Source organism: Scyliorhinus canicula, chromosome 13 (genome assembly GCF_902713615.1).
Source record: "Scyliorhinus canicula chromosome 13, sScyCan1.1, whole genome shotgun sequence".
NCBI lineage: Eukaryota > Metazoa > Chordata > Chondrichthyes > Carcharhiniformes > Scyliorhinidae > Scyliorhinus > Scyliorhinus canicula.
Window position 1 is genome coordinate 121,713,565 of NC_052158.1, and position 72,089 is coordinate 121,785,653.

The window sequence follows — 72,089 nt, forward strand, 5'->3', positions numbered from 1 at the left end:
CCTGACGCTGTGAGGCAGCAGTGCTAACCACTGTGTCACTGTGCCACCCATTAACAATGTCTGACCCACTTCGAATGTAATTAGTGGATTGACAGTGTTGATAAATCTCAAATCTTGGCTAACTGGCTGTGCTGACTACTTGTGTGGTGCTGACGACTGTATGAAAAGGAAAAGGGATTGATGGAGCTCCAATAAAGAAAATAAATCTCGTGCTTCAGCACACCGACTCCCGTCAGGAGCTTTTAAATCTGACACCTCACGGCAGCAGCAGTCACTTACAATTTGGCCAGTCAGACCAGCATCAGGTGACCCTTCCTTGCCTCTCACCACCCCTCCCCACCTCCCTCCCCCCACCCTGCTTCAACAAAATCCATTGAAATCTTTTGCAAAAAAATGTAGTCAGTTATAGATTTTTTAACTGAATGTGACATTTAGCACTAACTTGGAAACAAGCCACTGCAGATCAGTATTGTAGGTGGTATTCACAAAGTTCTGCCGACCAGCAAATTGGCAAATTAAAGAAAACTTCAATTCTTATTAATTATCAACAAGCAACGTGAAAGCCACACAGAACTGATTTTTATTTCTGGCTTCATGCTCCTCATTTGCAGACAGAACGAGGTAGGAAATGCCATAGACACCTTGAAGAATGGTTATTTTGCTAATAGCTTCTTACCTACCTGCGCCAGATGGATACCCAGCTGATCTGGAAGTACTGCATCAATGGAGACAAGTCGGACCACAATGTTGAGGTGAGAGGGATCTTAATGTCAATTCTTTCAGGTCATATGCTCTGCCTGAAATTGTAAAGGTCACAGCAGCATGCATAGTTTTGTGCTTCAAACTCATTTGAAATGCCTGTGGATCTCGGAACTGAAAGTAGCCTCTTCCATGTCATGCTGCCTCAGCTCAGGTGACTGCTACCCGTTCCAGGATAACAATCTTTGCAGTCAGTTTGAACTGGCCTCGGATGTCAAAGTAAACTATGGTTTACTTAAAGAGCGTGGTACATTCTTTGGGACTGGCAGTCTGATCCTTTCTCCCCCTCCCCCAACCCCTCACTGTCCTGCACTGTGGGATCACCCAAACCATCTTCCACTTTGCCTGGGGATTGAAAGTGGACCAGGTCCAGAGGAACACAATGTACAAGTTTCTAGACAAGGAGCGGAAAAACAAAACCAACATCGCCCTTATCCTGCATGGCCACCTTTGTGTGCTCTGCATAGAACCTCAGTATGCAAATACCAAGGCCAGGATTTTCCAGCCCTTCCCACCACCAGGATCCTCCAGTCCCACCAAAAGGATGCAGCTGGCCCATCACGGCGGGGCTGGAAAATCTTGGCAAAAGCGTCTTTACGTGCTGAGGTACTATCTGTCTCAGGTGCTGCAAAGTATGGGACTAGCCATGTTGCCTTGGAATGCTCTAAGCAGTTGGACTGTGCTGCACTAACTTCATGGAGGAGCTTAGCTCTACGAGCTGTTCCCATGGACACACACCGAGACAAACATTAACTGCTGCTGCAGGACCATCAATTCGGTAAAAGATGCTCTTTAGTCTGCCCAAAATTTGCTGGCCTTCCAGATCAAAGAGTTATTCACGGGTGAGTGTTGTAGATTGGAAAATTCCAAGGTCCAGGGCTATGTGCTAAGGGCTAGGGGCTGTCACTGCACAGATGCAATGTGCAAAGTCTATCGTCTAAGGTCTTTCAGTCATAGTACATGGAGGGGCTATATGCACAATTTCATCCTTTCATCGTTCTAGAAATGCCAATTAATTTTCCCTGAGGTAAATGCTTTTCTCATCTAAATAGCCCAAGTTCTCTGAAACTCTTGTGGTTTTAAACTAGGTATTAATCTAATCTTTGAAACTTTAAGGGCCTTTAAGTCACGCACCACGTAAGGAGCTCATAAAAGTACCCCAAACGACAGTTCACCAAGATTTTGTGCATAAATATCATGGTGCACTCCATTCTATATTAAATCATTCTAATACATCATAGTGTCAGTTATCGCTTGGTTGGTGGTTCTATGAGAGTCTGAATCAGAAGATTGTGGGTTCAAATCCCACCCCAGATATTTGGGCAGGTTTTTGCTTTGGTGGTCCGGAATCTCATATTCGAAACATTTCTAGTTCTTCATCCCACTCGAGGGTGGAAATATGTCACAGTCTGTGATTTTTCCTGATGTCTACTACTAATTGGCCAGAGGACACGTTTGGCAGCCAATCAAAAGTGGTACTTACAAAGTGCAGGCGTAATTTAACAGCATCAGGACACCCATTTCTGTTTTTTGATTCAATATTCAAGCTCCAGCTCACAGGAGGAGAGGCAGAAGCCAGATACCTGGAATAGGTGTACAGGATTTTGGTGCTCACTTTGATGAACTGTGAAATACCCTTGAGAGAAGGTTCGATGGAACACATTGTATCCGGTCTTCGAGGCCTAGGGTAGGGTGGAGGCCCCAACCATTGGTCTTATGCTGTTCCATCCACGATGCTCGTCATGAAGGGTTGGAGATGGCTGGGCATATGGAATGTACCTCACCCCATGTCTCTCTCTGATCAGGGCTTGGGTTCCTGGCCAGCTGGGCGACAGTGTGGTGGAGGTGGAGACGCTCTGTTCAATGGCATTTTTGAGAGATCCTACGTGTTGTTCATCGATCCGGTCATCGCTTTGGCCTTTTCAAGCAACATAGATGGTGTTATTGTCCTGCAGTTTGTCAATAATCATGGACTTCGTTCCCTTGTGATTATTGCCGTTGATTTCATGTTGTTTTCTTTTTTCCTGACAAGGGTGTACGATGTTTGAGCATGAGAGCAAGGGAAGTTTGTTGTACTGTTTTAGCTAAACCCATACTGAATCAGTAAAGTGGTATATGGTTTGTTCACAGTCTTATCCTTTTTATTATGCGCTGTAGTCCTTGCATCCATGAGATGGGAATGCATTTAGATAACCCTTATGTCATTTAGAGAGAAAATGAGGAGCCATGGTGGGGTGGTGGGTGGATGGTTGGTGTGGTGGTGGGTGGTAGGGTTAGATTAGTCCTCACGTGGATTGAGGATAGCCCCCAGTTAGAGCTAATTGTACCAGGTTTTCATTTTGCATTCTTTTGTTGTTGCTTTTAAATTTTGAGAATCTGTAGTTGTCTCCTTCGAAGGCCTGTGCAGATCACGTATCTTCGAGGGGGCAGAGTTTTTTCTGATTCTTTCTTGTGGTTGGGATTTCAGGGCTTTTGAGGGAGGGGAAAATGTGTGATGGCGCATGCCTGGGTGAGGTTGGTTTATCCCTGGTCGATGTGTTGAAGTGAGGTCTGTATGCTGTTACGAAACCCTGGGCTAATGCACAGTCAATTCCAGCCCCACATGCCCCGGAGTCACAACACAAATTAATTAACCAATAATTCTTATAAAAATATCCAAAGTCTTTGGCCCTTGGCTACCAATAATCACAGTCACCAGATTTGTAAATGTAAACACAATTACTATGTTTTTATAAGAGCTATCATGAAATGTGCAGTATTATGTTTTTTGTTGGTTATAAGGTATTACGTAGGTTAAGATAATACCTAATGCCCACTTTAACTTTCCACCACCTTCCACACACACACATACACACACAAGACAGACAAACACAGAGGGGTGGAAAGGGATAAAAATCAGAAGTAAGAATAATAATCGCTTATTGTCACAAGTAGGCTTCAATGAAGTTACTGTGAAAAGCCCCTAATCGCCACATTCCAGCGCCTGTTCAGGCAGGCTGGAACGGGAATTGAACCCATGCTGCTTCAAGAGTCTTTGTCCCAGATAATAGTTTTAGCATATTTTTCTTCAGAACATTCTTGCAGATGTTTGGTTTGCAGCCTGTATTCCTCTTTTTGTAGATTCGTTCATTTAGGTAGTCTGCAGTTTACAAATGCAGTAAATGCAAAACATCAGGACATCCAGTGGCAGCATATAGGTGGAAGTCGCACTTTGGGTAGCTCCTGCTTGAAGGCTCCTATTAGGGACATCCTGAGAGGTTGAGCTTTTTGATGTGTTTGAATATCCTTGGTTTATTGACTCCTGAATGCACAAGGGCGTGGGGTTGAGCCGGGTCCTGTGATTGATATCCTGTTCCCCCCCCCTTATGGTTGGGACATTCCCTGAGCAGTTTCTTCTCTTCCTCTTTGGGGTGGACATGCGCTGGAGGAATATGGACCTATGATTGTATCTTGGTCCTCCTTTATCCTGAGAACTTTTGCTCCTGGCAGCTCTCCCTTTCTTATCCTGTCTAGTTTAATGTGTTGGTAAGTGTTGACTCACCATAATCTGAATTTATAGCTGCACGTCCTCTCTGTATGTGAATGATGTTGAATGACGATCATTCTGTACTGTGCCTGAGGTTGGGATTTTAATACAATCATATAATCCCTGCAGTGTAGAAGTAGGCCATTCGGCCCATCAAGTCTGCACCGACCCTCTGAAAGAACATTTCACCCAAGCCAATTTGCCCATCCTATCCCAATAACCTCTTAGCCTAACTCACATATCCCTGGACATTAAGAGGCCAATCTACCTAAACTGCATGGGGGGAATGTGCAAACTCCACACAGACAGTCATCCAAGGCCAGAATTGATCCTGGGTCCCTGATGCTGTGAGGCAGCAGTGCTAACCTTGTGCCACCTTGCTCCCATGTGGGATTGTGTGGTATAGATAAGACATCCTTCGAGAACTAGGTACTCGCGCGTTTTCTTCTTATTTTTCTATTTTTGTTACGGTGGGTTGCAAGAATCCCAGACTGGCTCCTTTGGAGGTACATTTGAGCCTGACATCTGGAGGGAGGGAGGGATGGGACTTAGTGTGTCATTGATGCCTCTGGTGCTGCTAGAGCTCAGGGAGATATGTTCGGGTGTGCACTCGAACATGGGGAGAAAAATCTATCCTGAATTCTCATGGTCGTTGCGAGCAATTGCCATGAGGGAAGATGTGCGCCATTTTATCATGTTTTCATGGCCTTGTTCTCTGGTAGTGCATATTGAGGCACTAAATTTAGTCCAATGATTGTATGAGACAGTTATATTGCTGATCTTCTATTCCCCTCTGTATCCACATATATGTTGAGACTTTCTTTGTGCTGAGTTGTACCATTCCTGTTTTGTTAAAATGAAAAACTGCAGTAAAAGTACTTCTTAAAAAATGGCCATGTAATGTGGGGGAAGGGGGCATCTGGAATGGGCCTGAAGGAAGATAGAATATTGAGGCTTTATATTGTTGCTTTCAGGAGAAGACAAGTCACAATGCTGCAGAATGCTGCTGAACCAATGTGGGAAATCGCCAATCTGCTGGTCCTCCCCAGGAGCGAAAGTGATGCCTGGAGCTGGACAATCAGCAGTCAGCTCGCTCCTTGGTCCTGGTAGAACAAGGGCCCTGGGATGAAGGTAAGAGTGGAGGTTCCAGCTGCGTGTGCCACGGGTGCAGGAAAGTTTATGGGCACTCGTTGATGCACTATCAATTACTACAAGGCGAGAGTAGAGAATAATCAAGGCTTTATTAAGCAGAGATGTGTGGCCTCCTGCAGCTGATACCAGAATGGGAGCAGCTCCGGTGTGCACACACATTTATACACTGCCTACTGGGTGGAGCCAGCAGGCAGGGATTTACCCCCGTACCTCTAATACAGGAGCCTTACCATACTACATCTAATATATAGTTAGTGGTGACTACCACACTTGTATGAGAAAGTGAGCTATCCCAGCCAGAGTGCCCATTGAAGTATCGCTCCATTGGCCACCTAGCACTTATAGTGCTGATGATAGAATTTACTGATGTTGTGCGTTTCTTCCCATACCAGCCTTCCTGAACAGATGCTGGAATGTGGTGACTAGGGGCTTTTTACAGTAACTTCATTTGAAGCCTACTTGTGACAATAAGCGGTTTTCATTTCATTTTCATTTAATTTCTTCCCCGAATGCTCCATCCGCAGCAGCAGCTTCAGGTGACCCTGAGGAACCGCTCCCCTCCCCCACTGTTGGCACCCAGAATCCACCACTCCTGCACTTTTAAAAATTCATTTACTGGATGTGTGAGCGTCGCTGGCTAGGCCAGCATTTTCTGTCCATTCCAAGATACCTTTGAGATGGTGAGCTGCCTTTTTTAACTGCTGCAGTCCATGTGGTGTAGCTACACCCACAGTGCTGACAAGAGAGGGAGCTACGGGATCTTGAGGCAGCAACAGTGAAGGAATGGCGATATATTTCCAAGTCAGGATGGTGTGTGGCTTTGAGGGGAACTTCCAGGTGGGGATGTTCCCATGAATCTGCTGCCCTTGTCCTTCTAGATGGTAGTGGTTGTGGGTGTGGGAGGTGCAGCCTAAGGGACCTTACTGAGTTCCTGCAGTGCACCTTGAAGATGGTACACTGCTGCTATTGTGCATCGGTGGTGGAGAGAGTGACTGTTTATCACACTGAATGTGTCAATTTCTCTCAGTACCAGGCAGCAGCATAGAAACCAGGTCGGTGGGCATTAGGTCATTATCTCCCTGGGTAGTGCACGGTGGTGAGGGCATATCATACTCACGTGAGATGGTGGCAGAGGCAGAGAGGTCCCAGGATGCAGACAGTGGGAGCACTGCTGGATACCAGGATCATACCAGGATTCACAGGGAAATCTGGCTGAGGTCCATGAGGGTCTGTGTGCCATGGCTTCCATTATTGAATGGTCCATGAGGAACATGAGCACTGCATTGATCCTGAGCACCTAACGCACAGGCTCCTCCATTGAGAGGGTGACGACTATTGAGAGAGAGAGTGATGACTATTGTGGAGAGATACCCTCAGGAATTCCAGGGGTTGTACTGGGACCTGCAGGCCTACACACCGACTGTGGCCTCTGGAGATCACCGTCAGTGCAAGAGATGGATAAAGCACCTAGTCTCACTGACAGGTGCTCGTCCATCAGTCCATCAATTGTGAGCAAGGAGGTGCAAACGCACCTCACGCTGGCGGACAAGCTGCCTGTCATCTCTGTGGGCTCCTGGGGCAGCACGGTGGCACAGTGGTTAGCATTGCTGCCTACGGCGCTGAGGACCTGGGTTCGAATCCCGGCCCTCGGTCACTGTCCGTGTGGAGTTTGCACATTCTCCCTGTGTTTGCGTGGGTTTCACCCCCACAACCCAAAAGATGTGCAGGATAGGTGGATTGGCCATGCTAAATTGCCCCTTAATTGGAAAAAATAATTGGGTACACAAAATTCTCTGTGGGCTCCTAGCAGGGCGCTCTGAATGAGGGTACCAGCTCCTCCGCCCCTCTGCTAATGGTCGCTGTATCTGTCCATGCTGCAACTACTGAGGCCTTGGGCCTGGATTCTTCTTCCCAGCCGGAGCCAATTGAGGTAACAGTGGACAGGTCATCATGGCATCCAGGACGGCAAATCAGCAGGTTACCTCCAATGCCACTGCCAGTGAGGGGCACCAAGGCGCAGCGCACACAGGTGTAATTTCTGTCATTTACCTCAATGTCATCCTCTGACCTATCGCTGGAGCCCTCATCCCTGGCCTGTAGGTGCCTCGCTTTCGTCAGCCTCCACTGGGCCCTTCCTTATCAGAGCTAGATTGAGCAGGATGGCAACTATGAGGGAGACGTGCTGTGGCAGGTACTGTAGTGATGCCCCAGATCAGTCCATGCATCTGACGCGCATCTTCAGCACCCTGATGGCCCTCTCCACCACCACTCTTGTGGATGAAGATTCCTGTTGTATCTCTGCTCATCCTCAGTTCTTGAGTGATGGAGTGGGGTCATCAGCCACCTCTGCAAGGACTAGTCCATGTCACCTAGGAGTCTTCCATCCAACCTTGCAGGAGCCAAGAAAGAGCAGCCTTGGTACCTGTCATTGCCACAAGATGTAAGAATTGTGGGTAATGGGCACAAACATGCAGAATCAATGTCCTGTGGTCACAGACAATCTGCACATTCATTGAATGATACCCCTTTCTGTTGATGAAAGTTTGCAGCTCTTCTGCTGGCAGCTGTTGGCTGTATGAGTAAAGCCTCATGCTCTCTCTGCCTGGCTGCCCTCGTCTATCTGGTAGTTGATGAAAGGGCGGGCAGGTCAGAAGATGGCACTAGCTTGATCAAACTATTTGTGCACAGATCCCCACCGAGCCCTGAAATAAACCGGAGATGTAGAAGTTGAGGGTCATTGTGACCATCAACTCCACTGGCATGGGTGACCCTCACGCAGTTGGAGGTGATTTTGGGACCTATTGTGTCGAAATTGCTGTCACTGTGCCCCTGGAGAGGCGTAGCCTCCTGCGGCATTGGACCTCAGACATTTGGATTTGGATTGCTGTCTGTACACTTTAGCCACTGGGTAGTGTCATCATTGGTGTCCTCTCCCACCTTGGTGTCCCTGCTGGCCCAGCGCCAATCAAGCCCTGCCTCTCCTCTTAAATGTCTCTCGCTATGATACTGTTTGTGCTCACCTGGTCTTCTCTCCTTTCTGCCCCCCTCCTCCTGTTCAGAGGTGATCCCACCAGCAGAATCGGAACAGCCCCTCTGCATCAGATGCAGAGGATCAGTGCCTTGAAAATGAGGGATCACTGTGCTTCAATCGTCAGGGAAACCTTCTAGGGTAGTCCTGAAATACTCGGAAACTCAAAGAAAACGCTATACTCAGCCAGCTACAAAGTCGCAATGCTCGAGAAACTGCTACTGCCCGGGGACCTTTTAGCCCACCCTTGGATGGGGAAATCCAAAAAACATGATGAGTGTCCACCTAGTTTGCCCAACTGATGTGCTGAAAATTGCATGGGAAGCATAAAATCGCAATTAACCCTTAATTAACCCTTTAATTGTCGGTGGACACACATCCGAATCACTTGAGAACCTGCAGTCTTCGAAATCTGTTTCCTCACGTTCTCACACACATCTCTGTCTCACATTCACACACACTCACCCTTACATCCTCACACTCACACACACAAACACACTCACATACCTCTCTCAGAGGCCCCAAACCACTCCCCTTCTTTCGAGGTCAGAATGCCCACCATTCCTTTTCCGGTGGCCAAATCCCCCCTCATTTCCAGAGGCCAAATCCCTATCTCCATTTCCAGAGGCCAGAATCCCCATACTTCTTTTCAGAAGCCTGAAATGCCCACCCCTTTCCACTGGCCCAAAACCCTCCCCATACCTTTCCTGAGGCCATACTGGCCACTCCACCCCTTTGGTGAGGTCAGAACTGCTCCAGCCCACTCTTTCCCTAAGGCCAGAACCCCCCCTCCATTACCTTCCCAAGGTCAGAAGCCTTCACCCATTCCAATCTCGAGGCTAGAACTGCCCCCACTCTTCTCAAGGCCAGAACTGCCCCTGGGACCCTGGAGCTGTGAAGCAATTGTGCTAACTACTATGCTACCATACTGCCCCCACTCCTCTCTCGAGGCCAGAACTTCCCCCACTTCTTTCCCGAGGCCCCGAACTGCACCGCTCCATTCCCGAGGCCCAAACCGCACCGCTCCATTCCCGAGGCCCGAACCGCACCACCCCATTCCCGAGGCCCGAACCGCACCGCTCCATTCCCGAGACCCGAACTGCACCGCTCCATTCCCGAGGCCCGAACTGCACCGCTCCATTCCCGAGCCCCGAACCGCACCGCTCCATTCCCGAGGCCTAAATCGCACCACTCCATTCCCGAGGCCCGAACAGCACCACCCCATTCCCGAGGCCCAAACCGCACCGCTCCATTCCCGAGGCCCGAACTGCACCGCTCCATTCCCGAGGCCCGAATTGCACCGCTAAATTCCCGAGGCCTAAACTGCACCACTCCATTCCCGAGGCCCGAACTGCACCGCTCCATTCCCGAGGCCCGAACTGCACCGCTCCATTCCCGAGGCCCAAACCGCACCGCTCCATTCCCGAGGCCCAAACCGCACCGCTCCATTCCCGAGGCCCGAACTGCACCGCTCCATTCCCGAGGCCCAAACCGCACCGCTCCATTCCCGAGGCCCAAACCGCACCGCTCCATTCCCGAGGCCCAAACCGCACCGCTCCATTCCCGAGGCCCGAACTGCACCGCTCCATTCCCGAGGCCTAAACTGCACCGCTCCATTCCCGAGGCCCAAACCGCACCGCTCCATTCCCGAGGCCCAAACCGCACCACCCCATTCCCGAGGCCCGAACTGCACCGCTCCATTCCCGAGGCCCAAATCGCACCGCTCCATTCCCGTGGCCCGAACAGCACCGCTCCATTCCCGAGGCCCAAACCGCACCACCCCATTCCCGAGGCCCGAACTGCACCGCTCCATTCCCGAGGCCCGAACCGCACCACTCCATTCCCGTGGCCCGAACTGCACCGCTCCATTCCCGAGGCCCAAATCGCACCGCTCCATTCCCGAGGCCCGAACCGCACCACCCCATTCCCGAGGCCCAAACCGCACCACTCCATTCCCGCGGCCCGAACTGCACCGCTCCATTCCCGAGGCCTAAACTGCACCGCTCCATTCCCGAGGCCCGAACAGCACCACCCCATTCCCGAGGCCCAAACCGCACCACTCCATTCCCGAGGCCCAAATCGCACCGCTCCATTCCCGAGGCCCGAACAGCACCACTCCATTCCCGAGGCCCGAACTGCACCGTTCCATTCCCGAGGCCCGATCAGCACCGCTCCATTCCCGAGGCCCGAACTGCACCACCCCATTCCCAAGGCCCAAACTGCACCGTTCCATTCCCGAGGCCCGATCAGCACCGCTCCATTCCCGAGGCCCGAACTGCACCGCTCCATTTCCGAGGCCTAAATCGCACCGCTCCATTCCCGAGGCCCAAACTGCACCACCCCATTCCCGAGGCCCGAACTGCACTGCTCCATTCCCGAGGCCTAAACTGCACCACCCCATTCCCGAGGCCCTAACCGCTCCGCTCCATTCCCGAGGCCCGAACCGCACCGCTCCATTCCCGAGGCCCGAACTGCACCGTTCCATTCCCGAGGCCCGATCAGCACCGCTCCATTCCCGAGGCCTAAACCGCACCACCCCATTCCCGAGGCCGAAATCGCACCGCCCCATTCCCGAGGTCCGAACCGCACCACCTCATTCTCGAGGCCCGAACTGCACCACCCCATTCCCGAGGCCCAAGCCGCACCACTCCATTCCCGAGCCCCGAACCGCACCGCTCCATTCCCGAGGCCCAAGCCGCACCACTCCATTCCCGAGGCCCAAGCCGCACAACCTCATTCCCGAGGCCTGAACTGCACCACCCCATTCCCGAGGCCCGAACCGCACCGCTCCATTCCCGAGGCCCGAACTGCACCACCCCATTCCGAGGCCCAAGCCGCACCGCTCCATTCCCGAGGCCCGAACTGCACCGCTCCATTCCTGAGGCCCGAACTGCACCGCTCCATTCCCGAGGCCCAAACTGCACCACTCCATTCCCGAGGCCCGAACTGCACCACTCCATTCCCGAGGCCTGAACTGCACCACCCAATTCCCGAGGCCCAAGCCGCACCGCTCCATTCCCGAGGCCCGAACTGCACCACCAAATTCCCGAGACCCAAACTGCACCACCCCATTCCCGAGGCCCAAACCGCACCGCTCCATTCCCGAGGCCCAAATCGCACCGCTCCATTCCCGAGGCCCGAACCACACCGCTCCATTCCCTAGGCCCGAACTGCACCGCTCCATTCCCGAGTCCTGAACTGCACCACCCCATTCCCGAGGCCCAAGCCGCACCGCTCCATTCCCAAGGCCCGAACTGCACCACCAAATTCCCGATTCCTAAACCGCACCACCCCATTCCCGAGGCCCGAACTGCACCACCCCATTCCCGAGGCCCGAACTGCACCATTCCATTCCCGAGGCCCGAACTGCACCGTTCCATTCCCGAGGCCCGAACTGCACCGCTCCATTCCCGAGGCCCGAACTGCACCACTCCATTCCCGAGGCCCGAACTGCACCGTTCCATTCCCGAGGCCCGAACTGCACCATTCCATTCCCGCGGCCCAAACCGCACCGCTCCATTCCCGAGGCCCAAGCCGCACCACTCCATTCCCGAGGCCCGAACTGCACCACCCCATTCCCGAGGCCCGAACTGCACCACTCCATTCCCGAGGCCCGAACTGCACCGTTCCATTCCCGAGGCCCGAACTGCACCGTTCCATTCCCGAGGCCCGAACTGCACCGCTCCATTCCCGAGGCCTGAACTGCACCATTCCATTCCCGCGGCCCAAACCGCACCGCTCCATTCCCGAGGCCCGAACTGCACCACCCCATTCCCGAGGCCCGAACTGCACCGCTCCATTCCCGAGGCCCAAACCGCACCACTCCATTCCCGAGGCCCGAACTGCACCGCTCCATTCCCGCGGCCCAAACCGCACCACCCCATTCCCGAGGCCCAAGCCGCACCGCTCCATTCCCGAGGCCCAAATCGCACCACTCCATTCCCGAGGCCTAAATCGCACCACTCCATTCCCGAGGCCCAAGCCGCACCGCTCCATTCCCGAGGCCCAAACCGCACCACTCCATTCCCGAGGCCCGAACTGCACCGCTCCATTCCCGAGGCCCGAACTGCACCGCTCCATTCCCGAGGCCCGAACCGCACCGCTCCATTCCCGAGGCCCGATCAGCACCGCTCCATTCCCGAGGCCCGAACTGCACCGCTCCATTCCCGAGGCCCAAATCGCACCACTCCATTCCCGAGGCCTAAATCGCACCACTCCTTTCCCGAGGCCCAAACCGCACCACTCCATTCCCGAGGCCCGAACTGCACCGCTCCATTCCCGAGGCCCAAACTGCACCACTCCATTCCCGAGGCCCAAATCGCACCGCTCCATTCCCGAGGCCCAAATCGCACCGCTCCATTCCCGAGGCCCGAACTGCACCACCTCATTACCGAGGCCCGAACTGCACGACTCCATTCCCGAGGCCCAAACTGCACCACTCCATTCCCGAGGCCCGAACTGCACCGCTCCATTCCCGAGGCCCAAACCGCACCGCTCCATTCCCGAGGCCCAAACTGCACCGCTCCATTCCCGAGGCCCGAACTGCACCGCTCCATTCCCGAGGCCCAAATCGCACCGCTCCATTCCCGAGGCCCAAATCGCACCGCTCCATTCCCGAGGCCCAAACTGCACCACTCCATTCCCGAGGCCCGAACTGCACCACCCCATTCCCGAGGCCCGAACTGCACCGCTCCATTCCCGAGGCCCGAACCGCACCGCTCCATTCCCGAGGCCCAAACCGCACCACTCCATTCCCGAGGCCCAAACCGCTCCGCTCCATTCCCGAGGCCTAAATCGCACCGCTCCATTCCCGAGGCCCGAACTGCACCGCTCCATTCCCGAGGCCCGAACTGCACCGCTCCATTCCCGAGGCCTAAATCGCACCGCTCCATTCCGGAGACCCGAGCCTTACCAGTTGCTATGGCGAGGCCCTGGTGCTATTACCGCCACAGCCTGTAGGCCACTCGTAGCCTTTTGCCATCTCTGGTGCTGCCACTGGCCAGTTACTGGCCGATTACTCACCTGCCAGTTCCTGCCTCACCTCGGCCTCACTGTTGGCCGTTGTCTATTCTGCCCAGCAACAAGATGGAATAACTCAAATGGACCAACCAGAGCAAGACATTTCAGAGCACTGGATACTGTTGGGCTGACTAGTCAGCCTGTCAGCTTCAATTTTCTAAGAGGTCATGCTCTGATTGTCCCATTTGATTTCTCTAATTCTTTTACGCGCCCGAACCAGCGTTTACTGATCACCTGGCAGCTGCCAGGTTTGTGGATGCTCTGGAGACCTTTCACAGACCCCTGGGGACCATGGGGTTCGGAAACCCCTGCTACAGACTGATCTGTTTCTCTGTACCTGATTCATCATGGAACCTCTACCAAAATTCCAAACTAGAGCTAGATCAATTCACCCATTAGCTGAATCATAAATTCATAAGATGTTGGAGTAGAAGTAGGCCATTTGGCCTAATCGAGTCTGCTCTGCCATTCTATCATGGCCGATCTCATCCTGACCTTAACTCCACCATCCTGTCCATTCTCCATAACCCTTTGTCAATTAAAAATCTGTCTAACTCCTCCTTAAATTTACTCACTGTCTCAGCATCCACGGCACTCAGGGGTAGCAAATTCCACAGATTCACAATTCTTTGAGTGAAGTAGTTTCTCCTCAAAGCTGTTTTCAATTTGCTCCCTCGTATCCTAAGACGACAACCTCTTGTTCTCGAATGCCCCACAAGAGGAAGCATCTGTTCACCTCTACTTTATCCATACCTTTTATCATCTTGTATAGCTCAATTTGATCTCCCCTCATTTTTCTAACCTCTAGAGATAGGCCTAAACTGTTCAATCTCTCCTACACGACAAACCCCTCACGCGATTCTCCACCTCCCAGGCCGGGTGGGAGAAGGGTGGCAGAGGACCGCTCTGGCAACCCCCGCGATTCTCCAACCCCCCAAAACGGCGTGTTGCGTTTTGCGTGCCGTGTGTCGACCTGTTCACGCCGGCCGGCGGCAACCACACCTGGTCGCTGCCGGCGTTAAAATAGCGCGAAAGGTGAGTTTGGGGCCTGTGGGGGGCGGAGAGGGGATTGAGCACCACGGCCGTGCTTGGGAAGGGACTGGCCTGCGATCGGTGCCCACCGATCGCCGGGCCGGCGTCTCCAGGAGACGCACTCTTTCCCCTCCGCTGCCCCGCAAGATCAAGCCGCCACGTCTTGCGAGGCAGCGGAGGGGAAGACGGCAACCGCGCATGCGCGTGTTGGAGACGGCCAACCTGCGCATGCGCGGCTGACGTCATTTAGGCCTGGCGTCAAGGCCTGGCGGCCGAGTTCCATGAAACGCCGCTCCTAGCCCCCCGAGGGGGGGGGGGGGGAGAATAGGGGGCGAGGAGCGGCCTCCGACGCCGTCGTGAAACACTCCGGGTTACACGACGCCGTCGGCCGTTGCGGAGAATTCCGCCTCTCACCTCTGGAATCAATCTAGTGAACCTCCTCTGAACTGCCTCCCATGCCAATACATGTTTCTGCAAATAAGGGGACCAAAGCTGTGCACAATACTCCAGGTGCGGTCTCACCAATGCCTTGTATAGTTGCAACAACACTTCCTTATCTTTGTACTCTATTTCTTTAGCTGTAAATGCCAACATTCAATTCACTTTCTTTATTATCTGCTGTACCTGCATACTAGTTTTCTGTGACTCATGAACGAGGACCCCCAGATCCCTCTGCAACGGAGCACCCCGAAGATTCTGCCCATTTAGATAATAAGTTGCCTTCCCATTTTTTTGACCAAATTCCCAAATTTCCCCAACTCCCAACCCCACCCCTCCTCCCACCCAGGAGCGAAATGCTGGTGGTTAAATGGGGACACCAAACTGGGAAGCTGGGCGGGATGCTTATTTTTGTGCCAACTCTGCATTCCCATCTGCCCTCAGAGGCTTAAACATCAAAATGTATGCTGACATTCCTGTGCAGTAATCAATAAATGTTACACTGGGACTTCCGGTGGCGGCGATGTCCGAGTGAGCCGCACATTCGGTGGGCTCTCACTCCGGCGGGCCGGAACAGCTGATTCCCCGCGATAGCGGGACCACGGGGGCGGCAGAAAAGCTGCCGTGAAAGAAGAGGAGAGCGAGCTGCAGCAAATGGAAGTGTGGGAGGCCAGCAGGTGAGGAAGAAAGAGAGAGAGACGGAGGCAAGGAGGAAGCTGACCTGAAGGGTAAGATGGCGGACCCACGGACCTTCCTTCCTCCAGGACAAAGGGAAAACAAGTTTGGAGTTGCTGAGGAGGGACAGCTTGGACCCACTTCAGATGCCCAGGAGGGGAAAAATTTATGGAGCGGGGCAAAGGAAAGCGGCAGCGGAGGCGCTGAGGAGCGGGCTGCGGCACATGAAACAGCGGGATTCCAGAAGGCAGAAGAAGAAGGAGAAAAAGGGACAGAGACAAGGACCTGAAGAAAATTACCTGGGACCTAAGATGGCGGACACACGGACCCCGGACTCAGTAATCCAGCTGGCGCTGGATAACATGCTCCAGGTAATGAAGTCCAGTTTTGAAGCGGGACAGCTTGGACCCAATCCAGAAAGCGGTGGATCAGCTGAACCAGAGGCTGTATGCGCAAGATGTTAAAGTTAAGGAGCTGGGAGAAGCGGTGGAGGAGCAGGCGGATGCGCAAACGGTTGCAGCGCTAGAAGTGGACGGCCTGAAAGAGCGGCAGAGAAGACTGCTGGACAGAGTGGAGGAGCTGGAGAATAGAGTCCGCAGGAACAATCTGAGGATGGTCGGCCTCCCGGAGGGGGCGGAGGGAGCTGATGCTGCAGCGTTTGTAGCAGACCTGCTGAAGCAGCTGATGGGGGCCGAAGCCTTTCCGCGACCGCTGGAGCTGGAGGGGGCACACAGGGTGCAGGCAAGGCAGGGGCGGCCGGGCGGACCCCCCCCCGCCCGATGGTGATTAGGTTCCACAGGTTCGTGGACAAGGAGCGGGTGCTGCAGTGGGCAAAGAGCGCCAGGAGCAGCACGTGGAATAACAGTGTTCTCCGCATTTATCAGGACCTAAGCCAGGAGGTGGCTCGGCGGCGAGCAGCCTTTAAGAATGTCAAGGAGGTGCTGTTCAAGAAGCACGTGAAGTTTGGTCTGCTGTTCCCAGCTCGGCTATGGGTCACGCACCGGGGTCAACACCACTACTTCTCCGAGCCCGAAGAAGCGATGGATTTTGTGAGGGACCTGGGGCTGATCCCGAAAAGAGGCCCCAAGGACGCGAGTTAGGGCCCGAGGATTTCTGTGGGAAGGAACGCCGAATGGGCCTGGACTGCTGCTCAACGGTTTGCTGGGCCAAAGGGGCCAAGCGGAACATTTGAGACTCTTTCCTTTGTTCATGGACATTTATGTGCTTTTTCTCTTTTTTCTGTGGTTTTTTCTTTTTTTTTCCTGTTTGGGCTTTTTGTGCAGCTCGCGGAAGACACTGGAGCCGGCTTGCCCCAGTGGGTGGGGAGGAGGGTGGGGAAACAAGGGGAATGGGACAGGAAGGCGCCGGAGTGTTGAGTCACCGGGCTAGAAGATTGGCTAGTCAAGGAAGTCAGATGGGGGGGGAAGTTACAGCCAGTAGATGGCAGGGGTGGGGGTATCGGGGGATGGGGTTAGGGGAGGGGGGGGTTGTTCTGCTGACGGGAGAGGGACTTGAAATAGGCACTGGAAAGGAGGTCGAGGGTGGAGGCAGCCAAAGGGCGGGCCAGGAATGGCGCGACGCACGGGTCAGGGGCCGGCCCGAGAAAGGCTATGGCTGACCGGCGGGGTGGGGGGGGGGGGGGTGGCCCCGACCAGGCTGATCACCTGGAACGTCAAGGGACTGAATGGGCCGGTTAAGAGGGCGCGGGTGTTCGCGCACTTGCGGGCCCTGAGGGCGGACGTAATTATGTTGCAGGAGACACATCTGAAAGTGTCAGACCAGACCAGGCTAAGGAAGGGCTGGATTAGCCAGGTCTTCCACTCGGACTTGGACTCGAAGTCCAGAGGGGTGGCAATCATGATCAACAAGCGCGTGCAATTTGAGGCAGAGGGCATATCCGCAGACAGGGGGGGCAGATACCTGATGGTACGGGGCAGACTGGAGGGGAGAAGAGTGGTGCTGGTGAATATATATGCCCCGAACTGGGATGAAGTGGACTTAATTAAAAGAGTGCTGGGGAAGATCCCGGACTTGGATTCTCGTAGGCTAATAATGGGAGGGGACTTTAACATGGTCCTTGACCCGACTTTGGATCGGTCGTGTCCCAGAACGGGTAGACTCTCAGCAATGGCAAGGGAGCTGAAAGGGTTTATGGAGCAAATGGGGGCAGTGGACCCCTGGAGAGAGGGACAGCCAACAGGAAGGGGCTACTCGTTTTACTCGCACGTCCATAAAGTATATTCCAGGATAGATTTCTTTGTAATAAGCAGGGACTGTATGGGGGAGGTAAAGAACACGGAATACTCAGCAATTACCATTTCAGACCATAGAACATAGAACATAGAATGATACAACACAGTACAGGCCCTTCGGCCCTCGATGTTGCACCGACATGGAAAAAAAACTAAAGGCCATCTAACCTACACTATGCCCTTATCATCCATATGCTTATCCAATAAATTTTTAAATGCCCTCAATGTTGGCGAGTTTACTACTGTTGCAGGTAGGGCATTCCACGGCCTCACCACGCTTTGCGTAAACAACCCACCTCTGACCTCTGTCCTATATCTATTACCCCTCAATTTAAGGCTATGTCCCCTCGTGCTAGCCACCTCCATCCGCGGGAGAAGGCTCTCGCTGTCCACCCTATCTAACCCTCTGATAATTTTGTGTGCCTCTATTAAGTCACCTCTTAACCTTCTTCTCTCTAACGAAAACAACCTCAAGTCCATCAGCCTTTCCTCATAAGATTTTCCCTCCATATCAGGCAACATTCTGGTAAATCTCCTCTGCACCCGTTCCAAAGCTTCCACGTCCTTCCTATAATGAGGCGACCAGAACTGTACGCAATACTCCAAATGCGGCCGTACCAGAGTTTTGTACAACTGCAACATGACCTCATGGCTCCGGAACTCAATCCCTCTACCAATAAAGGCCAACACACCATAGGCCTTCTTCACAACCCTATCAACCTGGGTGGCAACTTTCAGGGATCTATGTACATGGACACCGAGATCCCTCTGCTCATTCACACTACCAAGAATTTTACCATTAGCCAAATATTCAGCATTCCTGTTATTCTTTCCAAAGTGAATCACCTCACACTTCTCCACATTAAACTCCATTTGCCACCTCTCAGCCCAGCTCTGCAGCTTATCTATGTCCCTCTGTAACCTGCAACATCCTTCCGCATGGGTGGACCTGCAGTTCGGGGGAGCGAGTTATCAACGCCCGCAATGGAGGCTAGATGTGGGACTGCTGTCGGAGGAGGGGATCTGCGAGAGGCTTCGGAAATGTATAAAAAATTACCTGCAGGTGAATGACACTGGGGAGGTCTCAGCGGCGACCGTGTGGGAGGCGCTAAAGGCAGTAGTGCGGGGGGGAGCTGATTTCAATTGGGGCCCACAGAGCCAAGGCAGACCGGGCAGAGATGGATAGATTGGTCAGGGAAATGGGTCAGATAGATGAAGAGCACGCGGAGTCCCCGGGAGAGGCAGAGGCTACAGGCGGAACTGGGGGTACTATCCACGAGCAGGTCCGTGGAACAGCTTAGGAAGGCGAGGGGAGTGGTGTACGAGTATGGGGAAAAGGCTAGCAGACTGTTAGCGCAGCAACTCAGGAGGAGGGAGGCGACCAGGGAAATAGGTAGAGTGAGGGACGAGGGGGGGCGCAAAGTGGAGGATCCGGCAGAGTTGAATAGGGTATTCCGGGACTTCTATCGTAAGCTGTATACTTCGGAGCTGCCGGAAGAACCGGAGGGGATGAAAAGGTTTCTGGACGGGTTAACATTCCCAACAGTTGGGGGGGGGGGGGGGGGGGGGCGAGTGGAAGAGCTGGGGGCCCCGATTAGAGTAGAGGAGGTATTGGGGGGCCTAAAGGCCATGCAGTCGGGGAAGTCCCCGGGGCCGGATGGATACCCAGTAGAGTTTTATAGGAAGTTCTCTGAGCTGGTGGGCCCGGTCTTGGCGAGGGTTTTCAATGAGGCAAGGGACAGAGGGACCCTGCCGCCGACAATGGCACAAGCCACCATATCTCTGATATTGAAGCGGGGTAAAGATCCGGAGGCGTGCGGGTCCTACAGGCCAATCTCCCTGATTAATGTAGACGCCAAGCTCCTGGCAAAGGTACTGGCGGGTAGAATGGAGGACTGTGTACCGGAGGTGATTGGGGAGGATCAAACGGGGTTCGTGAAAGGTAGGCAGCTGGCGGCCAATCTGAGGAGATTGCTCAATGTGATAATGATGCCCCCGGCGGGTAGAGAGGTGGAGGTAGTGGTGGCAATGGACGCCGAGAAGGCCTTTGACCGGGTGGAGTGGGACTATCTATGGGAGGTGCTCGGACGGTTTGGGTTCGGGGAGGGATTGGTGGATTGGATCAAATTATTATATCAGGCCCCGAGGGCCAGCGTCAGGACCAACAGAGAAGTGTCGGAGTACTTTAGGTTGTACCGAGGGACCAGGCAGGGCTGCCCGCTCTCCCCGCTGCTGTTTGCGCTGGCCATAGAGCCGCTGGCGATTGCGCTGAGAGCCGCAGAGGGTTGGAAGGGGATGGTGAGGGGCGGGGTTGAACACAGGGTTTCTCTTTATGCAGACGACCTGCTCCTGTACGTGTTGGACCCAGTGGCCGGGATGGGAACTATACTGGGAATGCTGAGGGAGTTCGGCCAGTTCTCAGGATACAAATTAAATACGGTCAAGAGTGAAATGTTTGTGGTCCAGGCAAGGGGCAAGGAGAACAGATTGAGAGGGCTACCGTTTAGGCTAGTTGAGGAAAATTTCCGGTATTTGGGAATCCAGGTGGCACGAGACTGGGGCAGGCTGCATAAGTTAAATTTGGCCAGGGTGGTGGAGCAAATGAAGGGAGATTTTCGGAGATGGGATGCACTCCCGCTGTCGCTGGCAGGGAGGGTGCAGACTGTAAAGATGACAATCCTCCCTTGATTTTTGTTTATTTTTCAGTGCCTCCCGATCTTTATCCCACAGTCCTTCTTCAAAAGAGTTAACGGGCTGATCATGAGCTTTGTCTGGGCGGGAAAGTCTCCGCGGGTGAAGAAGGCGATGTTGGAGAGGAACCGCAGCGAGGGAGGGCTGGCTTTGCCGAGTCTGGTCAATTATTACTGGGCGGCCAACATCGCTATGATAAGGAAGTGGATGGTGGGTACGGGGTCTATTTGGGAGCGGGTGGAGGCGGCTTCGTGCAGGGGCTCCAGTTTGGAAGCCCTGGTCACGGCTCCTCTACCGCTGCCGCCGGCCAAGTACACCACCAGCCCGGTAGTGGTGGCGACCCTGCGGATATGGGGCCAGTGGAGGAGGCATGTGGGGGAGATGGGGGCGTCTGTCTGGGCGCCAATCTGCGACAACCATCGGTTTGCCCCCGGCAGAATGGATGGGGGGTTCCGAGTATGGCGGCGAGCAGGGGCGGGAAGGGTGGGTGATATGTTCCTGGAAGGGAGCTTTGCGAGTTTGAGGAGCTTGGAGGAGAAATTTGGGTTGGTAAGGGGAAATGATTTTAGATACCTACAGTTGCGGGACTTTGTTCGTAGACAGGTCCCATCTTTCCCGCGCCTCCCGCCAATGGGGATCCTAGACAGAATAGTCTCTGGGAGGGATGAAGGGGAGGGTAGAGTCTCGGGTATTTATAAGGTGCTCATGAGGGAGGAAGGGTCCCAGACAGAGGAACTGAAACTTAAATGGGAGGAGGAGATAGGCGGGGAAATGGAGGATGGGCTGTGGGCAGAGGCCCTGAGTAGGGTAAATTCGACCGCGACATGTGCTAGGCTCGGGCTGATCCAATTTAAGGTTGTTCACCGGGCCCATATGACGGTGGCTCGGATGAGCAAATTTTTCGGGATAGAGGACAAATGCGCTAGGTGCGCGGGAGGACCAGCGAACCATGTTCACATGTTCTGGGCATGCCCTGAGCTGAGGGGGTACTGGGAGGGATTTGCTGGGGTCATGTCCCAGGTGCTAAAAACAAGGGTGGTGATGAGTCCAGGGGTGGCAATTTTTGGGGTTTCGGAAGACCCGGGCGTCCAGGGGGAGAAAGAGGCCGATGTGTTGGCCTTTGCTTCCCTTATAGCCCGGCGATGAATATTATTGGCGTGGAGGGACTCGAAGCCCCCGAAGACTGAGTGGTGGCTTGCGGACATGTCGAGTTTCTTGGGGATGGAAAAAATTAAGGGCGAAATTCTCCGCACCCGCGGAAAGTCGGCAAACGGTCGTAAAAATCGGGACCGTTTTACGACGGTCGCGAAGGCTTCATTTCCCGACCGATTCACTTCCTGGAAATGGGCTAGCAGCGCGGCCGCGTCAATTACGTGCGTGATGACGACGGAACGCGACGACGACACGAACCCGCCCATGTGACGCCGCCCAACGCCGTAAAAAGGCGCGGGCGACCACAGAATCTGTCGGGCAGGATGTCGGAGCCTAGGCGAGCTGCACCTCGCTTTATTGATGCAGACGTCGAGGCGCTGCTCGATGCCGTGGAGCAGAGGAGGGGCATCATCCGCCCGCGGAGAGGGCATCGCCAACCTGCCAGCACGGTACGCCAGGCCTGGCGTGACGTGGCTGCTGCCGTCAGTGCTGTGGGGCAGACCCCTCGCTCAGCAGAGCAGTGCCGAAAGAAGCTACATGACCTCACCAGGTCTGCCAGGGTAAGTGCCATGAGGGTGCCCCCTAGTCACAACCATCCCTCCCCCTTAACTGCCCGGGGGGGGGGGGGGGAGGGGGATTGGGGCAGAGTTATTTGAGGGTGGTTCACAAAGTTGTCACAGACCCAGCGCTCTGGCCCCGAGGAGAGATGCAATCATCTGATGACAACTTGCCCCCCCCCAAACTGTGCCAGTATCAGAACGGACTTCTGATACCTACCGTTTTGTAATGATCTACCTATGTTCCCTCCCCCAACAGGCCAAGGCCGGTCATAACCACCGTGAGCGGCACAAGACTGGAGGGGGTTCGCCCAACATGCACCCCCTCAGCACCTTTGAACAGAGGGCACTGGACCTTGTTGGGGGGTCTGCCACCCGCGATATCGCGCAATGCGAGGTTGGCGGAACTGCAGCAAGTGAGACAACCCTCCCTGACAAACACCCTCCCCCCCCCCCCATCCTCTGTCCCTTCACACACCCTGCCCACTGGGACACCTCCCCATCCTCTGTCCCTTCACACACCCTGCCCACTGGGACCGTCCAGCGGCCTGCCGAGCAAATCGAAATAACCCGTCTCATTCTCTTCCCTAGGACGTGATGCCGAACGACCAGGGCCGCCTGGCTGCAGACGGAGACAGGAATCTGCCGCCACCTCACCCGGGGCCTCACAACAGAGGGTGCCCGATCAGCGGGCAGCCCTATCTGCCCCAACCCAATCTGCGGACCAGGACGCACAGAGGGTTCGAGGTCCACCACCACCACCAGAAATGGCCAGGGACAACCCTCCTGTCGCTGAGCGGCCCCACACCCTGGACGAGGACCTAACCATTGAGAGCGTCGGGCTTGCGGCACTGCTTTCTCCCACCACTTCCATCATCCCAGAGATACACACCCCGGCGGGCCTATTTAGTGATGAGTCTCCTGGGGCACAGTCTGGTTGGCACATCACAGATGAGCAGGTACAGCAGGTGGAGGTTGGAGCAACAGAGGGCCCGGACTCGCGGAGGCCAGACCAGGCCCAGGATGCAGCTGGCTCCCAGACGTTTTCGGAGTTCCTGGAGTTTCTCAACCCACCCGCACAGCCGATGCCTCAGGAAACCCAGGGAAACAATGACGGGATGAGGGCTTCCTTCCAGACTCTGCAGACGCTGTTAGAGGAGTCGATCCGCGTCCAAGAGCAGGGAGTGGTGCCGCTCATGGCAGAGACCCAGTCCGACACCGCACGGGTGGCATCCGCGGTGGAGGCAATGGGTCAGGTTATGCAAGACGTTGGGATTAATGTGCACGCGTCATCCTCGGCCCTGGACAGGGTTGCCCTCTCACAGGCAGCAATGTGCCAGAGCCAAACCGACATTGCCGGCGCCCTGCGGGCCATGGCCGAGTCTCAGCAGGTCATTGGCCAGTCGCAGCAGTCAGTCGCCGAGAGCATCAACCGCCTGACACATGTGCTGGATGGTGTCGTGCACAATCAGGTTGAGATCGCACAGTCCCTGGCGGGAATGTCTAACTCCCTGGACTCCGTCTCTGCAAACCTTCGGATCCTGGTGGATACCGTTGCAGGCCTCCAGGACTGGCAGCGCCAGGTGTCGGTGGTGCGACGGGGAACCTCCCCGCTCGCACCTCTGTCCCAAAGTGAGGCCCGGGGGCCACCGGGCTCCCCGAGGGAGGAGGAGGTTTCGGGGCCCGTCCCATTAACTCCATCACGGGACGTCCCGGAATTCTCGGCCTCCCCCCGTCCCATCCCTGGTGCATCGGGTGGGCAGCAGGCAGAGCAGGGTGGCACAATGTCACCCGAGACGCCCGCAGAGCAGCCTGGCCCATCAAGGCCGGGTCGCCCCAGGAAACGCTTGGCCAAGGAGAAACGAGTCGAGGGGGGCGATTCGCAGCAATCCTCCTCCACTCCTGCTGTATCATCTGGGGATTCACTTAGACGTAGTGGTAGGGCCCGTAAGGCAACTAAGATAGACACTGAGTAATTTGGCACGGGTGAAGGGCACAGTTTAGTTGTAGGGGCTAGGGCACCTGTAAATAATTGTTAATATTAAACACACTGTTCCACCTTACTTGTAATACCGTGTGATTGTTCCACAGCCACAGGAATCGTGATGGTGACCGAGTGTCGCTGGGGGTGACGGGTGGTGAAACCTCGGTGCCGGGTGTGCAGTCCCTGCCCCTACCCCCCTCCCACAGCTAGCCCACGCGGGCACGTGATGGAGTGTCAGTGACGAACTCAGCGGCCACCAAGGTGGATGGTTCAGCTATTGCCATGGGTCAGACTCTCTCTAACGATTCTGAGCTCACAGCTCTTCGCAGAGCGGGCTGTCATCATTCCACATGGCACTGATCACACCCGCTGACACAGCCATCAATGTTGTGCCATTCCGTCTGGACCCAGTGATAAGCGTCATGTCGAAGTGGAGCAGTGTACACTGAGGGGGGGGGGGGGGGTGGGTTGTGGTGGTGGCAGTTGTGTGGTGACCCTCTGCATGACTAGCGATGCAGGTGGTGGTTTGGTGTTCATCGGGGACGTCACATGCGATGCGTGAACCGTGCTGCCACCATGGCGTCGCGTGCCCGCCGTCCTTGCCGGGTCCGTCGTGCCGCCTCCTGGACATCACCAGCACCTGGGTCGTGTCTGCGTGCTGCGCCCGCCACTCCGCCAGCGTCCTCCTCCTCCTCCTCCTCCTCCTCCTCCTCCTCCTCTGTGCTGGCACCACTGCCACTAGCTTCTCCCTCCGCCTCCTGCAACAGGTCATCTCCCCTCTGCATCGCGATGTTGTGCAGCGCACAGCAGACCACTACAATGCGAGCGACCCTGTCGGCCTGGTACTGCAGGGCCCCTCCGGAGCGGTCCAGGCACCTGTATCTCATCTTCAGGAGGCCAAGGCAGCGCTCCACCACACCCCTGGTTGCTGCATGGGCCTCGTTGTATCGTGTTTCCGCATTGGTCTGAGGCCTCCGTATCGGCGTCATCAGCCAAGACCTCAGCGGATAACCCCTGTCACCTAGCAACCAGCCCCTCAGCCGGGGGGAACGTCCCTCAAACATCGCAGGGATGAACGACTGCGCTAGTATGTAGGAGTCATGCACACTCCCTGGGAACCTTGCACAGACGTTCATGAACCTCATGTGGGGGTCGCATACCACCTGGACATTAATGGAGTATGTCCCCCTCCTGTTTGTGAACACGTCCCTGTCCACAGCAGGCGGGCGCATGGGGACGTGAACACAGTCGATTGACCCCTGAACCCTCGGTATCCCGGCCACACTGGCAAATCCACGGGCTCGTGAGTCTTGACTTGCTCGGTCCTCGGGAAAGGTGATGTAGCGATCGGCGATGGCATAGAGGGCGTCGGTCACATCCCGGATGCACCTGTGCACCGATGACTGGGAGATCCCAGAGACGTCCCCGCTCGGAGACTGGAAGGAGCCGGTAGCATAGAAGTTCAGAGCGACCGTCACCTTGATGGCTACCGGGATCGCGTGTCCTCCCCCCGTTCCACGTGGGGCGAGGTGCGACAGGAGTTCGCAGATATGTATCACCGTCTGCCTACTCAGCCGGAGTCTTCTCCTGCAGGTGATGTCCGGCATTGTTAGGAAAGAGACCCGGACACGGTACACCCTCGGCTTTGGTCGTCGCCTCTGACGCCGTGGCTGCACCCTCACTCTCTCCTCTTCCTCTTCCTCCTCCTCCTCCTCCTCCCCCCCCCCATGCTGCTCGACGACTGGCAACTCCTCGGCCCTTCCCTCTGCTGCTGCAGCTGGCCCTGCAGCCACTGCGGGTTGTGGGTGTGGATGCTGCTGCATCTCCAAATCCAGTAGAACTGCCCCAACCACTGCGCAGAACATAGCCGTTCTGTTCCCATGCATCGTGCTAACCTACAGAAGGGTGGTGGGGGGCAGAGAAACGGGACATGTTAGACGGACGTTAGTCGACACCTCGGCAGCCGCCAGCCATGGGATACCAGTGTGTCCCGGTGGCCTGGTCGCGCTGCTGACACGCGGTCAGCCTAACCCCTGGTCACTTCCTGCATCCAACGGCCAGTAAACTATGTCCTCCTCACGGGTGCGTCAGTGGCCTGTGGCCGGAAGCCACAGGGGAACCAGCGGCCGTGTCCTCGTCACCTGCACACCATGGCATGGTGGCAGACATTTTGTTACGGGGTTGGACGGCTCACTCTCTACCTAACCCCCCCCCTCCGTCGCCCCCCACTGCTCCCTCCGTCTCCCCCACTGCCCCCCTCCGTCTCCCCCACTGCCCCCTCCGTCTCCCCCACTGCCCCCTCCGTCTCCCCCACTGCCCCCTCCGTCTCCCCCACTGCCCCCTCCGTCCCCCCCACCGCCCCCGTTCTGGACCCCCTCCCGTTCCCAGGGATGCCTTCCCCGTTGTGGCCAGACTCGAGCGGTGCGCTGAGCGGTGCGCTGAGCGGTGCGCAGAGTGGTGCCCTGACCTCCTCCAAGCAGTCGTCAGCCAGGCCGACTGGTTGACGAATTTAAAAAGCAGGTGTGTTTCACGACGTCCAAACAGGGCGCCATGACGTCGGGACTTCGGCCCATCCGGGCCGGTGAATAGCGGGGGGGCTCTCAGTGGCGATTCTGGTCGTGTCAGGGGCGGGAAGGAGGCGTTTGTCGGGAAACGCGACTCCGACAATTTGCGGGGTTCGGAGAATAGCGGGAGGGCGTCGGAACAGCGTCGCCGTAAAAATTTCTGACGCCCGCTATTCTCCGACCCGTTGTGAGTCCGGAGAATCTCGCCCTGTGTTCGCCTTGAGGGGATCTGTGCAGGGGTTCACCCGGAGGTGGCAACCATTTTTTTATTTTTTATTTTTTTTTTTATAAATTTAGATTACCCAATTATTTTTTCTATTAAGGAGCAATTTAGAGTGGCCAATCCACCTACTCTGCACATTTTTGGGTTGTGGGGGCGAAACCCACACAGACACGGGGAGAATGTGCAAACTCCACACGGACAGTGACCCAGAGCCGGGATCGAACCTGGGACCTCAGCGCCGTGAGGCGGTTGTGCTAACCACTAGGCCACCGTGCTGCCCGTGGCAACCATTTATTGACTTCTTTGCGGGAGAGTGAGCGTCAGCAGGGGGGTGGGGGGAGGGGGATGGGGGGGGGGTAGAGTAGAGTAGGAGGGAAATATGGCGGGTAGTACCGGTGGGAGGGGAGCGGGCTTGTGCAATATGTTACGGTGGAAGTATTGAAAGTATGTGGATGTTTGCACATTTTTGCCTTTTTTGCTTCCTTTCTGATGATGTCTGTAACTGTTTATAAAGCCAAAAACGACCTCAATAAAATTGTTTATTAAAAAAAAAAAATGTTACACTGTTGGAGGTGTCATTTGTCAATAAGGCATTAATCAGAGGCCTCATCGCAGATGGATAGGAAAGATCTCCTGCCGCTATTTTGAAGGGCAGAGAAATAGTTCTCCCGGACCAACATTTCTCTTCAACCAAAGACTATCTGCCCCTTTCCACATTGGTGTTTGTAGGAACTTGCTGCATGCAAATTGGCTGCCACCTTTCCTACGTTACAACATGGACGACACTTCATAAGTATTTAATTGGCCGTTAAGTACGTCCAGGCGTCCGCAGTTTGTGAAACGTGCAATATGAAGCCAAGTCATTTGTTTTCAAGTCTTTTCTATTTGAGTTTCTCTGTGCTGATCATGAACTGAGAAGGACCTATGACGTCTGCATTACTTTCAGTCTGAGCAGACTTTCATTCATGGTGTACAGATTTAAAAAGACAGAGGCAGAAGCAATGCCCAGTGAAAAGTATAAATCGGCAATAATGAAGAATGACAAGAGAAATGCACAATTTTAGGTTCATTTTATTGCACTTTGCTTTTGACTAATTAATAGCTATGTCGGATGCCTTTGTTTTTGTTTAGTAGTGTAACGCTTCATTGAGTGTCCTTGTTTAACAGAGTGGAAATCCAGTACCTAAATTATCTGATCAATACAGATTCAAATATACTCAGCCATAGGCAGGTGAACTTGAGAAATTGCATGCAGGTGTACAGTAACAATCACTCGTGCAGATTGATGTTTGCTGCAAACAAATTGTGGTTAGCAGCCTGCGTGACTAAAGTAAGAGAACTGACTTCATTGACTGCTTTGTGCATGGAAATTCTTTTGTCATTTGCTTGCTTTTACTGTTTTCAAAGACCATAATCCTCTACTCATACAAGCGGAAATACTAATGGTTTAAAACCCATGACACACAAAAAGTTTCGCAAACCCTCAACTTTGCAAATCCAAGCCCGTATGAAAGGGAAAAGGTTGCAGTGTTAGAATTTTCATTTGGCTCTTCCATTGGATAACTAAAGACACAAAACTTCAAAGACCCTATGAACCTATGCCCGCGAGGAACTGTAAATATTGACTCATGAAATTTTGAATGCTTTCATGGATGTTTTCAAAATGAATTTTATTGAGGTTATGGCAAAATTGGCTACATTTGTTCCAACATTAAAGAATGTTTCCAAGCATTCTTGTCGCTTCAATTACTTTTCTGAATGTAATACTTCAACACAGATCTAAATGTCTTTGGTTTCAGCCATATTTACACTCATGTTGTTTTCAGCCCCAGCTCTAAGTGGACGTATATCAGAACCTTCTGTTTACTATAATGCAAGAAGTAAATAAATGAATTAAGGAGCACGAAGGCATTAATTCGATACGTGTTATACATTGGTCAGATCCAAGGTAAATGTCAAAAGCATTTTATCTTTCAGTGGAGAGGCTTCAGATTTTTCTGGTATTCATTTCCCATTTTCTGTGGCATTTTACAGATAACGTTGTAGAAGGGATTAAAAAGATCAGAAGCATTTAGTGGAACAATCCCTCGATTGTATAGTGAGTTTACAACAACAGCTTGCAATTCTATTGCCCCTTTAGTGTAATACAATGTTCCTGGATGCTTCATAGGGGCACAATCAAACAAAAATATTCATACCAAGTCAAAGGAGATAAAGGGCATGTGACCAAACGCTTGGTCAAAGAGTTACAGTTTCTGGAGTAGCTTAGAAGGTGGCGTGAGTTCAGCGGGGGGCCGGGGGGTGGGGGGGAGGGGGGGGGGGGGGATTGCAGAGAACTGGTTCTCAATAGTTGAAACCGACTGCTGTTAATGGGGGAATGAGGAAGTCAAGGGGTACCAGAATTGGAGGAATGCAGAATTATTGGAGTATTGTAGGGCTGGAAGAAGTTCACAGAAATAGGGCGGGGAAAAGTTAGGGAGGGATTTAAACATCAGGATGATATTTTTAAAATTCAGACAGGAAATACTGGGCAATCTCAGCAGGCCTGACAGCATCTGCGGAGGAAGAAGGGAGCTAATGGTTCGAGCCTGGATGACTCTTTGTCAAAGATCATAATCCTCAACTCATACAAGCAGATATACTAATGGTTTAATACTCATGACACACAAAAAGTTTCACAAACCCTCAACTTTGTAAATCCGTGTGTTGACGATAGGGGGACTGGAGAAGGGAGTAGTGTCGGCGGTTTCCAGGGCTATTTTGGAAGAGGAGAAGGCACCACAGGAAAGGATCAAAGCAAAGTGGGAGGAAGAGTTGGGAGAGGGTATGGAGTAGGGGTTCTAGTGCGGGGTGCTCCGGAGGGTTAACGCCTCCACCTTGTGCGCGAGGTTGGGGCTGATACAGCTGAAGGTGGCATATAGAGCACACCTCACAAGTGCGAGAAGGAGCCGGCTCTTTGAGGGGGTAGACCAGATCACATTCATATGTTTTGGCCCTGCTCAAAGCTGGAAGGTGGTGTTTAGGGTAATCTCTAAAGTGGTGCACGTGAAACTTGGGAGGCCATAGGTGGGGTGACAGACCAGCCAGGGTTGGAAACAGGTGCGGAGGCAGATGTCGTAGCCTTCGCCTCGTTGATCGATCGAAGGCGGATCCTGTTGGGATGGAGAGCAACCTCTTCACCCTGTGCCCTGGAGTGGTGGGGGGACCTGTTGGAATACTTGACCCTTGAGGTTAATTTTGAACTGAAGGGAGGGATGGAGGGGTTCTATAATTCATGGCCGTTATTCATTATGCACTTTCAAGAATTGGATAACATCGAACATTTGTAGGGGGGGGGACTGTATGTGTTAATGGTTACTATTTGGTTATTCCTGATTCCTTTTTGTTATTTGTTTATGTTAACATGCGGGCAGTTGTTTGGGGGGTTGGTGGGAGGATGGGATTGTTGTTGTTAATATGGGGATTGACATTATATTCAGTACTGCTTATTGTTTATTGTTGGGGGTGCAAATTTGGGAGAAAATGTGAAAAAGGAGGAGAATAAAAATATTTTCTTAAAAAACTTTGAAAATCCGTGCCCGTAGGAATGGCAATGGCTCAACTGTTCATTGTTCTGAGGTGGGAAATTAATTTGAATAATTAAACGGCCGTTTAAGGATCAGCTTCCCAGACCACTGGTATTTTACCTGCCGCAGAGTCGCCCACTGCCACTTGGGGAGGCTATCAACTGCAAGATGTCCTCTCAGTGGCCCATCAGAGCTGGAGACACCATGCCGATAGACAGGACAGCAGTCAGGAAAGATTGTAGTCCCAAAGACTCCCCTCTGATTAGCAGGACCGAACACCATTAACCACCCAAGTTTTTAAATTCAAATAATCTCTTCCAGGGTCCTCCATGTTGAGGCACCCCCATGGTCTTTGACTTTCCTCAGCAGCATCCACCTCTCACAATGACCTGGCTGAAGCTCCAATACTGCCAGAACTCTTATTGGGCCAGCAAAATTGGCAGCAGCCTACTGCCCACCATTATTAATTGGACAGTGGGCCCAGCAGTGGCCAATTACAAAGTCATGTATGGGGAACTTATTGATGTGGTCCCACAGTCCGGTCTTGCAGGCATGGGTCCTACATATTGGCCCGATTGCGCCCATTGGGTTACAGAAGATAAATAGCCAATGGTTATTGGGTCGAAACGCAACGTTTTAAAAAATTAATTCTTGGGATGTGGGCGTCGCTGGCTGGGCCAGCATTAGTCGCCCATCCCTAATTTCCCTTGGACTGAGTGGCTTGCTAGGCCATTTCAGTGGGGGGCAGTTAAGCATCACTGTGAGAGTCTGGAGTCACATGTAGGCCGGACTGAGTAAGGCCGGCAGATTTCCTTCCCTGAATGACATTAATGAACCAGATGAGTGTTTCATAGATCACAGAACATACAGTGCAGAGGGAGGCCATTCGGCCCATCGAGTCTGCACCGGCCCACTTAAGCCCTCAATTCCACCCTGTCCCCGTAACCCAATAACCCCTCCTAACCTTTTTGGTCACTAAGGGCAATTTATCATGGCCAATCCACCTAACCTGCACGTCTTTGGACTGTGGGAGGAAACCGGAGCACCCGGTGGAAACCCACGCAGACATGGGGAGACATGGGCAGACTCCGCACAGACAGTGACCCAGCGGGGAATCAAACCTGGGACCCTGACGCTGTGAAGCCACAGTGCTATACATTTGTGCTACCGTGCTGCCCTAAATTGTGACAATCGGCAATGGCTTTATGGTCAATAGGCTTTGAATTCCAGATTTTTAAAATTGGGTTCAAATTTCACCATGATGGGATTTAAATCCTGGGTCTCTGGAATATGAATTCAGTGACAATACCACTATGCCACCGCCTCCTCAGTTGACCTCCAATGTCTGCTGCCAGCAGTTAAATAGCTTTCCAGCACTTACTGAGAAAGTTCACATACAAATTATGGGCCACTAGAGTGAGGTAACGAAAGGCAACTTTTGGTTTTTAACAAAGGACCACACAATGTCTAATTAAACAAAAAAAATCTAATTGCTCACCTTTTTTCATGTGTGTAAACCCATGCTGGGTTTTAAGTCTTAACAAATTGTGATAAGAATCACTTGCTAAAAGTATACTATTGAGAAACTAAGCACGAATAACAATTGAATTCTAAGTCTTCGGGCCCTATGCTTTAGGCTGTTAAATGATTCAGGATAGATTTTTTTAACTTCAGAGGGTTCTGCCACTTGTCTCATTTACCTTAATACAAACCTGATCCAGTCAGTCATCTGCTTTTCAAAGGAGTAGCCAGATGGCATGATCTTTTTACAACATATTAGTCAAATCATCCACTGAAGATCTGTCATCCTGTTCTCTGTGAGGTGCTGAAATAGTCCTGGTGTTATAGATCCCAAACAGGACTACTTCAAACTCAAAACCCCTCCTCAGGTTACCAGTATAGCCACTGAATAAATTGCTTATATATTTCTGCCTGCAAGACTTAAGATAGAAATGGTATGAACATGATAGTGCTTCAGAGTAATTTAATTGGATATCATTTAATGCAATTAATTGAACATTTTTAAGCTCTTTTTCTTTCATCCCCTATCCCTTAAGAAATCACAGACACCTCACCTGAAGGAAGCCTGAAAAAGGTGAGGTGGGGTGAAAGATACAGAAAGCACTCCAGAAATAAATGCATAGAATGCCTTTTAATGCTCCTGCTGACTGTATCATGTGCTGCTGCAACCAGCACAGTTGAGGATTGGAAAACTCTGAGGCAGACAGAGCAATGCACGAGCAATAGTCAGAGGCAGCCTAATTGTAATGATGGCTTCTGCAGGAAAGTTTTCATAAGATGAAAAGCATTGCAAGTTGGCTAGAGTGTAGATTACTTTAAAGGCAAGTATAAAAGGCAGGGGGCGGAATTCTCCGCTGGTGGCCAAAACCGTGGAGGCCGTCGTGAACTCGGCCGAGGTTCACGACGGCCTCGGGGCACGCTCCCCGCACCTAATTCACCTCCATCCGGGGGGGCTAGGAGCGGGCCTCCGTCTTTCCCGGCCGCGACCTCGTCGCGCCGGAAATGACGCGCAAAACGGGGCATTTGTGAGGTCATCCGTGCATGCGTGGGTTGCCGGTTCCAACCTGCGCATGCGCGGATGACTTCATCGCGCAGACGGCGCGAACTGCGCATGCACGGTGGCCGTCTTTCTCCTCAGCCGCCCAACAAGACGTGGCGGCTTGACCTTGCCTGGCGGTGGAGGGGAAAGAGTGCATCCGTTTTGGACGCTGGCCCGACGCTCGGTGGGCACCGATCGTGGGCCTGTCCTCTCCCGAGCACAGTCGTGGTGTTCCCGTGCCAATCGGGCCCCTAGATGCCCGTAAAAAACTTTAAAAACGTAAAAGACGGCGAGCGGCGATTTTTCCGAGTGGGGGTGGGGGGAGAGAATCACTGGGGGCGCCGGGGGGGGGGCGTAAAAAATGTCGGGAGGCCCTCCTGCGATTCTCCCACGCCACGTGGGGAGCGAAGAATTCCGCCCAGGGTTTTTATTTGCCAAATTTCCTCTGTTGCTCAATTATTCCTCAAGAAGCTCAGTTTCCTCTTCGTAAGACCATAAGACGTAGGAGCAGAATTAGACCACTCGGCCCATCGAGTCTGCTCTGCCATTCAATCATGGCTGATATTTTTCTCATCCCCATCCTCCTGCCTTCTCCCCACAACCCCTGATCCCCTTATATCTCTGCCTTAAAGACACTCAGTGATTTGGCCTCCATAGTCTTCTGTGGCAAAGAGTTCCTCAGATAAATGCCAAACACTTGCTCCCCTCTCAACACCCCTTAAAGCCCTGCCCAAGCCTTGAATTCTAGCAGCTCCCAAACTCCTTTACAGGTGACAAAAAGCATTATTTGGTAGTTGGACACTGGTCTCCAGCCTTCATCTCTGTTGCAACCTTCTCGTCTTTCTCTGTTTTGACTAATGCCATTATGGTCAATGCGCTGCTGAACTTACCTCTTTAATCCCCTCTGAATTCCAAACATGTCACCTTACATATTTTTCCTTCTTCCTATATCAACACTATGTTTAAGAGCCCTTTTTTTATTCATTCATGGTATGTGGACATCGCTGGCTAGGCCAGCATTTATTACCTATTCCTAATTGCACGTGAGCCTAATAACTACTGTCTCAATGAATCTTAAAGGCGTAAATGGCCTTCCTCTTTTTCATTCTTCTAAAATCTACAAAGTTTTATAACTCAACATCACCTGATCTCAATTTTCTCTTTTTTAAGATCTTTTCAACTCGCTGATGCCCTGCAGAACTGGCAGTGACCTTTTACGTTGGTCCCTTGATTTGAAAGGTCCCTAACAAACATTATAAAGATATTGCACACATCAGTTTTTTTTGTTTTTTTTAATTTAGAGTACCCAATTCATTTTTTTCCAATTAAGGGGCAATTTAGCATGGCCAATCCACCTACCCTGCACATCTTTGGGTTGTGGGGGTGAAACCCACGCAGACACGGGGAGAATGCGTAAACTCCACACGGACAGTGACCCAGAGCTGGGATTGAACCTGGGACCTCGGCGCCGTGAGACCACAGTGCTAACCACTGCACCACCGTGCTGCCTCAATTACACACATCAGTGTTGTAATGTGCATTCGGTAGGTCTCGTATATATACATATATAGTATAAGATCTAAGCTAGGAACTCCATAGATTCCCTACAGTGCAGAAGGAGGCCATTCAGCCCATTGAGTCTGCAATGACCCTCTGAAAGGGCAGCATACCTAGGCCCACACACCTGCCCCCAACCAAACCCTTAACCCTGTAACCCCACCTAACCTGCACATCTTTGTACACTAAAGGGCATGAAACTGTCTCCATGCTTGCCTCTACACACGTCTCTGCCCAGTACAAGGCAGCCTTCTAGATTCAGGACATGTGTTCTGTTTTAAATATCCGAGGGTATCAAACTATTCGGAAGGACAGAGTGGATGGTAAGGGAGGTGGTGTTGCTCTGTTATTTAAGGATGACATCCGGGCAATAGTAAGGGATGACATCGGTGCTATGGAGGATAAGGTTGAATCCATTTGGGTGGAAATCAGGAATAGTAAGGCGAAAAAGTCACTGATAGGAGTAGTCTATCGGCCACCAAATAGTAACGATATGGTGGGGCAGGCAATAAACAAAGAAATAACTGATGCATGTAGAAATGGTACAGCAGTTATCATGGGGGATTTTAATCTACATGTCGATTGGTTTAACCAGGTCGGTCAAGGCAACCGTGAGGAGGAGTTTATAGAATGTATCCGCGATAGTTTCCTAGAACAGTATGTAATGGAACCTACGAGGGAACAAGCGGTCCTAGATCTTGTCCTGTGTAATGAGACAGGATTGATTCATGATCTCATAGTTAGGGATCCTCTCGGAAGGAGCGATCACAATATGGTGGAATTTAAAATACAGATGGAGGGTGAGAAAGTAAAATCAAATACTAGTGTTTGTGTTTAAACAAAGGAGATTACAAGGGGATGAGAGAAGAACTAGCTAAGGTAGACTGGGAGCTAAGACTTTATGGTGGAACAGTTGAGGAACAGTGGAGAACCTTCCAAGCGATTTTTCACAGTGCTCAGCAAAGGTTTATACCAACAAAAAGGAAGGACGGAAGAAAGAGGGAAAATCGACCGTGGATATCTAAGGAAATAAGGGAGAGTATCAAATTGAAGGAAAAAGCATATAAAGTGGCAAAGAGTGCTGGGAGATTAGAGGACTGGGAAATCTTTAGGGGGCAACAGAAAGCTACTAAAAAAGCTATAAAGAAGAGTAAGATAGAGTATGAGAGTAAACTTGCTCAGAATATAAAAACAGACAGTAAAAGTTTTACAAATATATAAGACAAAAAAGAGTGGCTAAGGTAAATATTGGTCCTTTAGAGGATGAGAAGGGAGTTTTAATAATGGGAAATGAGGAAATGGCTGAGGAACTGAACAGGTTTTTTGGGTCGGTCTTCACAGTGGAAGACACAAATAACATGCCAGCGACTGATAAAAATGAGGCTATGACAGGTGAGGACCTTGAGAGGATTGTTATCACTAAGGAGGGAGTGATGGGCAAGCTAATGGGGCTAAAGGTAGACAAGTCTCCTGGCCCTGATGGAATGCATCGCAGAGTGCTAAAAGAGATGGCTAGGGAAATTGCAGATGCACTAGTGATAATTTACCGAAATTCACTAGACTCTGGGGTGGTCCCGGCGGATTGGAAATGAGCAAACGTGACGCCACTGTTTAAAAAAGGAGGTAGGCAGAAAGCAGGAAATTATAGGCCAGTGAGTTTAACTTCGGTAATAGGGAAGATGCTGGAATCTATCATCAAGGAAGAAATTGCGAGGCATCTGGATAGAAATTGTCCCATTGGGCAGACGCAGCATGGGTTCGTTAAAGGCAGGTCATGCCTAACTAATTTAGTGGAATTTTTTGAGGACATTACCAGTGCAGTAGATAACGGGGAGCCGATGGATGTGGTATATCTGGATTTCCAGAAAGCCTTTGACAAGGTGCCACACAAAAGGTTGCTGCATAAGATAAAGATGCATGGCATTAAGGGTAAAGTAGTAGCATGGATAGAGGATTGGTTAATTAATAGAAAGCAAAGAGTTGGGATAAATGGGTGTTTCTCTGGTTGGCAATCAGTAGCTAGTGGTGTCCCTCAGGGATCCGTGTTGGGCCCACAATTGTTCACAATTTACATTGATGATTTGGAGTTGGGGACCAAGGGCAATGTGTCCAAGTTTGCAGATGACACTAAGATGAGTGGTAAAGCGAAAAGTGCAGAGGATACTGGAAGTCTGCAGAGGGATTTGGATAGGTTAAGTGAATGGGCTCGGGTCTGGCAGATGGAATACAATGTTGACAAATGTGAGGTTATCCATTTTGGTAGGAATAACAGAAAACGGGATTATTATTTAAACGATAAAATATTAAAGCATGCCGCTGTTCAGAGAGACTTGGGTGTGCTAGTGCATGAGTCACAGAAGGTTGGTTTACAAGTGCAACAGGTGATTAAGAAGGCAAATGGAATTTTGTCCTTCATTGCTAGAGGGATGGAGTTTAAGACTAGGGAGGTTATGTTGCAATTGTATAAGGTGTTAGTGCGGCCACACCTGGAGTATTGTGTTCAGTTTTGGTCTCCTTACTTGAGAAAGGACGTACTGGCACTGGAGGGTATGCAGAGGAGATTCACTAGGTTAATCCCAGAGCTGAAGGGGTTGGATTATGAGGAGAGGTTGAGTAGACTGGGACTGTACTCGTTGGAATTTAGAAGGATGAGGGGGGATCTTATAGAAACATTTAAAATTATGAAGGGAATAGATAGGATAGATGCGGGCAGGTTGTTTCCACTGGCGGGTGACAGCAGAACTAGGGGGCATAGCCTCAAAATAAGGGGAAGTAGATTTAGGACTGAGTTTAGGAGGAACTTCTTCACCCAAAGTGTTGTGAATCTATGGAATTCCTTGCCCAGTGAAGCAGTTGAGGCTCCTTCATTACATGTTTTTAAGGTAAAGATAGATAGTTTTTTGAAGAATAAAGGGATTAAGGGTTATGGTGTTCGGGCCGGAAAGTGGAGCTGAGTCCACAAAAGATCAGCCATGATCTAATTGAATGGCGGAGCAGGCTCGAGGGGCCAGATGGCCTACTCCTGCTCCTAGTTCTTATGTTCTTATGTTCCTTTACATCACAGTATAGACAGTATTGTATGCAGTACCCTTTTCTATGTCAGATTCTTATACAATGCCTCTCCCAAGCCTTTATCCAACCTATTTACAATTCATTCCTGTTTACTAACATATTTGCATTATGTTGACCATCCATTTCCCACCACAAGCCTGTGTTTACAGGTTCAGGCGGTCTGAAGTTTTATAATTCTTACAGATCGTGTCTTTACGATAGAACCATAGAATCCCTACAGTGCAGAAGGAGGCCATTTGGCCCATTGAGTCTAAACCAACGAAAGAGCACCCTACCTATGCCCACTCCCCTACTTTATACCCGTAACCACACCTATGCTGCACATCCTTGGACACTAAGGGGCAATTTTATCATGGCCAACCCACCTAACCTGCACATCTTTGGACTGTGGGAGTAAACCGGAGCACCCGGAGGAAACCCACACACACACGGGGAGAAAGGACAAACTCCACACAGAGAGTCATCCGAGGTGGAATTGAACCGAGACCCTGGCCCCGTGAGGTAGAAGTGCTAACCACTAAGCCACAGTGTTGCCCTGTATAGCAGTTGGAGGAGTGTTAGACTGTTGCAGTGGATAAAACCTGGATAAATAGGACATTGTTTTGGATGTGGTCGTTCTGACATTTGGTTTGTTGTTCTCTATTCTGTTTTTTTCATTCTTTACAGTGAAACTGCTCTTCATTAACACTACATCTGGTATTATGGAGAGTCTTTGCTTTATCTTGTTCCTTGTCAGTAGTGCTCATCCTCTTTTTCTTCTTACCTGTGGTTTGCCGTGATGCATGTGGGAGTTTACGTTCAAGAATGGAACATTAAATTCCACTTTATTCACAATTTGAGCCAGAAATTTGATCACTCTTATTTTTTTAGTTGTTTTCTGAGCTTCATTTAGCCCAGTAATGACTCTGGTAAGATCAGTTATCTTTGTTTCAGAGTTATCTGTTGAAATCTTACATAAATTTAACAATATCACCTGGACATTCAGTTCTTTTCAGAATGCTTCTTCTATGGTCATTAATAGCTCTTTAGACTCTTTCAATTCATTTGTTAGATCTTCAATCTGTTTTGTAGAATTTCCCCCACCTGCTTTCAAAGTCTGGATTTGCTCTTCCATACTGTACATCTCGTCCTCCATGTTATTCAGATTGAATCAAAGTGGAAGAACTACATCAGTTTTGGTTGTTAATTCTGCTTTCAGGCAATTGTTCTGATGCATCAGCATTTCTTTCTCCTGTTCCAAGCATTTTCCATGTTCCTGACCGGATGTTTGAAGTTCATCAAATTTTAATTGAGGATCTAACTTTGTTGAATTTAGTTGTTTCAAGTCCTCTTTCAAGTGTTCTACCTCCTGCGAGTGCCACCTTGTGTTCTCATCAGTTCTCCATTTTACTTATCAAACTCATCTTTCAAGCATGATTGTTGGTTCTCTACACTGATCAGTTTTTCCTTGGCAGAGCATAATTACCCTGAGCTATCCTTCAAGCTCATATTCTACAATTGCACTTTTGCCAATTGTTTCTGAGACTCTTTATTCTATTTTGTGTGAACTTCTACATTCTATTGCCATTCTAGGTTCTTGGTTTCCACTTTAGCTATTTCATTCCTCAACAACCCAATCATACTCATAAGTTGCCGGTATAGAGGGAGGGATTCTGTGTTCCTGAGGCTAAGTGTTGACGCTGTCGTAAATGCCGCCACGTTTTACGACGACGCCAACAGGCCCCTAGAAGCAGCGACCCTGCACCCTACAGGGGGCCAGCACAGCACTGGAGCGACTCACGCAGCTCCAGCTGCTGATACCAGCATCAAACGGGCGCTGCGGGTCTGCGCATTGTGCTACGGCCAGCGCGAACTCACGCATGCGCGCTAGTTTCCTTCTGCGCGCCGGCCCCGATGCAACATGGTAGAGAGGGACAGGGGCCCGGCACCGAGGAACATAGACACCCACCATGAGAAGCCAGCCCGCTGATTGGGTAGGCCCGATCGTGGGCCAGGCCACGGTGGAGGCCATCCCCGGGGTCGGATTCATCCCTCCCCCCACCAGGCCACCCCCCCCCCGCAGGATGAACGCTGAGCTCCTGCCTGCCGGATAGGACCACATGTGAACGGCTCCGACGGGACTCGGCCTATCTCGGTGGCCACTCGGCCCAACGCGAGCGGAGAATTTCCAGGGGGGGGCAGCGCCGCGCCAACCGCACCAGCCCCAATGGCGCCGATTCTTGGGCCACTGGAGAATCGGCGGAATGCCGTTGCATGAATTGCTCCCCCCCCCCCCCCCCCCCCCCCCCCCCCCGGCGATTCTCCGACCCGGCCCGGGTCAGAGAATCCCGCCCAGAGTGTTGTTCCTTCTGAATCCTTGGTTGTTAGCTCCAAATCTACATTATCTGGCTTAACTTCTGTCTTTTCCTTGTCCGCCTGCAGTTTGAAACATTCCATTAATTTGCCTTCAATCATGGTTAGGCACTTCCACCTGCTGTTGCATTTTGTATAATGTGTCAGGGTTTTCAAAGATATTTATTTTTAAGAGTTTTCTGTAATATTTTCTGTCTCTCTGATGCCATTGTGTGATTTGCCTGGGAAATGTCTTTAGTCCTTTTGTAGTTTTACTGGGGGTTGTCACTATGTTCTTACCGCGATAAAGGCAATGGTTGGTAAATTTGGCTCAGTATGCTCCAAAACATGAAGGTTAAAGTATTTGTCAAAGATTTTTAATAGTTCATCAAAGCTGGTTGAGGATTTATCAATTCACTCGAATTGGATTACTTCATCAACCAGTTCACTAAGCGAATAAAAAAAATATCAATTTGGATTTCTTCTGATATCCTTCTTAGACTTAATGTGCTCTATAAATTAAAAATATTTCTTCTCCAGGATGTCCAATTTTGTTTTTGGTTTGACCCTTGCATGAATCCAAAACGGTCGGGTATGGAAGATTTTGGACCTATGGTCATTAAAAATGTACATAGCTTTAAATGATGTTAAGATATCCAAGATTGTGCTGCTGTACGCTTTTTCTCAATGAGGGTTCCCACACTTATCAGTTGTAGTGGGCTCCTGCAGTAACGTCAGTCGCAATTTCTGTGTTTTAAGATTTTCAGTGATGACGCCCTTGATCGACCTTTGAGTCTTCCTTGAAAGATCTAAGTATTTTTGGGATGTGAAACCATCCATTCCCAGCTTTTACTGGATATTTTAACTACTGATGATTTGTTATTTTATTTAATTTTTTTTGTTTGAAGTCAATTTGGCCAACATGTAGTTAGGCGGCGACTCAGGCTGTTCATGGTTTTTTTTGCTTTAAACAGCGATTCTAACTGTTACTGACTTAAAAGCATTTTAGAATGCATTCTGGCATTTGTTTTTAGCTCACTCCTGCAAAGTCTTCTGAATTTGCACTTTGTGAATTGAAGCTGGATTTGAAGCGGGATTCAATGGAGTCTTTTGCTGCAGTGTGGAGGTTTATTCCTGCCTCCTGCTTCCAATCTTGCTTCAGAACTTCTCTCATGCAATCTCCCTCTTTGTCTTCACTTCTGCTGCTTTTTGTCAGGGGAGAGTACTGATCTTTCCAACCTTCCAGGTTTTAAATTTCTTCTCCAGCTTCTGTGAAGCTCTGGATTTTTCTGATAGCTGCCACCATGTTTTAAGATGTTTTGTGTACTTTGGTAGGCCTCAAAGATGTTCTGAGTCTTGTATAGTTTAGCATGTAAGTTTTTACTAACTACCAGTAACTCTACACTATGTAGATATATATATACAGTATAAGGTCTAAGCTCGGTACTGACTCCATGCTTGCCTCTACACGTGTCTCTATCCAGTATAAGCCTGCCCTTTAGGTTTGGGACATGTGTGCCTGCCCATCTCCATTGTGGTGGTCCTTTACCCAGTCCCATGTGAATCTTTTCAATGCCAGACTCTTATATTGAAGTTAGAAACTTCAAACTCACACACTGCTGCTGTTTCTTTCAAAGTTATTAAAGCTGCTATTCCAGTCAAGACATTAAGAAGGTTTCAGCTCAGTGTGGATACTGATGTTTCTGTGGTGGTTGAACACAGAATTGTAGCACCCCATGGAATAAACAAATGCAGGGTACTCCAAGATGTGGAAAAAAAAGTTTAGTATCAACAGAGATATTATAGAATTGGGCTCTTTTCTTTTAAATCCTGGTTTCCCTATTGCGTTTTTAAAAAAAGATTCCTCTTTACTGGGCTGCTGAACAAACAAGTATTAAAATACTGCTTTGAAGATCCTTTGCAACTCAGTAATTTTACTTGTTGAGAATTCAAAACAAAGAGTTCAGATTTCTTGGGAAAAGGAATATAAATATTCAAATTTTTTGGCTTGTATTAAAAAATGGCATGTTCTCTGTCGGGGTCCTTCCTGTTCCTTGAGCTCTTGTTTACAGACAACATTAGCTTTCAGAGGACACTTCCATTAGTCCCTCTTAGTTTGGTTCATGATCTTTTCAATTTTAGAGTATTCTTGTCACCTGGCTCAACTATATTATCCTCAATGACTGTAATTCCTCCATATTAAGAGCATAGATTATAATCATTTTCTGAAGCTAGCATATACTTAGGTGCTGCACTGGCCCTAATGCTATCCATTAGAGAGGTTAATCTGTCTTCATCATCGCATTTGCAGCAATGCTTGAATTAACATTTTAATTTTACGCACATTTGTGACCTGAACTACCACTTCATTAGTCATAGACTGTGCTGACTCCATCTTGTTGATAACCTGACTAAATTAACCTTTGTTAAGGCAGTGTGTGTTTGTGCACTAGAACTGAAGAAATGGCATGTCTTCTAGGCTTTCAACTGATTCTGATAAATGGGTGGAAAATATTACTTTCTGCTGCTGACTGGAAATATTTCCACCGGACTCCCTTGCTTCAGTGCGTAGAAGCAGCCAAGCTGCCAGCTGAACACTAAATCGGACATGAATTCTGTTGGGACGACATCTGTGGGGAAGAAATTCATAGCCACATCAATATTAAATTTTCAGAACACCAGTTTGAGATGTAGCCCGAGGTTAAACCTTTTCTAAGTCCGTTGAAACAACAGAAAATTGGAGACAGTCCCAAGGATCCCTGCTGCTGGGCACATGCAGAAGTCAAAGCCAGAAGCATCCAAACTGCAAAGGGTCAGGTACATGGAGATTACAGTCCATTCTCATGTAGAAACAAATTCAATTAATAAACCCAGAAGAGCTGCAACTGGATAATTGAGTTTTAAGGATCGAGGTATTTATTGTACAGGAGTGAATGTTATTTTCACTACTCAAGCAAGTGACAATTCATTCTAATGAAAAATACAAACCACAATGCACTCCAGTGGATTATCAATTTATGGCTGTCAGTACCTTGCAGCTTTTAAGAACAACTGAGAATAATGCTGCAGGGATTATTGCTGCAGGGATTGTACTCTAACAAAACTGAAAGGCGTATCTTACCAATTTCATCAAGTTACCAGTGATCCTTTGGCTTACAAAAATCACAAGCCCACTTACATTAGAAAAGCAGTGAGCTGCCTTGCACTTATTTTAACATGCACTTTTGATACCACAGTGGGCAAAATCTTGGAAAGATATTTAAGTAAATGCTTTGCGCCGTTGCTGTTCCTCATCATACCCCTTTAATTCGCTAAGGGGGATAAGGTGAGGCTATCATGAAAGGAGCCTGCTGCAGCTGCATTAGTCAATTCCTGAACATGCTGCATGTAGAATTGTACCCAACTCCTCTGTTATTAAGTGAGTATTCTTTTCATCATCTGAAGAGCTGATGCACCAGCATTACTTAGTTGCCTGAACCTACTATTCACACAGTTTTGTATGGTATAATGTCACAGAGAAAAAGAAATCAAAACTGAAATTTCAGTAACTTTTCCAAACCAAAATGGTGAAAAGTTGCACAGAAAACAATTCTCAGCCAATATATTTCAAATTTGGGCAGAATCTTTGGTATTCAAATGGTTAACCCCTTCAGATCCAGGCTATCAGCCAAAGGTCATCTGAATAGATGTGAAGTGCTTCCCCCGGGAATCAAAGGTAACCAAGGCAGCTCAAGTCAGTCTGGTCCACCTCCTGGTGACCTGCTACAGATTTCCATAATAAAGGCTAAGAGTCCGACAACAATACAGGAAAATAGTGCAGGATGGGGTGGAGAAAATGAGCTGTGAAAATTGGGCAACTACATCCAGTAATAAGTATCTGGGGAAGGAGAAAAAAATTCCTTAGGGTCAATTTTGTCCCAGCCAGAACTGCTGCACACGTCAGTGAGATGGGATTTCCACCCATCCCATTTTCTGTGTATCTCCAGATTAGGCTAATCCTAGCATTTACACATGGATTCAAGCAGGATTCACAATGGTTTTATATAACATCGCTCTGGGAAGAGAGGGATATCAGGCCTTGGACACCGACCATAATGTAACATGGCCAGCAGCTCCAGCACAACAGATTTCAGATTGGTCTGAAATTGATACGACTCCTACAGTGTTTAAAGTTCAAATTCCTCCTGCCACACGCCACAGCAATGTTGCCTAGCAGGAAGTAGTACCATCAAGTACATAATATAGAAAGATGTTTTAGCATTATTTGCACTTTATTAGAACGTGACTGTCCAATACTATGGATGGCTGATATTACTTCCTGCGAGAAGACCCAGAACTAGTAGTAAGTGAAATGGAGCCCAACGCTGTTCTTTAACCACCTGCATTTGCAATAAAAAGAAACAAAGTAACTGCCCCCTCATATCTGCCCACTGACTAGTCATAGGTTGGCTGTGGAATAGTATGTGAAATCCATGGCAGGGCTGATGGAGGCCAATCTTAAAACCAGGGCCTCATAAACATACTACATGCTGGTTGGCAGCCGGGCTAGCGGATGGGAGTACCAGCATGGAGCAGCAGATTGGTGACTTTTCCTGGCAATTAGTGAATGAGAAACCTCAGGATTGCGATAAGAAGGGCAGGGAGGGAGCATTAACTTTGTTCCTTTCATGGGACGTGGGTGTCAACATTTGTTGCCCATCCTTAATTGTCCTTGGTGAGGCCCTGGCGAGCCACAATCCATCTGGTGTAGGCACACTCACAAAGTGTGTTCTCGGACAGCCGAGGTGGCTTGGCATTGGCTGCTGGTGGGTGGTGGGATTGACCGGCCCCATGTCTATGGAGTTTTGTGTGGTTTGTGCCCCCTGCTGCTCGGTGGGAAGAGCTGGAAAATCCCACTCAGTGTTTGGGCCACCAAAATCTTGCTTCAGGCAATGTAACCGTTTTAAAGCATGGAGCAGCCTCTTTATGTTATCTTAATTACACGGCAGATGACAGAAAGCAAATGGGCACGCATCTTAATGATTGATTAAACAGACACAATAATAATTTTAAAGATTCTAATTTTAAACATTTTTTTTCCTTTTTCCACATGCTCCTGTGGAACATAAACACTGGCACAGACTAGTTGGGTTGTATGGCCGATTCAGTGACTGAAAATGCTGTGCAATTATCTATTTTACCTTTACTCAATAGCTCATTTTGACTTATTGTGGTCCACAGTCATACATCCCAGGTACAATATTGACATGTCTAAAATATGAGGGTATATTGAAGAACAAAAAAAAAGTGTCACTTTTTTCAATGTTAATCAAGCAATAAAAATGTATTTTGCTGAGGTGCAGGGCATGTATTATCCTGCCATGCACACACCTGGGTTATTTTTCATATTCTAATGATAAGTACACCCAACTAAGCCGGGGTCCTGACAGACGTAATTATGCTTTCAAGTGTGACTTAGTCAAAGGTACAGTTTTAAAACTGAGAAAAATATTTGGACATTTCTTTTTAAAAATCAGTATCAGGCAGCTGCTGCTTGTACCAATGGATGCAAAGCGCAGGCTCACATTAAAACAAGCTCTCTTAATGTAAGGCTGACTACAAACATGTTTTTTTGTAAAAGGGCTACTTCAAAAAGGAGGAAATGGAGAAGATTTATTCTTCACCAAAGCAAGAGTGGAAGGCTAGCCGCAGTACCGGATTATTCAGCTCAACTTTCTGCAGCAGGCTAATTGCTGCTCAGGTGGTGGATGGAGGATCACTTCTATACATGAAGTAAAATGAAAGCTGCACTCTAACCAGCCACATCTGCATATCGAAAGAATCAAGAGACTTTCACAAAACAAAAAGGGTTCACTTACCAAATGCAATATGCCCCATATGCATTTAAAACACAATAAGCACACAGGATGGTTTACAAAGAGAGAACATTTTAATCCATTCTTCAACCCATAATGTTATTGACCAGAGCAGGAAAAAAAAGGCCGATTTATTTTGTACAACAATATTAGCATTTCATACGCGGAGAAGGCCGAATAGATTCACCGCTAGTTTTAACTTTTTCACAAAGCACCACAGTTCCGCAGAGTCAGAACAAGGACGGAGAGCGAACTGCGTCAGACTTTCACTGATTGTGAGTGACTGGAAGTGATGGGCCCAGATTCTCCAAAATCCTGGCTATGTGTTGACGCCGATGTAAAGACTGGAGTGTTTCACGCGGCGTCAATGGGCCTCTTGGCCCAGCAATTCAGTGGCCCGCAGGGGGCCAGCACGGCACAGGAGTGCTGCACGCAGCTCCGGCAGTGATACACGGCCCTGCACTGCCGGCGTGGGTCCGCGCATGCATGCGGTGGCGCATGCGCGCGGTGGCCGTTTCCGGATGGAGCGCAACATGATGAAGGCACACAGTGGGCCCGCGCAGAGGGAGGTAGGCTCCCTCCAGATCGCGCGCGCCCGCCGATCGGTAGCCCCTGATCACGGGCCTGGCCGTCGTGCAGGCCCCCTCCCCCGCCGGAGTCTGATCCCCCTCCACCCCATCACCAGGACGGGCACGGCGGCCACGGGTCCTTACTCCCGCCAAGTGGTACCAGGTTGGAACCACGCCAGCGGAACTCAGCGGGAACCGTAGAGAATCGGCACACGGACGGTGCCACGTCACCCGCGTGCGCAACTAGCTCAACTGAAGAATCGCATTCTGACGTCGGAGTGGCGTGGCGGGAATTTCCGGTGTGAATGGCGATTCTCCAACCCGCTGCGGACTCGGAGAATCCCAGCCATGGTGTCAGTCAGTTGGGACAATGTGGCATCGACGTAAGGTGGAGCTCTCTGACAGGAATCCTTGGGAATTAAATTTGAAATGGTGAGGCAGTAATCCCTGTGTGGACTCTCACTTGACAGGTGGGCACATTAGAGGACTGACCCAACTTGCTGTGGTCCCCAATTCCCACCAATTAAATTCCCTGCCCACTTTAAATAGTGTTAAATCTACCCGCAACAGGCAGACTGGACCATGGCTTAACTTCTTACGCAAAGGGTGAAACTTCCAACAATGCATCACCTGTATTGTGATGAAGTATCAGCTTCAATTATGCACTCCTACTGTGGGTCTTGAACCCTCAAACCTTTGACTCAAGTGTCCCTGGGTGAGGAAGAACAGAAGGAAAATGTGGTGGCCTCTGCTACAGGATGCAAAAATGTTGCCATAGATGAGAACAGTATCAAGCCCAGTTGTGATTCCTTCACTGATTGACTAGCCCATGCAAATTCACTGCCTAAGCTCCTCAATTTCAAACATATATAAAGAATAGCCTGTTGGGTGAGATGATGGAAAACCAGCAGCAGCTCCTTGTAACTGTAACCCAGCAAGTGGCCGTGTTTTCAGGAAAGTGGGAGAAGAAAGAAGAAATAACGGAGTTAAATGTGATTCAATTAAAGGCAACTAGTGTTCTGTAAAGGAAAATAGAATACAGCACCTCAGTAATAAAATCAAGCTGTTACGGCTTTGTTTTCAGAGAAATTTGTTTTAAAGTGTAAGTCCTGGTGCAGAGTCACTTTTACAGATTTTATAGAATTTACAGTGCAGAAGGAGGCCATTTGGCCCATCGAGTTTACACTGGCCCCTGAAAGAGCACCCTACCTAAGCCCACAGCTCCATCCTATCCTCGTAACCCAGCAACCCCACCTAACCTTTTTGGACACTATGGGATAATTTAGTTTGACCAAATCCACCCAACACGCACATCTTTGGACTGTGGGAGGAAACTGGAGTACCCGGAGGAAACCCACACAGACACGGGGAGAGCGTGCAGATTCCTTACAGACAGTAACCCAAACGGGAATCAAACCCGGATCCCTGGTGTTGTGAAGCAACAGTACTAACCACTGTGCTACCGTGTCCCATCTTATGCTCCTGTTTTTCTTAAGAAAACCTCCCACATAAAATTATTGCTCCAAATCAAAAATGGTAAACAATTCTCAGCTTGAACTGTGCTACTTAATGTAGACATTTTACTGGTTTAGCATAACAAGGCGAAATGTATAAATCAGGGCATTATCTCCTCTTTTTAGGCACAACAATCTATCTTTACCACTCCTAATCTGTGAACGTGGAACATCATGTAGCAAATGATTGGTCCACTTCTTTCTCAATAATAATTTGTCACTATTTATTTTTAATATTAAGAATATTAGGCAGCATTGAGAGCCACTGGACTGCATGTTGTCTGTATCACAGATGTAATGCCTCTCCAACTGATAATCAGGAGCCGAATGCTCATTAGACCTCACAAATGTATTGATCGGGATAATACCCCAAACCTTTTGGTGTACTCAATAAAGACAGGTAAACAAACCAGGTTACGGAACAGCTGAGCAGCATATTTAAATGCTTTACTAACATGGTTGGAATCCTAGGCTTCTGTGGATTTTAATTTTTAAACTTACTTTCTTTCCTGATCCAACACAAAGTGTTGTTTAGGTTCAGTGCTGATCAATGACAAGAGTACTTTACAATAAGACAATCTTACACTCTTTAAGGCTCTAGAGTTGAACTGAGCAATTTATCGATAAACACTGGCACAAAAAGTACAACTGACTTTTTTAAATTTTACTAACTAAGGACAGGCCCTAATTTGTGCATGTTGTTTACGAAAGTCACTGACAGCTGCTCTACCCGTTCCTGGCTATGTGATTGGAAGGAAGATTCAGCTTTTAGTTAGTTATAATCTTTAATTCTAATAATTCTTTAATCTATAATCAAAGATAATGGCAAATGAGAGTGAATCCTAGCCTCTGCCACAAAGCAGTCCTAGGACAGTACTAAAAGTATGTATTTTATAGTCATTGCACTTTTGAAGTAATCTGGGAAATGAAACTTGTTTATTTGGAATCCCCCCCCCCCCCCCCCCCCCCCCCAACCCCCCAACCCGCCATGCCATCTTTCCTTACGTGCATCGCAGAATGAGCTGGGTTATTGCCAATGACACATTTTAAAATGATCACCAACAGGTTTGTGGAACTGGTTCTCTCATTTTGTGGAGAAGTAGCTAACCTCTGCATGGCATTTTCCTTAATGGTACAGAAAAGATCAAGACTTCAAGCTGTGGGGAAATAATCCTGTTATGGCACTGGATGGCCACGGCCATCATTGATACCACTTTCAGAAGAAGCTGCCCTGAGAAAACCTGTAAGGATTCCAGTCTTCTGAAACAATTTCTTAATTGCGATGCCATGAGACTTTTAATTCATTGTCGGTTTTAAAACACAATATTTTGCAGAGGCACAGAATATTCACTAGGGGGCACTCTGCACACAGGACAGGCATCCACTGTTCTCTAATCACGCCTGACCATAGTCTCTGTATTAGAAATGTACACACACTAAATTCTATTAAATTCTGTCAGGGGAACATAACATAATAAGATATTATCACAAAAGCACTATTTAATTGCCGGTGGTATAAGTTTAATCTTTCAAGTGAACTCTCCTATGGATATATAACAGTCGTATACAAACTCATTTTAGTTATTGTTTGTCCTAATTTAAATTCAAAAATAATGATTTCTCTGGGGTTTTGTTTTCCTGGATAACAAAGGAATTTAATTTCTGATGTTGACATTGTAGTTGGGATTCCAGAAGGTGCAGATCATTAATCAAAAAGCAATGGGACTATGGTCAGACTATTTTTTTTAAACCAACACCTTAATAATAATAAAAGTGTTTGGCTCCCATTCCTTGTGTCATCGATATACCTTAAGGTACCTCAGATAGTACAATATCACAATTCACACTGTTGACTGTAAGATTTCCAAATTTCTGCGTTGTTACTTAATAAATGTTTGCCAAAAGCATTATTAACCCATTGGAACCCTTTTCAGTTTCACTGCAGTTTTTTGCATGCACTATTCTGAAGTATCCTATATACTAGAAACAGCAGGGCAAGAGTCAAACTGTAAAACATTCCCATTTACACTGAGCTATGTGAATAAAATCCGTAGAGTGAAAGGATATTCAATATTCAGAAATTGGCATCGCTACTCTGGAAAAGAATATTGACTTCTCAAGTGTTAATGATATGTTTACAGAACAAGTGTGAAAACCTTGGAAAGTGGTTTATTCCCCGCCACCCCCCTTAATGATTTCCTTTAATCGAAGAAAAAATGTTACAAACAATCAACTTCTTTCTTCTCTACACTCTAATACCTCACTGTCCTGTGCATGCACCTAGGGGCACGGCATTGTGTGCTTCAGGGGAATGATAAATCAAACCCTCATTTATCACAGGAGTTCACACTATCGCAATGGCTAGAAAGTTTTGATAGGCTTTAACAAGCCTTTAACAACACTTCGCACTTTATATATGTTTTACATGTGGTGCGCCTATAAAATGAGATGTCCCACTCCTGTCAGCTTCATCCAAAAACATTATTTGCGAGTAATTCAAAAGTTACTGAGTTAAAAGCCTGATCATTTCCTCTTTGTGGACAAAAGCAGTGAAAGCATGTCGACATAGTGTACAATCATCAGTGTACCTGGATGAATGGAATAACAAACCTTCGTAGGAGATTAGGCCACTGAAACTCAGCTGCCAGCTCTCAATTTTCTCACTTATTTGTGAAACAAGAAAAATAGTGCATCACCATGTGTCTCTACATTGGACTGTTGAAATGTCCTGAGAGATAGAAAATACCCCCTATTACACACACAGACCCATCTGTAGACTATACTCGTGTAAGGTACAGGCTGGGAACTATTGTCAATTCATTGGAGAGCGTGGGGGAAAATTGAACTCCAACATTGTTTAGTTGTTCATATGATGCAGTGTGCGTTGCAATGGTTATATTCACTGTCCTCTGAACTTTTAGGGTTGGATTTTTGAGTTATTATTTTACTCTTAAAATGTTTCTTCCAAAATTGGAATTAAAAAGCCGATGGTAGAAGAGATTGGCGACGTCATTGTATTGTCAATCAGTCCAATCTCTGTTCATTGACCTGGTAAACAGCCTTGCAAGACAACAATGTCCTTTTAGATTCTGCTTTTGAGTGAAGACTGTGCAGGCGATGCCGAGACTAGTTGGTCGTACAGGAACAGTAGGCTTTGAAGATTTATGACTGAATCCATCTGCAAGTATAAATTTCACCCCCATGGGATCAGTTTAAAGCTGTAGCTGATATCAGGTCCCAGGGAAGAGTACAAAGTTTACGTTCTCCAAATCCTTTAAAGGGAGAGTCACACAATTATTATACTGCAGCTTCTGTCCATGTGTGTGCATCTCACATTGATGTGTTCTCTAATACATCACTAGCATGGACAACACTTGGTCCTGTGTCAATATGATCACGAGGAGTAATTGACATCAACTTTGAAGATAGACGAATAATAGAAAGAAAAGAAAAATAATGGAAGCAACAAACAACCAGACCACTGAAATGCATCAATCCACACACTGTGGGTTTGAGATAAAGTTTGGCGTGCATGTAGTCTGTTCCTTCGAATTCTACCCAGGACACGCAATACTATAGGAGAGTCTGGCAGCTCTCATTCTGAAACCCAGCTCATTTGGATTCTCTGCCATTCTGGCCCCCTGAAGCTGCTTTGAGAACTTATTCCTCTGGTGTAATGATGGGTCTGTGACCTGGTCCCAAGCCTTTTCAGCTGCTGCTGTAAAACCAGCTGCCAGAAGGTACATGGCCATGTCCAGGGTGACTAACCATTGGTCTTGCATTCCTCCCTGTGGCATATGCATAATACCATCTCCCAACAGCCCAGCTGGGATCAAGAACACCTCTTGTGAACACTGTACATATATTAGATGTTCCATGACACTGATAATTCCATTTGCTTTAACACTAATCTGGACTGATTTTTATCTGATTAACATGAACAATATATATTATTCAAGTCTTTTCCCTTACAGGCAGATTGCTTTCAACAAAATCATTCTGTACAATAGAAGGATTTTTCTCACTGATACGTGCAAAGGCTGTGTAGTAATACTTGATAGATTGTTTAATCTGATTCTCTGTCCTCTTTTGAAGGCAATGACTCCAGTTGAGATACAGTTCCAAAAGTGCCAGCTGCTTGCTGATGGCTTACTTAAATAGCAGCTCTTGCTGCGAACATAGCAAGCAAGTGTGCGACGACAACCACACAGATGTTGCAGGAGCAAGAATCGAACCAACTTGACCTTCATCCATACAAGAAGACCATTAATTTCTACTTGTAGCTCATCTGCTGTTGGAACTCTCAAGCATGCCTTCATCTCCTGCAGCCTCAATCTTTTCACTGGTCTCTTGACCGAACTCCAATCCTCCAACTCCCGCATACTTAAACTCATTCAAAACTCTGCCGCCTGGATGTTATGCTGTATTAAACTCTGCATCCCATCATCCCTGCCCTTGGAAACTTATGATCTCCAGTCTTCAACTCCTCAATTTATATGTTCACCTTGCGTTTAAATCAATCATCTTTCCTCACTGTGCATCCTGTCTGTAAACTCTTCCAGGTCTACATCTGTGGTACCCCACCCAACCTGTAGCTATTCTAACTCTGTCCTTTTGCGCAATCCCCACCCGCAACCACCACTATAGCCACCATCCCAACCAGCTTACACCCCATCCATTTGAGACTGCGCCTTCAGCCCAGCCAGGCTCAGCACTCTAAAATACCCTCTTTATAATCTTCATCCTCTCTACCTTCCGAATCCAAAATAAAATCCACAGGTGATGCTGAAAATCAATGTAATGCCAACATTTTTAGTTTTTGTCTTTTGGTTCTGATATACAAACTTGTCCTTTAATGTAATATCTCACTGGATGTCTCTGGTGTCGATGATATATTTCAGCTTCATTAAAGTCACAGTGCTGGACAGACAGATGGACAGAAGCACTGTAATCATGAAGCTTCACGAAAAAAAAAATAAAGCAATGGAAATGATCTGCAGTGCTGCAGCAATCCTATTACTGGTATCAAAACAGAAATAGTTTACGTTGGAATCCTGATCTTTGTTGTAGCGTAGGATTAATGAGGGGTGTCAATTGAGGTTGTGAACCTTTTGATAGCGTTGACAACTACTAAACATTAGGGGTCATAAAACACCTCAGTGGCAGTGATCGTAAGTACAGAGAGGCTCATAAACACCAAAGTGTGTGACAATGGTAGCTTCTTAATAGAATTTAACCACATTAGAAATGGCAGTGGCTGGACGCACACAAGTATCAATGCCACTTTCAGTTTACAAAGAGGTAGATGATGTGTGATTACAGACAAATATGGGAGCAGTTTAAATTTAACATTTCACTGGAAGAGAAAAAGCCCAAGTTGTTTCCTCAGTTTAAAGGACTTTGGGTTAGATTTTGAAACTATAGAAAATACAGCAATTTTGACTGTGCAATAATCCATTTTTGGAGCATTTATCTATGATATGCCTTATCAGAAGCCTCTTAAAAGGTATCTGACTGCCAAGGATGTTTATCACATTGATGATACATATGTAGAAAATTCAAAGTTGGAGCTTCTCTGTTCTACTTTATTACTGAATTAATTCAGAGTTGGCACCAGCATCTCCAGCATAAATAAACGATTCAAAGCTCAGTTTCATGCCCAGTTAACAAATAGATTTACTGGCATTTGTGGTTTTACTGAAATTACCGTCTGTACAAAATGATCAGCAGAAATAAGGCAGATTTTTTTCTGGTCTTCTAAAACCACAAGAAAACCCTGGGGGCAACGGAAAGAAAAATCCACATTTCTGGTGGGTCATAAAGAAGATCTTTTCATAGTTCTCTCTAAAAAAAAATGACTGGCGATTCTTTTTTAAACTGTGCCCTTTACATGCTCATGCTTGATAGTTCTGCAGGGACATTTTACTGAAATACTGAAGACATTCACTGGTCTACGATTCCTCATGAATTTCCTACCCAACTTAGATGTGCATTTTAATCTTTTCAGCTCATGAAGCTTTCAGGTTTAATACCTAGTTCAATTATGTAACTCTGGTAAAATAATCTAGCTGGACATTTATGAAGTTAGAATTCCACACCTGCTAAGTAGACATAACTATGGCATATTACTGTTAGACTTTCTTTTTTTTAGCATAGAGGAAAACATTATAGGCAGGTTGGTTGCTGAGCGAATAGATAAAGGTGTAATATCAAAACTGTTCTAACTTTTATAATAAATATGTTCTGAGGCCGACCAAGTTAAAGGTGAGATTTCCATTTGAGCTTCAGAGAGAATGACCACGCCAATACTACAGCGAGCCATAGCTTCACTATCATCTTTGATTCACTGAGTTGCTTCTTGATTTGTTTGCAGTTATTTCAGTTTAACACTGCAAACTGGTACTTACAATTATTAAAGAACAGAACTTGGGCAGTCACAACATGGCTCCCAATTCCTACATTTGGCAATAACCAGCAGTAATCAGACAACCTCATTGTGAGCCCGCAAGAATGACTGCTCTGTGAATTGGAAAGGTCACGTCGTGTATAGGGTGGCTGGTCCCAAGGTTGGGGCCAAGACAACTATTTCTGAGGCAGGGTAGAAGGAGTTTTTTCCGAATTTGTTCATGTTGTATCAAACTTGGGAGCGCTCGTTTGAGTACATAAAATGTTCCTTTCTTTGGAATGATGAATGCAAATATTTAACAATAAAATTTAAGTTTACATAGAATTTACAGTGCAGAAGGAGGCCATTTGGCCCATCGAGTCTGCACCGGTTCTTGGAAAGAGCACCCTACCCAAGGTCAACACCTCCACCCTATCCCCATAACTCAGTAACCCCACCCAACACTAAGGGCAATTTTGGACACTAAGGGCAATTTATCATGGCCAATCCACCTAACCCGCACATCTTTGGACTGTGGGAGGAAACCGGAGCACCCGGAGGAAACCCACGCACACACGGGGAGGATGTGCAGACTCCGCACAGACAGTGACCCAAGCCGGAATCGAACCTGGGACCCTGGAGCTGTGAAGCGATTGTGCTATCCACAATGCTACCGTGCTTTCCCAAGTGTTAGAATCTTCATAACTGAGTGCTTGTGATAAGTGAATTGCGTTTTATGGTTTCAATTTTGGAAATTTTTACGTGGTTAATAGTAACGGTTTAGACATGTTTTTGATCAAACTGATCTGACATAGTAATTTGATGCTGGTGTCATTACAAGATATTGATAGTGGTATTGAAAGTGGTGTTTAATATCACGTCATTGAAGAGGTGGAATCTTGTGCTTTGACCGTGGAAGGTTTGGTGACAGGAGGGGATTTAATTAGGCAGAATTTCCCCATCTCCACACTGATTAAGTGGGAAGCCCTGTGGATGACCTTCTCGCCCCATCACCAATTGAGGCTCTTAATGGGTGATTAATATCCACTTAAAGGCCTCATCCCTCTGCTCGTGGTGAACAAGGGAGGACTCATGACAAGCAAAAGGTGCAAGTTGCTTGTGGGCTCTGGGGAGGTGGTTATTCAATGCTTGATGAGGGATCTTGACTCAGGAAGTGGGTGCCACTGCTGAGAGCCACATCCCTGCCCATGCTTCCAACCCCCTACACCTTCGGTCTCCTCTGGCCTGGGTTTTAGCAATGACCATATGCCTTGGATGTGTTAATTCAATAGAGTGACACGGTGACACAGTGGTTAGCACTGTTGCCTCACAGCACCAGGGAGCCAAGTTCCAGCCTTGGGTGACTGCCTATGCGGAATTTGCACGTTCTCCTTGTGTCTGCATGGGATTGTTCGGATGTACAGTTTCCTCCCACAGTCCAAAGATGTGCACGTTAGGTGGATTGGCCATGACTAATGTGTGATGTTATGGGACTCGGACAGGGGAGGGAGCCTAGGTACAGTACTCTATCAGAGACTCAATGGGATGAATGGCACTGTAGGAATTCTATGGAGCTGCCGGCCTCTTGATTGCTGGGACCTCTTCCCCTGGAGTCCTTGGTTCATGAAAAAGGTCTGCAGAGTACCAGCCACCCCGAACAGGCGCTGGAATGTGGCGACTAGGGGCTTTTCACAGTAACTTCATTTGAAGCCTACTTGCGACAATAAGCGATTTTCATTTTTTCAAAATGGAACCAAGATGCAGTGGGCCTTCCTGAAAACAGGTGACGTGGGGCTCCTGCCAGCTCTCCAGCTGGTGTCCAGACCCTCGTTACCTCACAATATTCCACCCAAGAGGTTTGTTGGAAAAACCCAAATAAAGAGCACGAGAGGAAATGCAGTGCTATGGATAGAAAGTTGGTTGACGAAGGGTTGTAAGTTATAAATGCTAGCGATCAATGCTGAATCCACTTTTGTTCAATGATTTGGGCGTGAATATAAAGAAATAAATCTCAATCGTCTGACAACATGGGCAGAATTGTACCTGTGGCATTTCCGCTCTCTTGCATTTTGCAGGCGGTGATGAATGTGCAGGCGGTGAAACACAGATACATGTACAGTCATACAGCAGCGGAAGCTTTTCATTGGTGAAACTTGTCCTCAGCTGACAATGCAGCAGTTACAGGTGGCCTATAAGAGATCCTCCTGGATGAACAAGGAGTCTTTAGATCACAGCAAAAATATTCCTGCCCAACTCCACTGCCAGCAACCTACTTGGAGCACAAAGATGATCTAGTCATTTTTCAAGTTTAGATTTTGCTTGTCATTATTTCGCATCATATGGGTTTCACTTTATTTATTTGTGCATCCATTGAGAATAGCATAGTCAAGTGATCGAAATGTATTGACACACATTGATGGTTACAGGCATGTTAGGGGCAATTCCTTGATTGTGGAAGAAACAATGTTGTGTTTTTGTTCATTCTTTATTGAATGTTCACACCCCTCTGTGGGATGTGGCTGAACCTGCAGGTGCAGCTAACATAGCAAACACTGCCATATGAAAGTGCACACCAGGCCAGGCTGAACAGTATTCACCACCATGGTGCAAACCACCATCTTATGAGACAGAACACTGCCAAAAATAAAATGGTCAGTGGCATAGATACAAAAATAATTAACCAACAATAAATTTGTACAAAGAAATTGCTGCGGTCACAATTGGAATTCCCATTTTTGGGAATACTGTTATCGAAAGGACATCAAATACATTTGAAGTACAGAACTAGGATGGTGCTAGATGAGAAATTATTAATACGTGCAGAGAGCCAAGTCGCTGAATGCTCCATCCTCCATGGATTTCTCTTGTTCAAGGAATGAACCATTTGCTGAATAAAGCTTTGCTGCTCATCCAAACGTCAGATTCCACTACATAGAAAACAGGAGAAAAGCTAAAGCTAGCAATCTTGGAAGCTGAGTGTGCGCCAGATTTTCTGATCACCATTAACAGAAAGGCATGCATTCCCCTGGTGTTATAACATGGTAGGATTGTGAGGCAATTCTTATTCTGAGTCAAGTAACCATAGAGCAACAACATCTTTTTGACTTTTGAAGAACAGGCCTTTCTCATCATTGTGATGGGGACAAGTTTCCTCCTGGAGGTTATTTATTTTAATTTTACCCTGAAGGATTCCACAATATTCAAATCACACAACAGTTTCCCCGGTTTGTAAACTATTTCCACTAGTTGAGAAGTCAGCAATGAGTTCACAACTGTCACCGAGAGATTGAGAAGAGAATTTAGGAGAATGTTTATTTATGCAATGACTGTTTCCAACAGACGAGAATTTAACCATTACCCCATCACATTCAAAGGCATTAGCATCACTGAATCCCCCACAAGCAAAATCCTGGGGCTTACCATTGATTAGAAACTGAACTGGACTAGCCATATAAATACTGTGGTGACAAGAGCAGGCCAGAGACTGGGAACTTTCCAGAGAATAACTCACCACTTAACTCCCAAAAGCCTGTCCACCATTCACAAGGCACAAGTCAGGAGTGGCAAGATCAAATATGGTGGAGGAATAATACAACAGCTTGCCTTTTACCTTCAGCAAGTTTATTCTTCATACATCTTAGTTGCACTACAAACTCCTATGGTTCCAACAGCTCCAGCTGTGTCCATTTATATTCCTTTGGCGGTTGAGCCAATGATTATCACCTGTACTTAATGGGGCAATGAGCTTAACAATGTAATTGCCAAAGCAGGCAATTGCTGGGACATTGACAAGGAGTGATGAGTGCAGTTCCAAAAACACTCAAGAAGCTTGACAATATCCTGGACAAAGGAGCCCGCTTGATTGGGACCACCTTTCCATTCACTCCCTTGACCACTGAAGTACAGTGGCTACAGGCCGTACCATCTACAAGATGCACTGCAGTAATTCATCAAGGCTCCTTAGAAAGCACCTTCTAAACCCATGGCCTCTACCACTAAGAAGGACAAGCGCAGAAGATGCATGGGAACACCACCATCTGGAAGTTCCCCATCAAGCAACACACCATCCTAACTTGGAAATGTATTGTCGTTCCTTCACTGTTGCTGTGTCAAAACCCTGGAACTGTCTCCCAAACAGCACTCTATGTGCACCTGCACCACATTTGCTGGATCAGTTCAAGAAGGCAGATCATCACTCATAATAGTTGGTTGATTATGTTGTTAAAGATACACAGGGGCACTTGTTTGATTAAGGACTGAGCACTTATGAGGAGAGGTGCCAGCAACAGGTCCAGGCAATGGGATGACAAGGGATCGATGGCCCAACTGGCTGCCCTCTTCCGCAACTACGTTTGTGGTCAGGTTTCCTTGGAGAAGGAGCATGTGGAGTCCACTGTCATGCTTGAAGCCTTCTCCAGCTGGTGGGCACTGTGGGGGTCAGGAGGCCTTCATTGGCTTCCAAAACCACATTTTGGTTTAGTTAAGTAAGTTTTCTTTGGAGCTTTGTTCCATTAGAGTGGCCCTTTAAGGGGCTATCACCTTAACTTGACTTGTTAATTTTTTATAAATTGAGAGTAGCCAATAATTTTTTTTTCCAATTAAGGGGCAATTTAGTGTGGCCAATCCACCTAACCAGCACATCTTTGAGTTGTGGGGGTGAAACCCATGCAGACATGGGCAGAATGTACAAACTCCACACGGACAGTGACCCAGGGCTGGGATTCAAACCCGGGTCCTCAGCGCCACATGTCGCCCCCTTGACTTGTAAATTTGATCATTTGTTTAGTGTTGCTCTAGAGAGTATAAAGAGAGTCACCATCAACAGTTCCAGGCATCATCCAGCCCAACTCTGCCCCTTCTCCACGGCTATGTTCATGTCAGAGTGTTGTTGGAGAGGGAGTATACAGTGCCCACTGGTATGGTTAGTGCCTTCAGTGACCGATGGGCAATGTGGGGGCTGACGTGCTTTCTTTCGAGTTTTGTTTCTGTTACAATACCCCTTTAAGGAACAATCACTTTAATTTGTTAATTTGCCCATTTGTTTATTGAATTTGGAATAGTATAAACAGAGGGTGTGATCTAACGGTCATGTTGTGGCCGAACGGGAGTTCCACGGGTTTCCAGACAGCCAGTACGCCTAGCGAGATGTACTCGGGTCTCGTGGGATGCTGCGATCAGGATCCAACGCACAATGGGCGGGACCAAGCCTCGCATGCCTAAGCAAGTTTAAAACCTGCTTAGGAATGCTGACCTAGGAACTATTAGGTTCCCAGTATCTAGGGGCCTCTCCAGGGAGTCCCCAGCTGGATGCCATTCAGTACCTGTCCACACAAACGTGGACCAGGTGGAACGGCACCCGGGGAGTGGTGGGGGGGGGGGGGCGTCTCCCAAGCCATTGGAGGCTCCTGGGTGCTCAGAGACAGGGCAGGATGGCCCACTGGCACTCTCCTTTGAATGAAGCTACCTTGGCACTGCCTGTCTGGTACCTTGACACTGCCATGCTGGTACTGCCAAGGTGCCAAGGTAGCACTGTAAAGATGACGGAAACACTGCCTGGGTGTCCAGGTGCTAATTCAGGATAAATCACTGGTAAGTGGCTGTTACCCATACAGCGCAGGCATCTCACCTCAATTAGAGTCTAACAGTAAGGTCCTGATGCCCATGGCGAAAATCCGGCCCTATATGTCTGTTTTATCAATCTGTGGATACTTCAAGTATGCCAAAAAATATATTCAATCAGGATTTACAATCATATATTGTTCGTTTTTTATGGGGGTGGCGTGGTATGTGATGGCATTCAGTGAAGGCTACACAACGTCGTCTGCCTACACTCAGTACTGTGACATTCAATGGAACCTAAACCATGTCGTCATCTTAGATTTGATATCAAGGAGGATGAATCACAGAGCATTTTTGAAGTGTGTGAAAGAGCTGTTGAACTGGAATGAATTATGAAGGTCTTTCATAGGAGTGTCAGAATGGTCTAGAACTCCTCACGATGAACAATACACTTGGTAGATGTTTAAGCATATTATTAAATTCAGAATTACAGCCTGACACAGCTGGCCATATAAATATATCACTGAAGATGTTTCCACTTGCAGGTCAGACCAGAACTAGGGACCATGAATATATCACTAATAAATCCAATAGGAAATCCATGAGAAAGTTCTTTACCCAGAGAATGGATAGAACATGCAATTTATTACCCTATAGTGTTTCAGGTAAATTCAAGAGGGAGAAGACAAAGAAAAAAAACTTGCTTTTATGATCTTTCATGACAACCGATGTCCCAAAGTGCTTCACTTCCGATGATGAAGTTATTTTGCAATGTAGGAAGCATGGCACCCAATTTGCCGCTGATACCGAGGTCCGCAGATGCCTCTTCCCCCTCCTCCCCCCCTCCTCCCCCCCTCCTCCCCCCCTCCTCCCCCTCCAACAATGCACATCTAGCCACCCCTGCTGAAAAGTTGGGGCATCCTCCCACCATGATAATCCCCCCACATAACATGCATGCACAAGTGTGACCCGATGCCCCTCCCCCCACTCACATCCCCAGCTGCCTCATCAGACCCCCATCCGACGCCACCTGTCCGATGCCACCTGTCCGACGCCACCCTTCCGACACCACCCATCCGACGCTACCCATCCAACCCCACCCGTCCGAGACGCCACCCATCCGACCCCACCTATCCGACCCCACATTCAGAGACAGCACATCATAAACCCTGCGTCAGAGACCCTCCAGAGACCCCCCATCAGAGACCCCCCCATCAGAGAACCCTCCCATCAGAGACCCCCCCATCAGAGACACCCCCACCAGAGAACACCCCATCAGTGACCCCCCCATCAGAGAACCCTCCCATCAGAGACCCCCCATCAGAGAACACCCCATCAGAGAACACCCCATCAGTGACCCCCATCAGAGACCTCTGCCTAAATGCTGAAAAGCAGCCCAGACAGTAAAGTGAAAAATCACTGCATTTTCAGTTACCCTTCCCTAACACCTGCTGCCTCAGTCAAAAGTGTTTAAAGCAGCAGCTTTCCTCAAAAGCTAAATACACTTCAAATGGCTTCCAATCCCGTGGCAGCCTTTGTAATGCAAATCTTCCATTCAATTTCACAAAGCAATACATTTCATTAATCAGTGATTGACAATTTTATTACTCTAGAGACAGGTACTTGGTGGATCGTTGATCTATCTTTCCTTTTACGTTCGACGGCATCTCAAATAAGCGGTACAGTGGCACAGTAGTTAGCACTGCTGCCTCACAGCATCAGTGACCCGGGTTCAATTCCGACCACAAGTGACTGTGGGGAGTTTACACTTCCTCCCCGAGTCTGCATGGATTTCCTTCGGGTGCACTGGTTTCCTCCCACAGTCCAAAGATGTGCAGATTAGGTGACTTGGTAATGCTAAATTGCTTCTTAGTGTTCAAAAGGTTTGGTAGGGTTACAAGGTTACGGGGATAGGATGGGGGCCTGATCCTAGGCAGGGTGCTCTTTCAGAGAGATGGTGCAGACTCGATGGGCCAAATCGCCTCTTTTTGTACTGTAGGGATTCTATGATTCTAAGCACCCTGCTTTGATGTTAACCACAACATTTCTAAACACACTTTCTATGATTAACAGTTCCTCACCACATCAAAGGCAGCTAAGTACTTTCTCCTGTGAAAGCCTATTCATCAACATCTTATCTGTCATGCTGCACAAACAACATCTTTGGCTCTTACTGGGGAGGAATCAGCACACACAGCAGGCATGCATGCTTCCCAGTCTCTCCTTCATCCCTTCTCATCACATTCTAGGGGCATGCCGCCATGTTTTCAGGGGAGTACAGAGACCATTCCAGTTTGGGAAAGCAAGGTTGACTGCTCCCAGCAAGCCATGGGTGAGCCTCCTATGATTTGATCACACCCTGACATTCATAGTGAAAGATGTGTAATATTATATTCAGCCTGTTCATGAACTAAATCTATCTTCTCTCTCTTACAGGTAGCAACAGGTCGGACAATTTGGTACAGGAAACGTAAGCCCCCCCCCCCGCCAGGTCACTTCAGAGGAGGTTGCTCTTGATCCATTCGATGAAGATCTGTCACTGTAATCGCCGGTGCCCTCCACCAACGCAGAGACACACACCCTGGTGATTCACGCATCTAAATTAGGCTGAGGATCACTTTCCGGAGAACACCTCACCAACACATAGCCACAGCTCTCGGAGGCAGTGACAACCCAGGTCTCTGTCATTTGGAGCTGGAGGGTATGAGTGGCCTTCAATGCAACAGGAACAGCGTAGCGCTATGGCAGCTAGGCTATGTATGTTGCACTCACTTCGAAGTCTTGAGTGAACTGAGGTCCATCTTGTGCACGCCATTCTTTCTCAATTGGGTTTGAGGTCGATGTGATTTCCCACCGGTGTGACACAAGATTCATCGGCCTGACGACATTCTGATGAATGTTATTGTTTTGATGAGAATTCATGAGATGAAAGTGAATGCCCCAGGCAGCGGGAGGACTCACCCACCAGAGGCAGAATTTCAAACTGTTTTTATGCCGTTGGTTTTCTGGCTCTCGCTGGATCTTACACTCCCAACCGACACCAAACCCATCACAGGTGGGATGGGAGAATTCCGCCCGAGAGTGAGAGAAAATCGGAATTAGTGGTCAGGATTACCTGCCGCCCACTGCCAGCAGCCGATTTCCCGATGTGGTAGAAAATCTCACATTTGGCCTCCCAATCCGATCCCCCACTGGCAGCATCATTGCAGTCATTTGAACCCATTTCCATCTTATTACCTGGCTGGTCACCAGATTCCCCACGCCTTAGTAATGCCCCAGTCCTCTCGGCTGGGATTCATGCCGGCGTGTATTGGTCCAAGTATTTGCCAGCATGGTCCTGCTGCAGTGGATCTTGCGGTGGGTCAAGGGGGTAGTATTTAACGTAGATGTCCCAGAGTGCTTGGCAGGCCCCCTCCCCTACCACAATACAAATCCTGCTCATGCCACCCCCAGACCCTGATTAGATCCCTTGATCAGACTCTCCCCATGAGAGGCCCTCAACAGTGACCCCTACCAAAGACACCCATTAGACTCCCATATCAGAGACCCCTATATCAGAGACCCCTATATCAGAGACCCCTATATCAGAGACTCCCCTATCTGGCCTCCATATCAGAGATCCCCATTAGACCCTCCAACAGAGAGCTCCCATACCAGAGACCCCCGTACCAGAGACCCCCATATCAGACACTTCTCCCATAGGTGACACCCCCCATTAGAGATCTCGCCCTCGTATCAGAGACGCCATTCTCCATCAGTCACCCCTGCCTGGAAGCTAAAGAGTTAGGCAGAAACCGTGAAAAATTACTGCTTTTTCATTTATCTGTCCCTTACACCTGCTGCCTCAGGCGGATGTGTAGAAAGCATCAGCTGTTACTTTAGAGAAAGCCAAACAAGGTTTTAAACCCCCTCAGATCCTTTGAGATGCAAGGGCTTTATTCACTTTCAAAGAGAAAGAGCTTTTAGTAGGCTGTAATCGACAGGGTAATAGCTTCCAGACAGTTGGGTGTCTGGATTATTTTTTTCAGTTTCCTTCATGCTTGAATGCTTTGAAACTAACCACAATGGTTACAAATATCTAGGAGCTCAATGCTTTCACTTCCTCTTTTTCTAACCAGAAAGCACTTAACTGCTTTTGCTGTGGTCAGGAACTGTCAATCATAGCTAGATGTTTATAAACATTATGTGGGGAAGTCTCTGATGGGGGACTCTGATATGGAGGGACCCTGATGTGGGGGGGACTCTGATATGGGGGGTTCTCATGGAAAGGTTTCAGATTGCGGGGGTCTCTGATGGCGGTTTCTGGTGTGGGTTTCTGGTGGGGGGTGTCTGATAGAGGTTGTGTGGTGGGGGAATTGGGTCATCCTCATGCATGCATGCTGTGGCGGGGTGACCCAGCAACCCTGTTGTGGGGATGGGGTGCCCTCTACTTGTCAGCTGGGGAGGGCTTGATTTGCATTGCAGGGGTGGCAGGGAGGATGTGGGCCAGCTGATGGCCCAATAGCGGGATCACTTGAGCTCCCCATCATGCATAAACTTGCATGGCAAAGGAGAGTGAATTGCTTCTGGCACTGCTCCTCGTGCCAGTGCAGATCAGCAGTGATTCATTTCTGACTGGAGAGCATAGGGCTGGATTCTAAGTTCCTGCGGAAAATCAGCACCGTGCCTGCACCGACTCAGCTATTGGTGAGGGCTAGCACCGGCGCCGTATGAAACCCTCGCAGAACGGGCAGAAAACAGTGGGAGAATCGCCGGGTCCGTGCTGGACATGCACGGGGCTGATAAGCTGCTGCAGCGTGTACACCTTCACCCCCCACACATGCAACGGTCATGCCCGAAAAGATGGCGCCGGTTGTGCTGGACCACATACCCTTCCACCCCGATCCCACAGCCCACCTCCTGGCCAAACCCACCACTCTCCCCGGCCCTGGATGAAGCCCCCCAGCCAGCAGCATGACTATTGAAGTACGGCGGTGCTGGACACTCTCCGTATGCCTTTTCTCTCTCTCCTCAGCCACCATACCAGGCTCACAACTGTTGAGACCAAATGTAGACTGCGCCATTGGGAACTCACCCCATCGGAGGTGGGGCATCGTGGGTGGGTCCGACAATGAGATATGAGTACGGTTGCAATTGCGCGTGGCGCACATCGTGATGATGTCACTTTGGAGGGGCCAGAGCATTGAGACCAGCAGTCAAACCTGCGCCTGCCGCTATTCCGGAGTCGGGAGCTATTCTCCGCCCGATTGCCGTTCCCGATTTTGGCGTCGGGCAACGGAGAATCCCAGCCCTAGTCTCCCAAATTGAGAATCCTGCCCAGTATGTATGGGAGAGAAAGTGAGAGAGACAGCATATTTGTGCAGTATTTCCAATTTTCTGTTAAGTATTTACCAAGATCCTTTTGGTATTAAACTTGCCATTTGAGATTTTCCCCATCCCTCACTTATCGAACTGGAACAGCTTTAATCTCAAAGTGTGGATTTGCTGTGAAATAGTGATGCTTGGTTTATGCTGACCGTTATTTTCATCCCTTTCAGATTCAGTCCTCTGAGTTAGCCTCTTCCAATGACCCTCTGCAAAAACTGATCTATACTGCTGCTGTAAAGGAAGCATGAGAGATTAGCCTTCCGCCTATTCGCCTTTCTTTCCCACTAATAAGCCTCCTTACAAACCTACATTTTTATCACTGCCCTAATGCGGTTGTGCAATCAAATGCCTAGCTCCTAACGTCTGGAATTCTCTCCCTCGACCTCTCTGTCCCTCGTCCTGACCTTCTTTAAGCCACTCTTTAAAATCTACCTCTTTGACCAAGCATTTGCTCTTTGACCTAATATTTCCTTATGTGGTTTAGTGTCAAATTTTATTTGATAACTCTATTAGGCGACTGGAGACATTTTGCTACGTTAAAGGTGCCATATAAATGCAAGTTGTTGTTGTTGCTAAGTCGCTCTTCTTTGTTCGGGCATTGTAAATTTAGGATGAGAAATTCACTGTGTGAAAAACTGTGGTTCAAAGCTGCATTCTACCATTTGGAGTTCCAATGTGCTGTGTCACCATGCCGACCGTGGTCAGTCACTTTCACTGAACAGGAACGTTGTTGTAATTCTTCGGAAAACTTTGAATATTTTATATATGAAAGATGTCTTCAATTTATTCAGTCAACTTTCGAACAAAACACGCAAGCAAAATTTGTAGAGCCGTTCGCGTTCCCGGCTTGCTGAAAATAATCTCTTCGTAATTCTATATGGCCCAAAGGTGTCAGTGAGCTGTGAGAGAAAAGGTTACTTACAAATGCTAATCACGTGACCTTTTCCAAATGACCCCTCGAGCTCCAAAGTTTCAACTCCATACTACTTGTAAAGGCAAATCACGTGAATTATTTCCTGTCTCTTGTAGGTTCCATGGTAAGAAAAGCTGAGCAGATTGTTCAAAGAAACCTCCCAGCGGGGGAGGGAGGGGTTTACTATTTTTAAGCTGGATTGCAACTCCCAGGTTTCACAGTCTTAAATGAATAGAGGCTTGTACTCGCTCCCAATGCATTTACTGAGAAGAGCGGTATTTTTAGGAACTCAGGGATTTTTGCTTCATCCAACAGACCTGTAGCTAATTCACAGCCAAGTCATGTTGTACCAGAACACATATGGAAGCTGACTTAAAACAAGGCACCTAAAGTATATTTCCAAGTTGATGGGGAGAATTACATTAGCAACTTTAGAGATCTTGTAAGATGTAAATATCACAGCATTGAATGGCAGATTTCAAAAGTAACAAGACATGCTCTTTGAATCCTTTTCCAGAAAAGTACAGTGTGCCTCATTCAATTTTGACTTTTGAAGGGGGAGATAGATAAATGTTTTATACTGAGACATGCTGGAGGTCTTTAACAAATCAATGATTTAACATTGCCCGGATAATGGTAGCTTCCTGCAAATTTCTTTGGTTAAAAGCGCAAAAATGTGAACTAAAACAAAAAGTGAAATTGCACTGAAAGTGTTGTTATTGTGATCTTGTACAAATCTCCACTTCTCGGGTTAAGCATAACCATTTTTTACTTTGAGATTAATTAGGGGAAAGAAAAAAGTGGAGTAAGGATCTGGTTAGGAATGGAGTTGCAGTTATAGAGATAAGTACTCAGACATAAAATAAAACACCACCGAGCTGATGGTTGCTGGACTGCTACGGCCAGATTAAAGAGGTTGTCAATGGAATATAGGGTTGAATAATGAAGCTGTGTAGTCAAAAGATATTTTGGAGACAGCAGGGTGGTGCAGTGGTTAGCATTGCTGCCTCGCGGCACCGAGGTCCCAGCTCTGGGTCACTGTCAGAGTGGAGTTTGCACATTCTTCCTGTGCTTGCGTGGGTTTCGTCCCCACAACCCAAAAGATGTGCAGGGTAGTTGGATTGGCCACACTAAATTGCCCCTTAATTGGAACAAATCAATAGGGTGCTCTAAATTTAAAAAAAAAGAGGTTTTCTGAAGTTTTGCTTGATTCTCAGCAAGTATTTAAACAAGACTTTCCTTCAGGGAATTAAATGTCTTGTGCAAAATCCACAGCTGGGTCGAAAGCACATGGTCTGTGGAAGCACCAGAGTTGATAGGCCAAACAACCATTTCTAATTCCATGCTTTAACTGATTGGATATCTGGTGATATTACCAAACTGTTTGGTTTCCAGAATCAGTGGGCGGTTAAATTCTTCTGTGTTCTGTTTGTCCTGCGTAGATCATGGGACAAATTGGATAACTGATCCTGATAAAACAGACATAGGCTTTTCCTGACCAACTGTGGAGGGACATCCCTCTCAATCCAATGTAAAATATCCCATGCCACTACTTTGAAGAAGAGCACAGTTCTCCCTGGTGCCCTGGCCATTTATCCCTCAATCAACATTGCACAAACAGATTACATGGTTTCATTATGTTGCTATTTGTTGCAGTCAAATTGGCTGCCAGATTTCCCACAGTGCAACAGTGACTGCACCTCATTGGCTATAAGGGACATCCTGCTGTCATGGAAGGCACAACATAAACTGAATTATGGCAAGGGCCGAAAAGCCAGAACACCACCACAGCCATTTCCAGGAGCCCGGACATGATTCTGTACCATCAGGCAATTAACTGCCTAGCATCAGGGCTCCTGCCCCTTTAAGGGAAGATATACTGCTTCCAAGAACCGCCATTCAATTGGAGAGCCATCAGTTCTTCCTTCTCAGGAGCGCCACTGGGAGCAGTGACCACTGCAGTGACTGCACCCGGCCTGGATATGGCACTGCCCTCAGAGGCTATTGGGATTGCCGGGTCCAGTCAGCAAAGATGGGTGGGGTGGTTGGGGAGTGCAGGGAGGCCAACGTGAGGGTTCCCCCGCGGGAGGCTCCCAAGTCTTACTGGCCAGCCTCTCCACTCGTTAGAGTTACCCCGCATCCACTGCTAGAATGCAGGCAGGAAAAGACCCTTAATAATAATAAACTTTATTAATGTCACAGGTAGGCTTACATTAACACTGCAATGAAGCCACTGTGAAAATTCCCTAGTCCCCACACTCTGGCGTCTGTTCTGGTACACTGAGGGAGAATTCAGAATGTCCAAATTACCTGACAAGCACATGCTGCCTTAAGAATAGAATAGAATCATAGAATCCCTACAGTGCAGAAGGAGGCCATTTGGTCCATCAAGTCTGCACCGACCCTCTCAAAGAGCACCTTACCTAGGCCCACGACCCACCCTATCCCCATAACCCAATAACCTCACCTATCCTTTTTGGACACTAAGGGTAATTTATCATGGCCAATCCACTTAACCTGCACATCTTTGGACTGTGCAAGGAAACTGGGGCATCCGGAGGAAACCCACACAGACACCGGGGGTTGGGGGGGGGGGGTGTGGGGGGGAATGTGCAGAGTCCACACATGACCAAAGGGGGGGAATTGAACCCTGGCCCCTGTCACTGTGAGGCATCAGTGCTAACCACTTTGCCACCATGCCACCCTTAACTGGCCATACAAGGCCTTAATTGACCTCTAGGCAGGAAGGCCGTTCTCCATCTTCCCCCATCATAGAATTCCACAATACTGGGCAGGCAGTGAGCATCCACTCCCCTCCCCTTGCCTCTAATTCCCAACCTCACCACCTCCCAACCCAATCCTGAGGGGCCCCTTAAATTCAACCATTTAAATGCAAATCTGTCTTTTTCTTTCTCCCAGTGGCAATGGACTCTTGTGAGCATGCTTTCTACACGATGGCTTCATGCTATCTGGGCTCACACATGAAGAACAAATACTTGGATGTTGCGCAGGTCAGCAGAGAATCACAGCAAAAAGGAATGCTGTCCTCACTCAACATCTCCACATACAGAGGTCACAACTGGGGGAACCCTGTCTAATTTTCTCTTTTGGCCTTGCTAAAGATCTCTGGGTCCAATTGTGCCACAACAACCTTCATCCAATAAATAGCCCAACATCATACCCTGCCCTTATGATCTGAATGCTCGACACCACACCATTTAACAAGAGAACTATCATGCTAATTAGACTAATGAAAGAAAATTGGCAGGTCATGGAAGATAGTAGCATAGTCAGTTATATCAAGCATCTGTAGAAAAGTTGAAGAATAAAACAGGAGGGACAACCAAGATCAATCTAGGAATTGGAAACAATAATGCGACACATCCTGCACATCCAACTCTGCAAAGTTATCCTTATGAATATCTCGGAGCTAATGCCAAAATTGAGAGAGCTGGCCAATAGACTAGTCAAGCAACAGCCTGACATGGTCATAGTCACAGAATTATGCCTTAAAGTCAATGGCCCAGAAGCTTCCATAATCTTCATCCCTCGGCAAGTCCTGTACCACCAGAGGTGGAATCACAGAGGTATACTGTTGGGTGGGAATTGTCCTGTGAGTTCTCACCATTGACTCCAGACCCCATGATATCTCATAACATCAGGTCACACACAATCAAGGAAACTTCCTTCTGATTACCACCTACCACTCTCCCTCCGCTGACGAATCAGTACTGCTCCATGTTGAGCACCATTTGGAAGAAACACTGAGGGTAGCAAGGGTGCAGAATATACTCTAGGTGGGGGACTTCAATGTCCATCACCAAGAGTGACTTGATAGTACCACTACTGATCGAGCTGGCCAAGTCCTGAAGATGCATCAGTCTATGATAGTATTGGTAGGAGTGACCACCACACAGTGTTTGTGGGGATAAAGTCCCAACTTCACACTGAGGATATCCTTCATCGTATTAAATAGGAGAGATTTAGATCAAAGTGATCAACTTGAAACTGGACATTCATAATAATAATCTTTATTAGTGTCACAAATAGGCTTACATTAACACCGCAATGAAGTTACTGTGAATATCCCCAAGTCACCTGTTTGAGTACACTGAGGGAGAATTCAGAATGTCCAATTCACCTGATAAGCATGTCTTTCAGGATTTGTGGGAGGAAACCGGAGCACCCAGAGGAAACCCACGCAGAGACTGAGAGAATGTGCAGACTCCGCACGGACATTGACCCAAGCTGGGAATCGAACCCAGGTCCCTGGTGCTGTGAAGCCCCAGTGCTAGCCACTCTGCTACTGTGCTGTGCTGTCCTGAGGTACTGTGGTCATCAAGAGCTGAATTGTATTCAACCACAATCTGTAACCACATGGCCTGACATATCTCTCCCTCTGCTATTACGAAGTAGGAGCAACCCTGGCTCAATAAATTGTACCAGGAGTAGCACCCAGCATTCCTGAAAAGGAGATGTCAACATGCATGTGACTCTCTCAAAGAGTGAAATTGACACTTTGGAGCCACCTTCAGGCAGAGCTGCTGAGTGGATGATCCATCTTGGCTTTTTGCTGAGATTGCCAACATCACATATATGAGTTTTCAGTCAATGTGCTTTCAAGAAACAAGTCAAAGCAATGGATACCTCAAAGGCTATGGCCCCTGACAACATTCTGATTGTAGAACTGAAGACTAGTGGTCCAGAACTAGCCATGCCCTCAACCAGGCAGTTTTAGTACAACTACAACACTGGCATCTACCCAACTATGGAGAAAATTGCCCAGGTATGTCCTGTTCACAAAAAACAGGACAAATCCACCCAGCCAATTACTGCCCCCATAAGTCTACTCTCAATCATCAACAAATTCTGAAAGTTGTAATTGATGATACTATCAAGTGGCCATTACTCAGCAACAGGGGAGGGCAGTGGCATAGTGATATTATCACTGGAGTAATCCAGAGACCCAGGGTAATGACCTGGGTTCAAATCCCACCATAGTAGATGTTGAACCTTGAATTCAATAGAAATCTGTAATTAACGCTCTATTAATGAACATGAATTAAAAATTAAGATCCCAAGGAAATTTTACGGGTGACACAGTGGCAGAGTGGTTAGCATTGCTATCTCACAACTTGAATTCCAACCTTGGCCGACTGCCTGTCATGGAGTTTGAACTTTCTTCCCCTGTCTGCTGTTATTTCAGAGGGTTGGTGCAGACTCAATGGGCCGAATGGCCTCCTTCTGCACTGTACGGATTCTAATCTATTCTACAACCTACTCACCGATATAAATACTGGCTGGAATTCTTTAGCCTTTGCAATTCTCTGCTCCTGCCACCGCGCAACCTGGCCACGGGTTTCCCGGAGGCTTGGGGTGACTTCAATGGGAAATCCCAATGTCAAACGGGGGAAAGGTAGAATCTCGCCACCAGTGAACGAAGAGCTGCTGAGAAATACGCGGCTGGGAGACCGGAGAATCCTGCCCCAGATGATTTTGTGTAACAGCTGGGAAAGGGAGGAATTTCTTTACTGAGAGGGCGGTGAATCTTGTGAGTTCTTCACCCCCGAGGTCTGGAGAAGCTCAATCATTAAGCATGTTCAAGACAGAAATTGATAGATTTCTGGATACTAATGACATTGAGGGATATGGGGATAGTGCACGAAAGAGACGTTGAGTTAAATTATTAGCCATGATCTAATTGAATGGTGGAGCAGGCTCGATGGGCTGAATGGCCTACACCAGTTCCTATGTTCCTACGTTCCAAAGTGCCAATGACGTTCCTGTCC

At 48.5% G+C, this 72,089-nt stretch overlaps 1 long non-coding RNA gene across 1 annotated transcript; it reads left to right on the forward strand.

Annotated features, from left to right (window-relative positions):
• Positions 1 to 624: 624 nt before the first annotated feature.
• On the forward strand, positions 625 to 54,714 carry LOC119976280. The gene is made up of 3 exons (XR_005462897.1): positions 625 to 752; positions 5,260 to 5,416; positions 52,172 to 54,714. It is a non-coding gene; the product is annotated as an uncharacterized LOC119976280 (long non-coding RNA).
• Positions 54,715 to 72,089: the final 17,375 nt, after the last annotated feature.